The sequence below is a fragment of the Coptis chinensis genome, chromosome 8, assembly GCF_015680905.1.
Source record: "Coptis chinensis isolate HL-2020 chromosome 8, ASM1568090v1, whole genome shotgun sequence".
NCBI classification, from domain to species: Eukaryota; Viridiplantae; Streptophyta; class Magnoliopsida; order Ranunculales; family Ranunculaceae; genus Coptis; species Coptis chinensis.
Window position 1 is genome coordinate 8,253,671 of NC_141463.1, and position 72,089 is coordinate 8,325,759.

Below are 72,089 nucleotides of genomic sequence, written 5' to 3' on the forward strand. Positions count from 1 at the left end.
TAAGATTTCTGTTCTTTTACAAATGAAAAGATACCACACCAGGTCAAGTAGCATGGGAGACCTTGAACTGCCTTAGTGAAAGATGATCAGATTTAATTGGACGATCAGTAGACTTCAATTAATGTTCTTGAACTGTCAGCCGTTTGTATAAACCTAGACAATCATCTTCATGCAGTACCTTCTCGAATACTGTTGGTTCTCACGTTTGTGTTCATTTTGGCCTTGAACACTTCTTAGTTTCAGATAGTGCTTTTGAGACATTTGCCTTTAAAATTCTCATAGAAGCGGCCCCACTTCGCACTAACATAGGTGATTTCTATAAAGAGTATCCTGTAATACTCCACTTGGATAACATAACTTTCCAAGATATATAGTAAATCATTAAAAGCTTGACTTATCCTGGTTCTCGCGGCAGATATGCATTGTCTTATATAGGAATGGGTTAGAGTATAATATTACTCTCCAGTGCTAACTGAGTCACAAACATAATTCAGTTGGCCCATTGAACCTAGATCTTGGGATCTCCAGTCAACTAGGTTGGTTTTTCCATTATGATGACTCTTGGTTGATTATCTCAAAGGCTTTAAGCCCATTCCCCTTGATAATCTTTCTACTTGCTCTCTTGTTAAACCTTTTGTAACCGGATCCGCAATGTTATCTTTTGACCTTACATAGTCGATTGAGATAACTCCATTTGAGAGCAATTGTCTAACGGTGTTATGTCTATGACGTATGTGTCGAGACTTCCCGTTATACATGCTACTCTATGCTCTACCAATAGCAGATTGGCTGTCAAAGTGTATACACACTGCTGGCACAGGTTTAGCCCAGTTTGGAATATCCTCTAAGAAATTTCGAAGCCACTCTGCTTCTTCTCCAGCCTTGTCCAATGCAATGAATTCTGATTCCATAGTGGATCTCGCTATGCACGTTTGTTTTGAGAATTTCCAAGAAACAGCTGCACCTCCAAGTGTAAAGACATATCCACTTGTGGACTTTGAGTCTTTAGTGTCAGATATCCAATTAGCATTGCAGTACCTTTCTGGAACGGCTGGATATCTTGTATAGTACAGACCAAAATTCTGAGTATACTTTAAGTATCCCAAAACTCTCAGTATGGCGGTCCAATGATCTCTGCCAGGATTACTCGTATATCGACTTAGCCTGCTCCGCGAGTATGCTATGTCGGGCCTTTATGCAGTTCATGACATACATTAAACCGCCAAGTATACGAGAATATTCTAGTTGAGATATGCTATCTCCAGTATTTTTGGCTAAATGAAGATTTATGTCAACTGGTGACCTTTTTTGTGTGATGTTATATTTCTTGAACGTTTCAAGAATCGTCTCAATGTAATGAGATTGTGATAGAACAAGTCCATCCTCCGTCCTAGAGATCTTAATTCCTAGGATAACATCAGCGACACCTAAATCTTTCATGTCAAACTTACTAGACAACATTTGTTTGGTAGATTTTATGACATCCATGTTACTACCCAAAATTAGCATATCGTCTACATAGAGACAAACAATAATACATCCCTTTTGAGTGCTTTTGACATAGACACACTTATCACACTCGTTTATTTTGAAACCATTTGACAACATTGCATTGTCAAATTTCTCATGTCATTGCTTAGGTGCTTGCTTTAATCCATATAAGGATTTAACAAGCTTGCAAACTTTCCTTTCTTGTCCAGGAGCAATAAACCCTTCGGGTTATTCCATGTATATTTCTTCATCTAACTCACTATTCAAGAATGCCGTCTTTACATCCATTTGATGTATCTCAAATCCATGTATTGATGTTATTGCTATTGCTATTAGCATCCTGATGGAAGTTATTCTTGTAACTGGAGAATAAGTGTCAAAATAATCCAATCCTTCCTTTTGTCTAAAGCCTTTAACCACAAGTCTAGCTTTATACTTGTCGATTGATCCATCAGTCTTAAATTTCTTTGTGAATATCCACTTATATCCTAAAGTCTTGGAACCTGGTGGTAAATCCACCAATTCCCATGTATGATTTTGCATTATGGATTCAATCTCGCTATTTATTGCTTCTTTCCAATAAGTAGCTTCTGGAGATGACATTGCCTTTTTGAACGTTTGAGGATTATTTTCCAACAAGTATGTTAGAAAATTAGGTCCAAAAGACGTTGACGTCCTTGACCTTTTACTACGTCTAGGTTCCTCCTCAATTTCACTTTGTGTAGGATGGTTACTAGTTGTAGCGTGTAAAGTTTTCTTTGTTGAACTTGGCTCTGTACATATGTTATATGGAAACGTATTTTCAAAGAATGAAGCATTCGTTGACTCAATAATCGTATTAACATGTATATATTGAATTTCTGATTTATGAACTAGAAAACGATATGCACTACTATTGTTTGCATATCCAATGAATATACGATCAATAGTCTTGGGTCCTATCTTCACCTTCTTAGGTTTAGGGACTTCCACTTTAACAAGACACCCCCACACTTTTAAGAATTTGTAGGAAGTCTGATGACCTTTCCACAATTCGTATGGTGTTTTAAGCGTCTTCTTGTTAGGAACCTTGTTGAGAATGTAATTGGCAGAAAGCAAAGCTCCCCCCCACAAATTCTGGGGTAAACCAGAACTTAACAACATAGCATTCATCATCTTTTTTAGAGTTCGGTTTTTGCGTTATGCAATACCATTTGATTGAGGTGAATAAGGAGCCGTATTTTGATGAATGATTCCATGTTCAGAACAGAAACCTTCAAAAGGTGATTCATATTCACCTCCTCTATCACTCCTTATAGCCTTAATCTTTTTGCTTAGTTGATTTTCAACTTCATTTTTATAGTGTTTGAACACTTCAATTGCCTCATCTTTACTTCTCAACAACTAAACATAACTATATCTAGTATTATTGTCAATAAAAGTAATGAAATACTTTTTACCACCTCTAGTTTGTACGTATTTAAGATCACATATATCTGTATGTATTAAGTCTAGAGGTTCAGTACTTCTTTCAATTGAATGAAAGGATGATCTGGTCAACTTGGATTCTACACAAGTTTCACATGTATGGTGTGGGTCTATTTTTATCTTTGGTATATAGTCCAAATTAATTAATCTACGCAAAGTATCATAATTAACATGTCCTAATCTACCATGCCATACATGTGAAGACTTAATCAAGTAAATAGAAGATTCAACTTTATTGGCGCTCTTTGGCGCAATAGTAAAACAAAATATCTTAAAGAGCCCATCCTGAAGATAGCCCTGTCCCACGAATACATCATTCTTAGTTAGTAAAAATTTATCAGAAACAAAGACTAACTTAAAGCCATTCTTGCTCAAGGCGACCCGAAACCAAGTTCTTGCGAATGTCGGGCATATAGAGCACCTCATTCAGAGTTAGTTCCTTTCCGTAAAGTCAACCTCATCACCACCTTTCCTTTGCCTTCAACCTTGAACGTAGAAGAGTTTCCCATAAAGAGTTGTTCTTCCTTTTCCACAAAGATGATAAGTGGTGAACATCGACTTGTTGGAGCATATGTGGTGAGTAGCACCGATATCCACCCACCATTCCCTTTCATTTCCAATCCGCGAGACATTCGAAACCACGGTAGATAGGTTCATGTCATTAACATTATCCCAAAGTGTCCATTGTCATATTTGCTTCAGTCTTTTGCTTCTTGTACTTCTTTGGCTTGCGACATTCACTTGCCTTATGTCTAGCCTTCCCACAGTTGTAGCACTTGCCCTTAAACTTAGTAGGCGTACTAATCTCTTCACCTTGAGCTTTGTCTTGGCGCTTCCTCTTTCCCTTAGCACTTGATCCTTCCACAACATTGGCCTTTACCACCATGGGATCCTTGCCCTTCTTCTCAAATAGGCGATTATCTTCCTCTATCCTTAGACGAACAATTAGTTCTTCAAGATTCATATCTTTGCGTTTATGCTTAAGATAGTTCTTAAAATCCTTCCAAGATGGTGGTAATTTCTCAATCATAGCAACCACTTGGAAAGATTCTCCTAGGGTAATTCCTTCAGCAATGATAGCATGGAGGATTACTTGAAGTTCTTGGACTTAGCTTATGACGGTCTTACTATCCATCATTTTGAAATCAAGAAATCTGCCAACTATGAATTTCTTCATGGCAGCATCTTCACTCTTGTATTTCTTGTCCAACGAATCCCAAAGTTCCTTAGCAGTCTTGAACACACTATACACATTGTATAATGAGTCAGCCAACCCACTAATGACATAATTTATACACAAAAAATCAACATGAAACCAAGCATCCTTGGCCAAAACCTTCTCCTTGTTGGTTTCATCAGGGCTTACATCAGGAGCTTTATCCCATAGAATCCTTGCCAAGTTCAGGGTGGTCAGATATAAGAGCATCTTCTGTTGCCAACGCTTGAAATCAGTTCCATTGAACTTTTCAGGCTTCTCCCCATGAGGAACAGAATGAGAAACAACAGTAGGAACAGTAACAGCAGGAGTAACTGGTGGTGTTGCCATATTTTGAAATACAACTACACTTTGTTATTCCCTTAAACCAAAAAAGAGAAAAAAACAAAAACAAATTATGTTCGGTAAAGAAGAAGAAGAAAAAGAGAATTTGTCTTAAGTTGTTAGGAATATACAACTTAATTGTACTTACTCTTTACCAATTACCAAACTATATAAACCTTTTGTCTTGTATGTGTCTTGTACTTCTTAGTTAAATCCGAGCCCAGTGTAGATACACTATGTCCTTAAGACAGATTTTCCCCCTCACGGTGCTTGAAGGTTGATAGGAAACTGTCTTCCAAGATAGAACGAATTTCCTTCTATAGAAAGCTAGCACTTCAATTCTATAGAATCAGCGAACACAACATAGTATTTGACTAAGAACAGGGGGAGAAGAGAAATATTAGAACTCTGTGTGATCTGGTGTGTCTTTCTCTCCAAATCCATCCATTATTTATAGGTGAGTGGTGCCTCTTGAGCAACACGGTGACTCTTGGGAAAAGTAAAGCAACTCTTTTAAAAGTCACATGTTTGAAAAAAAGACACACCATTTCGATTATAAAGCACTATTTCAAACCAGTGCCTATTTCGAAAGGTCACACCTTTTCGGCATGATGCACTGTTTCGAACCAATGCACATTTCGAAAGGTCGCACCTTTTCGGCATAATGCACTGTTTCGAACCAGTGCACCCTTTCGAAAAGGTATTTCTCACTTTACGTACTGTTTCTTTTTAGAAACCCATTTCATATCAATATGGGATAACTTGGGAGACAAATTACTCATTCATATCTCAAATGGATTTGACCAAATCATTTTTCTAACATTGTTTGCATATTGTTGTTCCCATTGTCTAATGCACTCCCTATGGAACACATGATGACATTGCAGACGGGCTTCAGGCTGCGTCCCTTTTTCTATTTCGTCCAAACAAATCACACACTTGGATGATTGATCCATTGAAGGACCTATTTGCTCGGATGATTGATCCAGCTCAATATTATTTTGTAGAGGACGAAACAATCTGCTCAGTCTTTCTCCAATTCCAAGATCTACGTCACTTGGAGGCCATGATAATGGGGATCCATGTTGTCGATAGCTTTGTGAAGCTTGAATAGGTAGTTGGGAGCTAGTAGTATTGTCATTACCCTATCTTCTATGTTCTTCATCTCGTCTCAATTCCTAACTGAACATTCTACTGCAGGTTCCACAGAGTACACCGCAGGTTCCACATAGTACAAAAACAACAACAACAACCATAACAAACATAAGGTATAAGGGAATATGCCCTATATAATACTCTAATGGATAAGGAATTGGTGGTCGTGGTGGCGGAATGGGAGAAGAAGAGAATGAAGGAAGCATCTTTTTACACTACAATAATGGCTCTTCTTACAATTATCAAACCATGAATGAGGGAACCATCATATCCAACCTGTTGGTTTGGAGCTTAGGATTGATGAAGTATGTTTTGTATGGTGTGTTGGAATCTCTATGAGTATTTTGAAATACTAGTGTGTGTGTGTGCAAAGTGGAGGAGATGAACTAAGTGTGTTCTCTCCACTTTAGTGCATTGTGGATAGTCCCACATTGGTTAACCACCACTAGCAAGTGAGATATATGAGGAATTCCTCTACTATAAGGGCGTGCCCTTAGGGTACAAATGCTTTTGTGTTAGGAGGGAGGACTCACCCAAAGCCGCACCGAGTTGCGTCGGGTCAGGCTCGGGCTTGGGCTTACTGTCTAGTGGGTAGTGGCTAACTAAAAGCCTAAACTTGTTTTTCTTTTGCAGCAAGTTTCGGTGGGTGTCCTATTACGAGTTGGTTTCTGCTACCTTATCAGTTTGTGAAACCGACTTTGAGCAGTCCTTCTCACATCTGGAAACCGGCTACCTCCTCTATATAAACACTATTGTTCGTCCATAGAGAGTATCCAATCCAGAACTAGAGAAACAGAACTCGTGACAACCCTTCATCACACCCCACACGAAATCAGAGAAATAGAACCTCATCCTATTCTTCTTCTCTTCTTCCTGTCAGCCGCCAGAGAGAGTTATATTGCTGTTCTAGAGGGTAGTCTGTTCTAGTGCAAAGTCAGGCTGCTGTTAACCATTGAATCCTGTGAGGAAGACGCCACTGTTGTCTTTCTGCACCATTGGAAGGGGCGAAATCTTTCCTTAAGGACAGCCTAATCCGCGCCTTGGTTATTACCTATTATTCTGTCTTTGTCTCTTTATTATTTTCTTTATTCACGTACAACAATCTTAAGGAAAGAACAAGGTGTCTACACCTGTTGACACCACGCCGATCAAAGAAACCAATTCTGGAGTCATGGAAGTTACTTCGACTATGAGAGATGTTACACCTCTATTGAATGCTCGCAACTTACCCAATGTGTCAAAGATTGAATCCTTCAACGGTTCACACTTCAAGCGATGGAGAGAAAGGATGTTTATAGCCCTAGATGTACTCAACTATGCAAAGTATCTCACTGATATAGCACCCGTGGAGGGTTCTAATTATTTCGAAAGAAATCAAGCAGCTTGGCTCAATGGGAATAAGGTATGTCGTCATGCTATTTTGAGTACCTTGTCCAATAAATTTTTTGATATTTATTGTTCAAATAAGAATGCGCATGATATATGGGAGAGTTTGAACAAAAAATACATAATAGGGATCTTTGGTACTTTCGAAATATGCTATTGGGACTTTTCTAAAGTTTCAAATGAGAGAGGATAGAGATGTAACGCTCAAATCCATGATTATCATGTCTTTGATTAATTATTTGAAAACCGAGGGTATTAATTTACCCAAACCTTTGTTCTTTGGATGTTTGATTGAGAAACTCCCGAGTCTTGGAAACACTATAAAAATAGTATGAAGCATAAGCGCAAGCAGATGACTCTTGAGGATGTGATCATTCACATTCACATAGAGGAAAAGAGCAAGACTCGGGATGATGTGTTGTCTAAGGAATTCCATTCTAAAGCCAATATCATTGAAGGTAATCCTAGCAAATCTAACAAAACCTCTAAAAAGCAGAAGTACAACAAAAATAAGAATTTCAAGGTCAAAGACACTTCTTTTAAAAGGAGTGGTACTGGCAATGGAAATTGTTATGTTCGTGGTAAACCTAGACATAGGGTTTTTCAGTACAGGCACAAGAAAGACATTGATGATCCTCCCAATGCTAATATAGTTGAGGGAGATGATATTATTGCTGTTGTGGTGTCACAAGTGTTCATGGCCACCGAAGAAGAAAAAACTGGGTACTAGATTAAGGTGCCACCCGCCACGCCCCTGTGGTGATGTTGAAGCCTTCTCGGACTACATACTAGTGAAAAGATGAAAAGGTCTATATGGGTGACTCAAGGTCCGCATTCTGTTGAGGGAACATGCAAGATTCTTCCGGGTTAACTTTAGGGAAAACCCTTTCACTTAGTAATGTACTGCATGTTCCTGAGATTCACCAGAATCTGATTTCTGTGTCCTTACTGGGAAAAGCTAGCGTCAAGGTAACTTTTGAGAGTGACAAGTTCGTTCTAACGAAGAATGAGGGTTTTGTTGGGAAAGGTTATTGTAATAACAGTGGTCTTTTCATGTTGAATGTACTTGACAACATTATTATTAATAAGAATGAATCTGCTTCTGCTTACTTGCTTGACTTTTTTAATATATGGCATGGTAGACTAGGACATGTGAATGTTCAGTATATGAAAAGAATGAAAGCATGTGGTTTATTGTCTGATATTTCTGATTTTTCTAATGATAAATGTGAGATATGTGCTGAGACTAAAGCCACAAAGAAACCTTGCAGAACTATTTCTAGAGATAAAACTGGATTGCTAACTCTTATTCATATGGATTTGGGTGAATTCAGAAGTACCATGTCTAGAAGGGGGAAGTTTTATTATATTACATTCATAGATGACTTCTCTAGGTACACCATGGTATATTTACTTAGAAACAAGCATGAGGCAGGTGAGATGTTTCTCAAGTACAAAGCTGAAGTTGAAAACTTGTTTAACTGTAAGATTAAAAGACTTCGATCTGATAGGGGTGGAGAATATGAGTCTAACCCCTTCCAGGACTTTTGTGACAAGAATGACATTATTCATGAGACTACTCCACCATACTCTCCTGAGTCAAATGGAGTAGCCGAATGAAAAAACAGAACACCAAAAGAGATGATGAATGCTATGCTTGTAAGTTCTGGAGCTTCCCTGAACTTGTGGGGGGAAGCAATCCTATCTGCTTGCCATATACAGAATATGATACCCAACAAGAAAACAGGGAATAAGACACCATATGAATTATGGAAAGGTCATGTACCTAACCTGAAATACATCAAAATGTGGGGGTGTCTTGCTAAGGTTCTTGTGAACGAACCTAAAAAGAGAAAATTGGGACCTAGAACTTGATTGTATGTTCATTGGTTATGCTCATAATAGTCTTTGCATATAGATTTTTAGTAGTAAAATCTGATAATAACCTTGTCGATGCTAACACTATTATAGAGAGTAAAAATGCTGATTTCTTTGAGAATTTGTTTCCTTTGAAAATTGGCATTGAGAGGTTGGTTGCTCCTAGTGAACAACAATCAACAGATCTTGAAATTTATGAACAAGAAATTCGAAAGAGTAAAAGAGACAGAAATCCACCAATTTTGGTGATGACTTTTATAGGTTTCTTCTTGATGATGATCCTGTGACGTATAATGAGGCAATCAGTTCTTGAGATGCACCTTTTTGGAAGGATGTTATAAACTCAGAACTAGATTCGATTATAGCTAATCACACATGGGAGATAGTTGATCTACCTCCTGGAGAGAAACCTATACGTTACAGGTGGATCTTCAAAAAGAAACTGAAGTTAGATGGCTCCATTGAGAAATACAAGGCTAGACTAGTACTAAAGGGATTCTCCCAGAAAAAAGGCATTGACTATTTTGATACTTATGCTCCTGTAACTAGGATTTTTTCTATAAGAGTTCTAATGGCTCTCGCTGCTATTCATAATTTATTTATTCATCAAATGGATGTAAAAACTGTATTTTTGAATGGTGATCTTGATGAAGAAATATATATGATGCAGCCTGAGGGTACTATAGTACCAGGGAATGAGCAAAAAGTATGCAAATTGGTTAAGTCTTTATATGGGTTGAAACAAGCAAAACAATGGATATCAAATAAATGATGCTAATAAATGTATTTACTTTAAATATTTTGATGTGAATACATATGTGATTATTTGTCTATATGTGGATGACATGTTAATCATGAGTCCTAGCCTTGATGTTGTGAGAAACACCAATATGTTCTTATCCTCCCAATTTGAAATGAAGGATTTGGGAGAAGCTGATGTGATTCTTGGAATCAAAATAATCAGAAATAGTGATGGCTATACGCTTTCACAAGAGCATTATGTTGAGAAGTTTTTGAAGAAGTTTAACTTTTATGATAGTAAGCCTGTGTCGACACCTTATGAGGCAACTAGTGAACTTCATAAAAATGATCAACATAGTGTCCTTCAGTCTAGATATGCCCAAATTATTGGTAGTCTCATGTACTTGATGAATTGCACTAGACCTGACATTGCTTATGCAATTAGCAGGTTGAGCAGATACACTCATTGTCCTAGCAAAGAACATTGGAGTGCGTTAGAGAGATTAACCAAGTACTTGAGAGGAACAATGAATTACGGCATACTTTTTAGACAAACTCTACCTGTGATAGAGGGTTATTGTGATGCAAACTGGATATCTGATTCTCATGATATCAAGTCCACTAGTGGTTATATTTTCACTCTTGGTGGAGGTGCGATTAAACTTGGAAATCTTCTAAGCAGACCTTTGATAGCTCGTTCAACCATGGAGTCCGAGCTTATTGCTTTAGATAAAGCAAGTGCTGAGGCTGAGTGGCTTAGAAACCTCTTGCCAGATCTTCCTATTGGTACAAAACCACCTCCAGCGTACCTTTGCATTGTGACTGTCAGGCCGCAATAGTTAAGGGAAAGAACAAATTGTATAATGGGAAAAGCAGGCATATCCATCTGAGACTTCAGTCTATAAAGCAACTGCTGGAATCTGGAGTTGTGGCTCTAGATTATGTGAGGTCAAAGTTAAATTTAGCCGATCCTCTGACAAAACCGCTTAACAGGAGTGGTTGAAAAGTTGAGGGGGATGAGACTTTTGCCTTAGATAGAGGGCGACACTGACGGCAACCCCACCTATGTGATTGGAGATCCTATGAAGTAGGTTCAAAGGGAAAAACAAGTCACCTCGTCGCTCTGGTATGATATTGTCTTTCTTTGAGACGTCCCACCCTATGACTAGATAGCATTTTTTGTATACTTTGTATAACTTGAATTGCAATGAGAAAAGGATGAGTTATTTTACTCTTATTGGAATCCATAGTCAATTTTTTTTTTATGAGATAGTGTATTTTAACTGCTATGTACACTTGATGGATATCCACCTACATGAATGTAGAACTGGGTCGGTTCTTATGAGTATTCAGGCAAGTACTCTAGAGCATTCATGGAACACAAAAATATTGAGGGCCAAAAAGCAACACACCGAGAATAGACATATAATGAAAGAGCAATGTGGGTGCATGTGATCTATTTTACTATAAGAAAATGTTGGTTCAAAGATTTTTTAATCCACCACTTTCACGTATTATAAGACATGTTATCCTATGACTGGTTCAAGCCCGTAAAGCACCAGTATCTTATGCATTATTTTTTCGATTCTCTCTGGCATTTCGTTAACCCATTTCTTTTTGTAATATCCTATTCCAAAATAGTGGGAGACTATTAGTATTTTGAAATAGTGGGGGATTGTTGGAATATCTATGAGTATTTTGAAATACTAGTGTGTGTGTGCAAAGTGGAGGAGATGAACTAAGTGTGTTCTCTCCACTTTAGTGCATTGTGGATAGTCCCACATTGGTTAACCACCACTAGCAAGTGAGGTATATGAGGAATTCCTCTACCATAAGGGCGTGCCCTTAGGGTACAAATGCTTTTGTGTTAGGAGGGAGGACTCACCCAAAGGCATCGCTGCGCTTCCCACACCGCATCGAAGTTAGCGTCACCTCGGGCTTGGGTGTAGTGGCTAACTAAAAGCCTAAACTTGTTTTCCTTTTGCAGCAAGTTTCGGTGGGTGTCCTATTATGAGTTGGTTTCTGCTACCTTATCAGTTTGTGAAACCGACTTTGAGCAGTCCTTCTCACATCTGGAAACCGGCTACTTCCTCTATATAAACACTGTTGTGCGTCCATAGAGAGTATCCAATCCAGAACTAGAGAAACAGAATTCGTGACAACCCTTCATCACACCCCACACGAAATCAGAGAAACAGAACCTCATCCTATTCTTCTTCTTTTCTTCCTGTCAGCCGCTATAGAGAGTTGTTTTGACCCCCACCTACGTGGCAAACGTCCATTAGTAGGGGTCTCTATTTTATTCATTTAATCAACAGGGCTTAATTCGCAATATCATGGATCAATGTACATGCCCATTAACTCATGTGTCTAAGGCTGAACCTTAGCCACATGGCTTGTCACTAATGTACATTGATTTATGTCCAAATTCATTTCTTATCAAAGAGATAATTATCAGATGAGAATTATAGTTTATCATAATTACTCAAACTACAAGATTACTTGAGTTACAAGGACTCTCTACTTTACCTCTATAAATACCAAACTATTTTTCATAAGGAACTACGTGGAAACTTGATCCTTAGAGAATATATCTTGGGTACGTAGGCAGCCATTATCTTGGTTCAGTTTCATCTCCCTCAACATCAAATTCTTCTGTTTCTTAGTGCGTTCTTTACCATTGCTCTCGTTGTGTTGAAGCAGTTTATTGCCGAAACATAATTGGCGCCGTCTGTGGGGAACTTAGAATTCATTATCACGTGAAACAATCAAGATGGTTAGCACAAGAAGCAGACCAAATAGTCGAGATATTCCTCCTGCTAATAGGACTCGCAACCCTCGAAATTCAAATCGGCCAATGCAAGAACCGTTGAACAATGTAAAGGCCTGAAATATTATTAAGGGTAATTTTGTAAATTTCATATCAACTCTAGGGTCGGTTATGTAAATTGGTTGTCGGGTTTATTTTTCAAACGTGCGTAACTTAAGAAAACTTAACTCCGACTCATAAGTCACGTTAGGTAAGCGACCATAGGCGAAAATTTGACCAAAAATGACGGTTAACGGTTTTCTCCGACTTTTAACAACTTACACGCATGATTGGGTCATCATTATAGCATGCGGTGAGATAGAATATAGAAGACTAAATTTAGCGGGATGGGCCGAAAAATAATCAAGACGCTAAGTCGAATTAGTGGGGGTTAGGAGTCTAAGTAGGACGTTAAGGCTAATTAGGATATATTGGGCTTGGGCCCAAATATATCGGCCCAAATTGAACCCACGAAATCGCCAAAACTGAAAAATCGAAAATCAGCCAAACCAAAAATCACGAAACCAACAAGAAAACGAAAAATCGCGAAATCGAATCGTGATCTTCTTCCCCTATTCGACAAGAACCAAAACCTAGGAGAGAGAAACCAAAATTCTCTCAATTCACCTCGATCCAAACCTCAAATCTTCGCCCTCAAACCTAGAAACACTAGAATGAAGTGAGAGGATTGAAATCTCTTGGAAATTCGAACATCCCGAAGCCAAATCGGCCGCCGGGTGAGTGAATCGTCTCCAATCGATTCCACTCAAAAACTTAAACGCCTAATCACTAACAACACTCAATCAAGCCAGATTCAAAACAAATAGTGGAATTGGCGTCAGATTTCCTTGAAAGGTAAGTTTGAATTGCTTTCAATTAATAGTTAGCTTCAATTTCGATTTCTTGAGGGTGTGATGCTTGAAATGGATTGTATTAGGGTGTTGAAGGTGATAAATTAGACGAGCCGGAGTGGAGTGAAACAAAGGTGGATTCGAAAAATTTAATTGAATTGCGTCGTGTTTTTTTGAAAGGTGAGTAATTTGGTTTCAAACAATTAGTTTAAACTCGTTTCAATGGATTGATATGTTCTTGAAGACATTTGAATGGGGTGGTTGTAGAATTCGGCAAAGAAGCATTTGGAGAAGCTAGGGAATTTCGATCATACCAACAAATTGAAGTGAAAGGTGAGTGATTTAAGCCTCCATCAAATAATTTAAACTTCGATAATTAACTTGTGATGTATTGATGGAATTAATTGGGTTGGGGTGATGTACACCGCGATGTTCGGTTGGAGGCTAGAGTGGAGCAATTTTGGTGGAGTTGCGAGCTAGGAGCCTTGTTGCTTCTTCGACTCGGTAAGAATTTGATTATTCATTACAATTTCAAGAGATTTATGTCGATTTATAACCGTATAAGAGTTGATTGAGTAATGACCGAGGGATAAGGAACACCCACCGATTTTATTAATAGAATTAATGTTAATTGAAAGTGGAGAATGGGTTGTAGTTGAATTTGACCGAATTGGGATAGAATAGGATTGGCGCCGATATGAGGGCCTGCCATGGCCGAAACAACAGTAGAGACGTCGAGTTACAAAGCACATGGCCCAGTAGCTCTGCTAATCCGTAGTTAGATGGAAAGTTATCCTAAACCCGATTCTTAACGCCGAAATTCTTCTCGACTTACACTAGATAAGAATTCCTCGTTGTTCGATCAATTCTAATAATCGACGATTTTGTATATGCTATTATAGGAATGAATTCGAGTGGATTGGGTTAAAGGGGATTGATTCATTAAGTGGGCTGGAGGAGAACGGAGCTTTGCTAAGGTAGGAACCTACATACCAATATATAGTCCGCTTATTTCATGCATGATTTGAGTTGTTTAAAATGTTAAGAAATAGTTTATCAACCATGCATGTATATATGATATTCATGTTTTTGCATTGTAGTTTTCCCTCGATATGAATTAAGTATATGGATAGCTTTTAAGTGAAAATGGTTTTTGTAAAATCGGGGGTAGCGAGGGATTGTTTTCTGGTTAAAAGTGAAAAACTGGTTTTGGGGAAAGGTTCGCGTCTCTTGTCTCAGTAAGGAGACAGAGAGATGGATTTTGAAATGCGGGTAAGAATTACCCTGTTGTTTGTAATTAGGTGCGAGGTTCTCGATTTTTCCCTGAATGGTTGTTGTTATTTTCACGATGATTAGCCGTTTAGGAATCATCGGTTGTTATTTACTATGATCGCCCGTTTGGGAGTCATAGGTTGTTCTACTCGATTTCGGAAATCCATGAACTCACACCTATATAATCAACAGTTTCAAAAGAAAAACTAGATATGTAACTAGCGTATTTGAAAATAATCGTAATATCGAGTATATATATATATAGATATTACTATGTTTATCACGAGGAGATTTAGAAAAGGAACCGTGAATTCATAAAGAAGGAACCGTCGTCGATTTCCCGGAGACGGCAGCTCAGCTTCTAGATTCCAACCGTGGTGTACACCTTCGAGGTGGTGGGCCACCTTTAAAGGGATGCATCACCGGATGTAGTCCGGGAATTCCTTTTCTACTTTTCTAGATAACCATGCTTGTAGTGTCATCTTTGTATGGTGATTAGCTTGAGTGGGGTTACATGTTACCTCGATGAGGTTTTAGACGCCGGTGAGGAGTGAGAGTTTAGTCCACTCGGATGTGTGTCCTCCCGAAATCTGCGGTCGTCGAACGGTTGACCACCGTAGTTAGGTGACAGCCCGTATGGGGTCGTGGTCACAGGCCCACCGAGCCCTAAAAGCTTTGGGGATTTTGTGTGTGTACGAACACAACAACGGCATTTCAAATTCCCTCGCGGTAAAATCGGGAAAACAACGGTGCATGGTTCACACTGGGAAGTACTGAACCGAGATTGCCTGTGACTGGGGCTGAGTACCGGTCGTACCCTCACCATTCTAATAGGATGCACCGGCCACAATAGTTGTATGATGATTGTGAAAACTCTATTTTATATATCAATGAAGCATGTCAAGAGGATTTCTGCTAGTTAGTGATGTATATATACCTAGTCACAATATTTGAATACTATTATAGAAACCCTGCATGTTTTAAATGTTTTCTATAAGTAAACTATTTATTGGCTATGTGCGTTTCCTCTTGGGCATAGTTGTTTGCTCATCCTACTTAACATTTCAGACGAGCCAGTGGCGGAGGAGGGTTTCCCTAACCCTAGTGATGATGGGTATGGTGATTTGGGAGGATTTCCCCATGCTTGACGAGAGGCAGAGTCAAGTTTATATTTTGGATCAGATAGAGATGACCTAGGTTATTCTTTTTTGATTGTATATAATGAGCCTAGCTCTTTCCCTTTGGTTGTATAGAAAGAGACTAGTTTCTTTTGTTGTATATATATAGAGCTAGGTCATTTTGATGTAATAATCGTATTTGGCAACGGTTCTCCTTGTTTTGTAGTTATATCGTCATATCCCTGTAGTAGTTAGAGTTAAGTGTAGTATATATGGTTGTTGGATGTATGTATGGTTGGAGGAATGAATTATAAGATGTTCGGGGTTTATGACAAAGTTATGACAGTTTTTAGGGTTTACGAACGTCGATCAAACAAAGGAAACTCTGCCGAAATTTCGGTAGAATCGTGATAGGTGTCTGCCTCGAGATTCATTCCATGTCCTCGGGATGTGTGTTGGGTCTCGGGGCGTGACAAACAATCAAGTTGGTCCTACTGGTAGGATCAATTCTCAACATCCAACTGTAGTAGCGCAACCGCCACCGCCTCCGCCACCTCCAGCGCAAAAGGTAGTACAAGTGCCGCCACCACCCCTAACAGTCTTGCAACAAGAAAACCGACAAGTCAGCAATCCTCCATGCGGTCCGCCGTCTGTCCATGTCAATCCTTCAGTTGACATGGATATGGACGCGGACATTACTCTCACACCAACTAACGGAAAAGGTGATAGTAACAGCCAATTCACCCCTAATACGGTTGAGCGTGAGTTACGACGAGTCATAAATTTAAATAGGAACTTGAGAAGGAAGCTGGCAAAGAGGCAAAGGCCGGTGGACGATGCTACAAATTCAACAACATCAAGGCGACCACGAAAGGACGCAGGTCATTCCAGTGTATGGGACCGTCTTGAAGATCCACTTCATCGTCCTCAGCAACGTGTTATTTCTCAAACACAATCAACCAGTGCACGCTCTAAGAGTAATGACCCTATTACTCGTACTTATGGGGAGAATCGGATTGGCAGGGATAACTACTACCCTAGACATGTCCGATCTCAAAGGGAAGATTTACCTCTAAAAAGCAATTTTAGGGAAGACCGCCATCCGAGATATGTCCGACATGACTGGGAAGGCGGGCATCCCAGACAAGAGCAACAAAACATGGAGAAGTGGTATAATTATTCCGACCACCCGGCCAAGGGTGACTACCGGCCTAGACAAGCTAGTTACAGGGATAGACAAAGACAATCACCGGTCGGAGCTGATCGTGCGTACCGCCAAAGATCTTTAACTCCAATAAGAGATAATGGAAGGTATCCTTCTCCACATGGGCACGACCGGGGGCGTCCAGTTGTTCGAGCCAATACTTTAACTCTAACAGAACAACAACTGAAAGAGTTGATTGCAAAAGAACTTAACGATAGAGAGTCAAGGGATGTAAGAATGAAAAACTTGACAGTCAATGATGGTGTACTTGATAAGTTTTCGCTCGACATTCAAGAAGCTTACCACCATCCCGACTTCAAACAACCCGATTTTGAATTTTATGATGAGTCGGAAAGAGATCCTGGCTTGCATGTTCTATCGTTCAAAAATAAGTTGGTGTTATGGGGTGGAGATGACCCGCCATATGTAAGCTCTTTCCATCAACTCTAAAGCGGAGAAGCATTATCTTTGGTTTAGTGAGTTGCCTTCAAGATCAATTCACCAATTCAATGAACTAGAAAAATCAGTTTGTTAATCGTTTCCGCCACAATTGCAAGACGCCAAAAGGATGTCGACTCACTTTTGAACATCAAGCAACAACGTGACAAAAAGTTACGTGACTTTTGTTACTAGGTTCCGAAGGCAGCAGCAGATGTTCCGAAGTTTTCGATGGGATGCTTTTTTAGCCTTTTAAAGAAGCATTATATTATGAAAGAGACAGAAGTTCGAACTTCATTGTAAGGGATCTTTACCACTCTCTAATTAAAGATGTCCCTAAAACTCGGTACGATCTGTATGTTAGGGCTGAACAACACATCCGTATCGAGGAGAACCTATCGGCGAAAGCAGCAAGAGACAAAGATATTCGGAGTAAAGATTTTTCTGACAGCAAGAATTCTAAGCCGAAGCAAGGACAATCAGATCAACAGCATAACGACGGAAAGAATGACAATCAGAAGCAAGTTAGTTTCAATCGTGATGGAAAGACTCTACCTGAGCTAAAACTGACCCCGCTCAATGCCAAGTACTCTGTTATATATGAGAAATTGAAAAGTGGGAATCTTCTTTCCCCGCCTTATCCACTTTCAGAAGATACCAAAGGGACAAGGGACAAAGCCTTGCGGTGTAAATTCCATAATGACTATGGCCATAAGATTTAACTTTGTCGCCTCTCCGGGGTCGGATTCAGAAATTAGTGGAGAAAGGACTTTTAAACGAATATCTTACTAAAGACTTTCAACAGGCAGTTGTTGCAACTTATGAGCATGTCATTAATGTTTCCCATTCTCATGTTGAGTCTCTTTCCAAAAGTCAGAGTAAAAATTAAAAGCGTTTGAAAGTTAGTTATGTTGGTGAGTTTAACCGTATCAACAAAGTCGATTTTGTCAAAGGAATCCAGACCGAGACTTCTGAAGAAGAGCCCCTCCGATTCACTGATGATGATCTCCTTGGTGTATAACTGTATATCACCCTCACTATGATGCAGTTATAATTTCTGTGTCTATAGGTGCTTCTCGTGTTCAACGGGTAATGATCGACACAGGGGCCACCTCCAATGTCATTTTCCGTGGATGTTATTCTCAGATGCAACTTCGCGAAGGTATGATCATCGCCGAAGACAATCCTATCATCGATTTTGATGGGACAACATCTTCAGCGGTTGGAAGAATTACCTTACCAATCAAATTAATGAACAAAGAAGTTGAGCTCAATTTCTTATTGATGGACTGTCGATCCCACTATAACGCAATTTTGGGCAGAGATTGGATACATTCCATGGGGGCTGTAGTCTCCACATTTCATCAGTGTGTCAAGTTCCCATTCTCCGGGCATATTTGCAAGGTTCAGAGTGACCGGTATCTGCCCATGCCCGGCATGACAAAGTAATGGATGACTATAAAAATCTGAAGTTCGAGGTAATACGATCCTTGCAAGTGCCCCCGCCTTTAAATTCTGCCGCGTGCCCCTCCATCTATAATATTGAGGCTCATGTGCAAGGGCCTTCTACGGTGGATCGACTTTTGGAAGTGCAAGTAGGAGATTCAAAGAAGAAACCACTTTTATTTCCACGAACTTTCGAAAGTGTAGAACAAAAAGAGTTGGTTTCCGTTCTGGCCGAAATAAATAAGCGTATCTTAAGCTTGGAAAATTAAGGAAATGCAGGGAATAGACCCTTCATTTGCTGTCATAAAACTGACATTGATCCAAGTTTCAGGCCGGTTTGCCAAAACCAAGAAGAATGGCACCTGATCGAAGCTCAAAGTTAAAGAGGAGATTGATAAGCTACTTGCGGTTAACTTTATCCGACGAAGTTACTTACCCAAAATGGCTTGCTAATGTCGCCGCGATTGCCAAAAGAACGGACAAATCAGAATTTGTATTGATTTTACAAACCTTAACGAAGCTTGTTCGATTCATCCGTATCCATTGCCACGAATTTCCGAACTAGTGGATGCCACTTCGGGATTCCAACACCTATCTTTCATGGATGCTTCTTCAGGGTACTACCAGATCTCTTTGAATGTGGATGACCAAGAGTTTACCGCCTTCATTACTGACCAAGGCATTTTCTGCTACACTGTTATGCCTTTTGGTCTGAAAAATGCCGGTGCAACCTACCAAAAGCTTGTCAATACAATTTTTTCCGATCTGCTAGGGATAATAATGGAGGCTTATATCGATGATATAGTCGTTAAATCGAAGCTTATTGGTGATCATCTTTCCGATCTTCAATGTGTTTTTGATAGGCTTAACAAGTATAACATGAGACTCAATCCCGCCAAATGTTTTTTTGGCCTCTCTTCTGGAAAATTTCTGGGATACCTCATGACTCGTAGAGGTATTGAGGCTAATCTTGATCAGATACGTGCCGTTATTGATATGCTATCACCAAAAAATAAGAAGGAAATTCAACGGCTTACTGGTCGTCTTGCCGCTCTTCATAGGTTTATTTCTAAATATTCCGACCGTTGTCATCCCTTCTTCCAGACTTTAAAGGGGGCGGCAACTTGGAACGTTGATTGTGAGATGACATTGCAACAACTGAAGAAATACTTGGTCACCCTCCTATATTGACAAGTCCTTCAACGGGTTAACCTATTGACATATACCTAGCAGCTACAACTCAAGCTATTAGTGCCGTTCTTTTAAATCGATGATGGTAGACCCGCCTTTTTATCGATAAAGACGTTAACCGGTTGAGTCTCGTTATTCAAAGATGGAAAAAATTGCACTTGCATTGGTTCATGCCGCTCGTCGGTTAAAACCATACTTCCAGGGGAGGTTGGTCAGAGTTTATACTGAGTATCCCTTACGCAAGGTCTTTCGTAATGCACAAGAATCAAGCAGATTAGCCGAATGGGAAAGTTATCTTAGTGCATATAGCATTGTCTTTGAAAGTCGTACTGCTGAAAAAGGACATGCTCTAGCTTCTTTGATAGCTGATTTTCCGATTGATGATTCTCCTATTGACGATTTCTTGCGCCAAAAAGAATCTATGGAAGACATTCTGCCACCAATAACTGGGGGCGACGAAGACCAACTTGCAAACACAATTCCTAATCCCATTGACCTATAGATTGTTTACTCAGATGGCTCCCATAATAAATCTGGTCCGAATTGGATGCGTTTTCGTTAAACCCGGCGGAGAGAAGATTGAGAAATCTGTGCGACTTGGCTTCGCCGCTTCAAATAACGAAGCCAAGTATGAGGCTGTCGTTTGTGCCTTGAGAACAACTTTAAAACTGGGGGCGCGAAAGCTCCAGTTATACACGGATTCTCGCCTTGTGGCCAATCAGTTTGGCGGGTCTTTTAAAGCAAGAGATGACCGTATGGTGGCTTATCTTGGTTTGATACATAGCCTTGCTCGACAATTTGATAGCATCTCTATCACTTAAAGACCCCGAAATAACATACGTCATGCTGATTCATTGGCTTATCTCTCCGCCGCCGTTAGAAGCGAAGAGTCAAGACACATCACTGTGGAGTTCCAGAAAGAGCCAAGCATTGACTTTACCGAAAAAGAATTGCATGACTTGTATATACATGAAAGCAATTACTTGTTTTGCTTTGTGCTGCAAACAAATAAATACGACCCACGTATAATCGCACCAATCATGACTCGGAAGCGAAAAAGGGAGATGGAAAATTCACAACATGACCATACTTTAGATCTTCCATTAGAATCTATAGATCTATTTGTTCCTCCTAAATTCGCTCCCGAAACAGATAGTGAGTTGGTACATGAAGCAGATGATAGTCCTGAAGTTCTCGATATGATACTATCAGAGCCAGTGATGATCTCCGATGCGCAATATTGGCGTCTTCCTTATATCCACTACTTGCAAGTTTCTTCACTTCCGCCAAAACCAAAACTCGCTGAAAGAATCAAATGTGATACATGGAAGTTTTTGGTGATATCTGTTACTGACGGAAGTTTGCACTTCTATCGCAAAGGCTCGGACTTAAACCCTATGTTGCGATGCCTCTCAAAACAGGAAGGACTTCAAGTTTTGGAAGAGATTCACTCCGGCTTATGCGGAAGCCACTCCAAGGGGCGAAGTTTAGCTCATAAGGCTATGACATAGGGCTATTGGTGGCCAGAGATGCAAAAGGATGCAAAACACCTATCTGAGAGGTGTGACTCATGCCAAAAGCACGATAATATGAGTAAATTACACATCGAAGTTGCATCCCATGCCTAGCCCATGGCCATTTGCCAAATGGGGCTTAGACATTATTGGCCCTTTACCTAAAGCTCCGTGTAGTATAATGATTCCTTCTTGTGGCAACCGACATTTTACCAAATGGGTAGAAGCAAAGCCTTTGGTCCAAGTCCATGCTTCCAAAGTCAAAATGTTTTATGGAGAAATATTGTTTGTCATTTTGGCATCCCCGCGACACTTGTATCGATAATGGTAAACAATTTGATGTCAAGAAATTCGGGAGGGATTCGTGCTAATTTGAAGATACGGCATAACTTCTCCTCACCTTATCATCCGCGAAGTTAATGGGCAGCCGGCCACCAATAAGGTGATTTTGGCCAACCTAAAGAGGTGTTTGACTGGCGCCAAAGGAAATTGGGTCAAGGAGTTACCGTACCGCCTCTGTGGGCTTATAGGACAACGCCAAAATATTCAACCGCATTATCACCTTTTAACCTTGCATATGGTGTTTGAAGCGGCCTTTACCTACGTAACTGATTTCCAAGACATCTCGGTCGATTCTTTGTTGAAACAGTTCCAATGACACTACTTTGGCTCGGTCCAAAAGCTTTTATTGATGAGGTTCGCCGGAGGGACTACAACAGCTTATTAAGTATCAAGTTGACATGAAACGAAACTACGACAAGAAGATCCGGCCCTAAGTCTTTTGCTCTCAAGACCGGGTTCTCTCAGAGAAACCCAAAGCTTATAGAATCGAAAAAGTTTGGAGAAAATTGGCAAGGACCCTACATCATAGATCGTCCAGCATCTAAGGGGTCATATTTCCTACGTACTATTCCTGGAAGAATGATAGAGAAGTCATGGAATGCTTACCACCTTCGCAAGTTTTACCGTTAGGAAATTTTTTGCATTTTTACATTACTCCATCAATAACGAATCTATCCATCTATGTAGTTCGTTCTATTTTATCCATCAATAAAGGCATTCAACTTCCATTCTCTTAGTTTGGTTGTCATTTTACATTACTCTATTCTTCTGTAAATTTACTTTCAACAATGTCATTCATTAACGTTCATTCTAGGGAGGTCATTTATATTATGCCTTTTTCAATCCAAGTAACTCGCATTCATGCCTACATACAATTATGTTTCGGCAATAAACTGCTTCAACACAACGAGAGCAATGGTAAAGAACGCACTAAGAAACAGAGGAATTTGATGTTGGGGGAGATGAAACTGAACCAAGATAATGGCTGTCTATGTACCCAAGATATATTCTCTAGGGATCAAGTTTCCACGTAGTTCCTTATGAAAAATAGTTTGGTATTTATATATAGAGGTAGAGTAGAGAGTCCTTGTAACTCAAGTAATCTTGTAGTTTGAGTAATTATGATAAACTATAATTCTCATCTGATAATTATCTCTTTGATAAGAAATGAATCTGGACATAAATCAATGTACATTAGTGGCAAGCCATGTGGCTAAGGTTCAGCCTTAGACACATGAGTTAATGAGCCTGTACATTGATCCATGATATTGCTAATTGGGCTTTAACCCCGCTGATTAAATGAATAAAATAGAGACCCCTACTAATGGACGTTTGTCACGTAGATGGGGGTCGAAACAAGAGTTATATTGCTGTTATAGAGGGTAGTCTGTTCTAGTGCAAAGTCAGGCTGTTTGTTAACTATTGAATCCTGTGAGAAAGACGCCACTGTTGCCTTTCTACACTATTGGAATGGGTGAAATTTTTCCTTAAGGACAGCCTAATCCGTGCCTTGGTTATTACCTATTATTCTGTATTTGTCTCTTTATTGTTTTCTTTATTCGCGTAGTGTAGGAAAGTAAACACTTATTAATAATTGCTATTGTTATTGACTTGCTCTAGGAATCTAGTTTTGATCTACTGGGACTTCGATGCCCGATAATTATTGAAAGGTTTTAGCACCAAAGAGTAGTGGAAGACCATTATCTAAACACAGCCAATAAAGTTGGGACTCTCTCTATATATATGTTGTGCATGAAGACTCAAAATTATAACGGAACTTTTCGACTTCGTAAGCTCTCTCGGTTGTAGATCTTTTAAGGTAATTAGAAAGCTCTATAGCTATTATTCTTCACAACACAAGGGATGGTAACGGAGGCAGATGTGCTCAGAAATCCTGTATATATACAGGCAAAGAATGTATGGTTTGCTTGGTGTCTGCTGCATTACGTACATATGGGCCTTTCTGATAGGGATCTATGGAAACAATTTCAATATTGTTTTTCGAGTATGTGTTGTACTTCAGTTTTACCACCTCTTTTTTATTGTATGGCAGTCGTAATTGGATGTGTTCATGCACGAAACACATGAGAGACAATGTATATTCACTTATTCAAGCGATTTTACAGAATTTTATGGAATATGTGTATTTGTCCTTTTAATTAGCCTTCAATTATTCATATTAGTTAGTGCACTTACGTGACTACAATAGCAATTGTTTGGGCCATCAACTCAGACAATTATGCTACCACACCACTACACAAGCTGAAGCAGGGTAGCAAGCTTGGGAGCTAGCAGCAAAAATAAAGTGCCAGGAGAATGAATTTGTAGTCTAATTCTTAATATTTTTCCACTATTGATAGGAACGAACTATAATATGTTCTAGGTATATAAGTTTTATTTGTTGTTGTTGTTGCTGTTGTTTTTTTTTAGCAATTTTGAGTTTGAGTTTAAGTCGACTTAGGACTATTGACAATTTTGAGATATTTAACTTCTTGTTTTTTTTTCTTTTTCTCAAAGCCCTGTATTCTAAATTTATGAGTTACCCGTCAATCTACAACCATTAGAAGTCATCTATTCTATTTATTCTGTCCACGAACAGTAAAAGGTAAACAAATCCCATCAAATCTCTTTATTTAATTCTGTTTTACGTATTAACTGGTGAATTAATTGGTTAGTGTTTTTCCATCTGTTGGCAATCAATTTGGTGTATGGCAGTCTCTGTATAGATTCGAAATATTGACAGCCAATTAAATGTTTTCACATTATTTAGATAAACTGATCACCAATTTACTGGCATAGCTAATTTCTTACCGTAATTTCTCAATATATATGTCGTTGTAAGAAGATTGTTTTTAGATGAACTAGTGTTACCCCCACGAACCAATTAGGATTTCCCCCCATTAGATTAGATGGGAAATTAGGGTCTTTCTAAACACACAATCAACTTGATTTGACCGTTAACTTTCAAGTCAAACAACTGAAAATGACATAAATGTCTCATTATTTTCAAAAAAAAATGTTCAATTTTAATTAGGTAGGAACATTTGTGTTATTTTCAGTTGTTTGACTCCCTTGTTTTTTACATCTTTCACATACAAAGGACTGGAGGAACTGACTATAAAGATGTATGTAGGCATGTATGTAGCAAAGGAAGACCATGTAGGGCTAAAATAATTACACAGGTGAAAATTCCTTCTAGGTAGCGGTTCTGCGTTATATTTGCATTCAAAGAATATTAAATAGATATTAATGAATCAAGCATCTTTTCTTTTCATTTAAATTATCAAGTATGGATGTTGAATCAAGTACGTTAATTGGAGATTAATGAAATTGCTTTTCTTTAATCATTTGTAGGATGGGCAACAACTTGAATGAGCTAACTTGAATTCCAAGTTCTACACCGGCCTGTGCATCTGCACTCAAGCTCTAAGAAGTAAGAAGTGCTAGGAAAACAAGTTTAAGCACAAGAGACCTGAGGAGGGAATATGATGATGATTAATAACCGTTATAGGTGGCCATTTTACTTCTTAAACCTTGTTCACCTCTGTGAGGGAGTAATATTCTCATACAAGAATATTAAGCACGTGTTCATAAGCAAGAATCCTACCCTCAAGATCGCTTCGTGTTGAGCTCACTTCATGTAGGTGGTCTACTTCAGCTCGCTACAAGATATCACATGTCGAACAGACGACCTCAAGTAGAACGCTTCATCTAATGACATCTACCCTTATCCAGAGGCAATCATTACCTGAGTCATACCTGTACTTTCAATCACCGTGATATACGAATTACTACAACCACTCCCAATCATCACATAATTTCTACAAAAACCAACCTAACACTCATTCTTAATCTCCACCCCACACTTGTGCATGGCACCATACGTGTCTCGTGGATCTATAATCTAAATATCTATAAATATCACTTACATGAACTACGTCAGACCTGATTTTTTTCTTCCCCCTAGAATCAAGAGGAGATACGTAGGTAGTTCGCTCATCAGCGAAATCATCACATAATTTCTATAAAAACCAACCTAACACTCATTCTTAATCTCCACCCCACACTTGTGCATGACACCATACGTGTCTCGTGGATCTATACTCTCAATATCTATAAATACCATTTACATGAACTACGTCAGACCTGATTTTTCTCTTCCCCATAATCAAGAGAAGATACATAGGCAGTTTGCTCATCAGCGAACTCGGTCTTTCCCAAATCTAATCCCATTCTCCTCCCTCCCTTATATGTAAAGGTAAATTAAAACCCGCCTTTACAACCTCATTATATTATCTTATACTAGGATGAAATATTTCCAACCTTTTCTGGTTCCAAGTGGTAATCGACATCATTGGAGCAATGCTAGTGTTATATTCGGTGCCTTCACAATGACAATTGCTGGAGTTGCATTGGGTTATGATTGGGGGCTCATGATTCTACTGAATCCGCCTGATCCAATAGCTCCTTATGCCGCTAGTTCATCAGCAATATTCGAAATCTTTTTTTCTTGAGTAGTTGTAATAAAATAGTTTTGATTTTGTGTCTACATCAAAAGTTTCACGTTAAACAATTGTACTAGCATTTTTTATTTTTCTTAATCGATATAATAGAGTAGACTTACAATGATAGAGTAAGATCTCTGTGTCCCTATGAGCTCCCATCCAAAAAGAGAGCCCTCCTGATTGAGCGAGTTAACTTCTCCTGTCAAATTTGCGTATACAATTGCTAGATTGCCTTTCACTACTCTTCTAAAAAGGGTGATTTCGGAAAAAGTGCTCAGGGGCTCAGGGCTTGGGCGTACGGCCTATCCTCTGATTCCAGACAGGGGGATAGCCTTTTGTCTTAATGGGGTACGTGTAGTGATTTATGGGGCATTCAAGGGCATTTGCAAAAGTTGAAGGAAGTGGAGGGAAATATAAAATTCAGATACCTTACGACATTTGATGCCCAAGGTAGTGTTTTGATGGGATACTCGATGAGAAATGACAAATGATAGAATCTTTCTCTAAATTTGGCCATCTATTCTATTGGGGAAAACGATACCAATCGATCTCCACTAAGATAGTTTTCATTTGGACAATCTACTATTCCAATCTAAAATCTAAACTTTCACTACAACCAACATAACTTTTTAAGCAATCAACAACTATCATAAACAAATAATAATGAAGCAAATAAAGTAAAACATACCACAATACAAGATGTAAGGTGGTTCGGCTAATGATGTATACTTTCACGGATTATCTCTCAATTTTGGTTGCTTTTAAAATTGGGTTTTTATTCAAGACTTGGTTTTCCAAAACCCGAAACTCTTCGATTTATATTGCGGGGGGGGGTGGGTGGAGTGCAATTTTAGTGTAAAAACACGATCTCGATTTTCTGGCGAAATATCAAAACCCGATATGTATAGGCATGAGAGCGGGTGCACTCTGGGTAAGGCCAACTCGAGCGCATGCACGCCCTCTTCTATTCCATCTTTTTCCAACTTCCAGTTGACATGTTTCATAAACAGCTAAAAAAAACTATTTTCTTTTTCCAGGCAAGGACGCGGACGCGCTTATGGCAATGCCAATCTGAACGCGCACTATCACTTCTTCAAATGAACAGTAATTCTTCATGCCACATGGTGAGGGACTCACACCCAACATATTCATGATTCTAAGCTCATCATTCTCCACAAAATCCAAAAATTTCCACCCTTCACCTATAGATCTTTCAACAAGATGATCCTCATCGTGAGCATTTTAGAAAAATGAACATGCGTTGCACGTGTGAATCTGAGTGAATACTGAATAGTGAATGAATAACAGAAATAATAAAATAGGAAAAAGAAAGAAAAAAAGAAAACCCATTTATTAGACCCATGGGCCTTAGGTTGAATAAAGCCCCACAATTGTTTGTAGAGTTGACAGTGACACAGAAGAGATAATGGTGGGAGTGAGGCCATCATTACCTTCACAGACATGGGGTTATGTGAGAATCATTACGGGTACCCTTCTCGGCGGGGCTCTCGGTTTTTACGTAATGCATCGTTTGGAACTAAGTCACAAGGTAACCTTCTTAAACCCCCCCACTCTTTATTTTTCTTTAAACCCCAAATGCTTGCTTCTTTTTTCAGGAGAAGATGAAGCAGAGGCTGCTTAAGTATGAAATGGAAATGAAAAGAAGACAAGATGAGCTCAAAGATGATTCTTCTTCACTGTAGCCCACCACTACTTGGTTATGCTTCTTCACACTTTTTTGTTAAATTTAGCTTTTGTTGTTGAAAATAATGTCTTCAAGTTTTCATTTTGAGTCCTGAGGAAGTCACGATGTTACTATCAGAATATATAATTTCTTGTATTTGGGTGGATTCAATTTAGTGGCTGCCAATCAATAGATATAACACTTTTTTACCTTTTTATCTAGGTACTGAATGGTAAATATATAACTAAAAATCATAAATGGGAAACATTTGTTTGTTTGGAGATATTCGCAGAGGAAGGTGGAACAGTTTACGTCATAGGGGTCAGGGGCTAACAGGGCACACTAAACCCCCACTAGGGCACTCCAATGGGGTGTAAAATTACCCCCACTAATGAATATTTTTGGAATTGTATAGATTGATAACTCATAAATATCTTGTATCTCTAAGACTTACTGCTTTGATAACGAGTTAAATACCACTTTACTACAGACTTGTTAAACGAATCTGTATAAACCGTTATTTTAAGTGATCAAAAGGGACTAAGGGTCTAACAGGAAGTAAACATTTGGGGTGTAAAATTTCCACTCTATACGGACATCTCTTGGGACAATGAATATTGACCAACCAACACCATGTTACTGCTTTGATAACGAGTTAAATACCACTTTACTACAGACTTGTTATGAATCTGTATACCGTATATCAAAAGGGACTAAGGGTCTAACAGGAAGTAAACATACACCACACGACATCTCTTGGGACAGGTACATGACCAACCACACCATGTTAGTAGAGGCATATATTAATATCTGTGTCATTAACTCTACATCAACTTCTTCTTTTTTTTACATAAAGCTATTCTCCAGTGTATCAACTTGAGGTTCAACAAATAAAAGTAAAGAGCTCAAAATGACAATAAAGACGGCAAAGGTAACTATTGATTTACAAGGATCAGCATAATGTCTAACAAGCGCAAATCCATTTTTTTTATCAGTCTTCGAGGGTAAATTATCAAGTTGTAGCGTTGGGCACGTGAGAAAGCCATAAGCAATTCCGACACACGCTGCTCCCAAATGTGACCTGCAACATGGTGATGAATTTCAGTTACAATATCTTTACATTAACATCTAGTCTTTGAAATGGGCGATAGACCTAATACCGAGAACTAGTAAATGAGATATCTTTTTGAAATTACAAAATATAGGATACTAACCAGTTGTCAATTGGTCCAAAGTTGCTTAACACAAAGCTGAGAGCAGTTGCTATCACAGCCTTGCGAAACATACTTTCAGAGACTTCTTTTTCAATTGCTTCTTTATTCTGGAACTGATAGATGAGCCAAGCTCCAATGATGGCAAAGATGGGACCCTGAGCATGCAAGAAACTCAGTGTAGTATTCTACATTGTATGAATATAAAATGAGCATGAAACGGATTGGGAAGTTAAAGGAAATATATATGGCAGTGAGACAGCTCGTAAAAGCTGATGATTTTACTCAGTTTCTTATTAGGTGGGACCTAGAGAGCTCGTGAGTATTCGAACATATTGGCCTAATAGGCGATGCAGAAGCAATGGACATAAAGTACTTGTGTAAGTAAGGTTTTTAATCAAGAAAGCGCATGTTTGTTTACAATGTATGAATTTGATATCTTGATCAGTAGGCTGCAGTATATAGGGTATGGGCAAAAAGAGAACAAGAGTAGATTCAAAGATGAGTATACTCCTACTTAGTTGTCTGGTAGTACCTTGTCTAGGGTTGAACTCAGAAGCAGAGGATGATCCTACCATCTGTGAGGTGTCAAGAGGATAAGGGTGCAAGTATGATATAGAATGGAAAGGCTTAAATGTTGGTCTTGATTTCCTCTGAAAATATTATGAGGCTTAATGCAATAATGCAGATGGAACTTAGACAAGGAAGAACCTAAAGTAAGGCAGTCCTTATGATTTTCCATGCAGTTTTGCATCGTCTAGAGCTGTGCACCTCTTTTAGTGTCGAAAAAAATCTGATACCAGATCCTTGAACGGCAGTCTTGATGTACTAGCATGGAGGAGCACTGGTTGGAGATTGTGAGGGAGACCTGTCTTTGGAATTAGTTGAGGGTAGGTTTTCAAAACAGGCTATGTTGGGACCTGTAAGTCTGTAACCAGTAACTTGAATTGAGTTTTATTTCACAACCCCCTTCTGACAGCTTGGATCGTGTTTTAGCCAGGAGACACAAGGATGATCATAGATTTGATTGCCGGTAGTTGATAGTGTAAGATAGCAGGTATTGCTCTGCTTATTATACTTACCTTATATTACTTATGCAAAAATGAAAGTTGCATCACATGGTATTAATGTGGTTTAAAATCAAGTACAATAATGATAAGTATGTATGATGATCCAGACTAGTAAAGACTATGTATACCTATTCACATAAATAACTTATATCAGTTTTTATTATTAGCCATGTGCCAGGTGGTCCAAGTGTAGAGCAAGCTAGAGTTCCTATTTTATCGTTACAAGGGTTGGTTCGCATTTCACTGGGTACTCTGTTGGCAAACATAATTGTGCCCTACAGACCTTCACCTAATTAGTTTTAGTTAGCTAGTTTGGTTGTTGTTGTTGTTGTTTTTTTTCCTTAAGTATAATTAATACATACAAATACACGAATATTACTGGTTCGAAATACTATGATGGCCTAAGATCAATTCCTTACAGGAAGAAACCTGTTGAGTTAAATAGGTAAACAAGACTAGCATTATCAAAATTGGTAAAAGTATAATATAAGTAGTGATTGTAAATGCAGTAGAAAAGTTATCTGGTCTACTCTGTATATTTACAGTGTTCAGAATGAGTAATTTTTTGCAAAAAGTTCAGTTGAAATAAAAACAGTTTCTTGTAGGAAACAATCCTATTATCTATTGTTTTTGTTGTTGTTTCTTTCTTTCTGTCGTTAAAATTCTTCTTTATTTCTATGTATGTTTTGGTTATATTTGTGCTACTACTTAAACAACTGTTGTAAAAATTTCTACTGAATCTAACAGTTTCTTGTAGGAAACAAACCTATTAATCCTATTATTGTTGGCTGTTGTTGTTTGTTTTTTCTTTCTACATACATTGTGGTTATTATGTTATAATAGTGTAACTACTTAAACATTCTATAAGAGCTTGAGCTCAGGTTCTTACCGTCCCACCAACTGTTGGTTCTGGTGTGTGAATATAGCTTGTCATGTTGCCAGAGATTCCCCCAAGTAAATATATCAAGAAAAATGTAAATGAACCATATCCTTTGCAAACCTGAGGTGCAAAGCTTAGAAGCACCCAGAAGCCTAGAGCAACATGAAAAATACCAGAGTGCTGCACAGACATAGATCTTCTTAGAGCAAGAGTGGGTATACACTAAAAAAGATTAATAGGAATTGAAATAAAGCTTAATATTAAAAGTGCAAATGTCCTAATTACAGAGAAGTATTACAGTCTCAGACAAATATGTGCTATTATAGTCATTATAAACTTAGAACTGATTTGATTTTGTGTATGTGGTGGTTTTGTGAGGATTAATTATTGGGGACAGACAGACAGGTATTGTGTGTGTGTTGGGGGAGAGATGAGACAACAGTGAGAAATTTGAAGAAAGTGGTACAGGGGAACATGTTTCATCAATTAAACATAAATTTTGAAGTACCATTCACGAGGAGAGTACCTGACATAAATTTTATTGCATAAAACACAGAGAAGCTGTACTTGAAAAACTATGAAGTGTCTAAGGCATTACTTACTGTCAACAAGGTAATTAACTGGCAATCTACCTACTTGTTAAGAAACAGAAATTTGTTCTTCTGTCGAGCAAGAAAGATAAATTCGTTATTTGGTAAAATATAGTTGGTCTTTCTTGACTTAGGTTGATACATATAGTGTCTGACAACATAGGACTGTAGACACATTGTAGGATAAGTAGTGAGCTTTATTTTTCAGTTAATTTATGTGCATCGAGTTTAATAGTCAAGAGTTCCATTTACACATTGAATAGGCAAAATAAGAAATACAGTAACACGAACCAATCTTCAATCTTGTACCAGAAACATTGGCGTCACTAGCCTCCACCACTCTCCATCCAGAATCAGTTGGTTTATCTTTGCTCCATACAATGAAGGAAGTGTCAAGAGCTCTACATCAGAGGTCTTAACTGGACTTGCTTTCTCAAATAGAAAGACACCTATATTCATTGAAGCCAGCACACATCTAGAACCAAGTACACGAAGCATTAGTTCAGAAATAGTTACACAAATGGAACACAAAGCCATAAAATGAAGAATTGCTACAGTACACGAATATGGATTGATTGTAGGAAATGAATGTCAAGGACAAATGGAGTTGAAAAGAAGCTTACATCAAATAAAGATCAGAGGTTTCTTCTTGTGGCTGAACACCTTGAGAAAATTTTGGATTAGGCTCGTCATCCATCTTTTCAAACTGCACATAATTCTCTACCATTTTCTCCTCACTACTTCCATAATCTCTATTGACATGCTGTTCTGATCTCATCAGATTCATCTCCTTAGTAGTCAAAATGGTTTTATGTGATTTTATTGCTGCAATAAAGGAAAGGAAAAGGGTGATGAATTTTCTTAGTTCAGAAACAAGAAGAACTACAATGATAATTCTGATTGAAGGAGAAAAAAGCACTAGATATCAATATGCAGATTAAAAAATAAGAAGTGATTGAATATCTTTTTGTGGTGGAGCACTTAGTCTCTATACATACTCTATAGTCTCAACAAGAACTTAACCACCTGACATAGAATATTGAAATCTCTACAGTTAAGTGAAGAAAACATATATTCTTTTGCCCAAAACTAATTGCTCCTTATAGATATATTAAGGTCTGACATTTTTGAAAAAACTTACCTTTAAGTTTGCTATGATAGATTTCTAGAGAAGCCAGCCCCTTCTGTGCTTCAATGTCTGTAGTTTTGCTAGGAATATTAGAAGAAGGCTGCAGCTCATTTTCAGATATGGGCATAGTTTCAGAATCTCCTGAACTGATGAAGGATGGTTGCTGCTTATGTGAGTTATTTCGAAGCTTTCCAAAATAAGAATCCAATGCTTCCAATTGCCTTCCAATACTACTTGATTCTGAAGCATACATAGTCATAGGATGTTTATCTGTATGCAATTTGTTTTTCAAACTAGACGACATCTCATTTTCTTCATCACGAAGAGTGCATAGAACATGTAGTCCAGTGACCTGAAATGCCATGGATGTTCTCTGACAAACTGTGGAAAACACATCAGCTCCTTGTCTCGTCTTTCCTTTGTTTTGAAAAGTAGTATGATGTAAAACATCATTTCTCCTGTTACCATAAAATGAGCAAAAATATTTGCTTTTCTTTTGTCTGGCACTGCAGTCATCTGCAATACTTCTTCCTTTCAGTTTCATTGATTTTGAAAGAGGAGGAACTTGATCTTTAGTGTACAAGCTCGAATATGTTGGAACTAGAGCCATTTGTCTGTATGATTATGGAGGGAATGGTATTAGCAACTACCCAAACCGTAAGGGGAAGGTTCAAATGTTCAATGTATAGTATATTCAAATTTTGGTCTGTTTCCGACTTTTTCTATATTGGTCTCTGTATTCTTAATGGTAGACATTTTATAGGTCTGAGTTTGCCTATGCAGAAGTTAGTAGATGAAAATATATATGATGCTAAAAATGTATTGGAGAGTTGTGATATATGGAATTGTTCAGACTGGATAAGTCAAAGGATAATGTTCAAGTGTGCGTTCTTTTCCAGATACTGATGTTCAGTTATATACTATTATCAATCCTACGTAAACACAGGGTACTCAGTGAACCAGAAACTGATAGGATCATCACCCAATATTCAAAACACAATAGAAACAGGAATATAGAGTGTCGGAGTTACTCAGAAGTCTCAAACTAGATGCAAGTAATTCACTTATACAATCCGAACACCAGAAGAAGCAGAACAAAGTTATAAGTTCTGATTTTGAAGCAGAAGTGTTTTTATAGTCTTATATACAGTTGGAGAACATAGGAGAACATATACCTGAACTTCTAAATCGTACAGGAAGTAGTTAAGCTAGCAACTTGCTAATTATTACCTTAAATGCTCTGGCCACTGACAACAGGAAGCTGTACTTGTTCCACTAAATTTGGTACTTAGGAGCTTATCAAGGCATGCAGAATCACAAGGAACAAATCCAAGTTATTCTATCTTATCAACGTTGGCCCATTGTATTATTGCCAAGTGTCAGTTGGATGTCTTAAAACCTTCTTTTGATTGCTCAAACTGGATTTACAAGGCCCAGGTGGGGCATTCATATATAAAGTCTAAATCCCCATCATTTGACAAGGCCAGGTAGGGGGTTGGGCTATCATTTTATTTTTATTTTTTTTATCTAAATCCCCACACGATTTGAGCTATTTTCGATAAAATGTTATTTGTTTTCTTGAATTGCTTGTTCTTTGACTAGATTCAGCAAGTTTCCAAAATTTGGAGAGGACACATTGCCTTATATATAGTCCAGAGTACAGACAACATAACATAACACACGCTGACCCAAACACCCTAATGTGGCACGGAGTTCGCACTGTTTGAATGTTCCAGTTCTCGCGTATGCCACATGTCTCTGTTGGAGGACCTACTTGATCTTCTCCTGGAATTGAAAACTCAAATAAAAACGGAAAACTGGAAATTGGGCTGAAACCCAATTCTAAGTTCGTTATAAGAAACAAGTAGTCACTTTGGGCTTTATTAAAGGCCCCTTCGATTTTGTGGTTTGCTGAGGAAGTATGAAATTTAAAATGGAGAAATGAAACTCAAGAACACCATTATGCATTTACGCAATCCTAAAGTCAGTTGGTTTTGGTTGCCGATGGCTTTTGAGATTTAAGTTGCGCCTTCTCTAACAGCTGTATTGAGATCACATCACACATCAACGAAAGGAGCTGAGGTTTCAGGTGTGCATCATTGTGAGCCACCCTATGGCCTATGCTCTCACAGTCTCACTAATAACATGCACGACTCTCTTAAATCTTAATCACGAACATAATATTGGCATAAGTCTTGAGGATTTCCTATTTGTCAAGTCAAGTAGGTGGTCGGGTTAGAAAGAGTTCAACACCAAAGATGTGATGTGGTCATGTGGATCTCCCCTTGCCAGTACAAGCATAAAATCCTGAACTCAGGCGCCAGTTGCCCGATAGTGCGGCGTCCTCATCCAATGGGTAGTAAAGTTATCTTGGTAATTGAAATCCATTGGTCCAGTTCCACTGCTGTACAGGAGCCAATAGGATAGTCACTTCCTGAGTTTCTTCATTATCTTTTGGCCAACTCAAGCGTCAGTTTTGATGAATAAATATAACCGGTTGCTGGGACTCTGCAATTGTTTTTATCCACGGCTAATGTGCATTTATACATGCACTGCAAAATCAATATATGTGCAGATGTGCAGTACTGCCTATCTGACTATCTCAATGCATTTTAACTGCTGATGAAAACAGTTGCAAAACCCTGGTGCATGCATTTGTTAATTAACGTAGTGTCGCGAAGTTTACCTCCCAACTAAGTTGGTGGCTGAAAAGATTGTCATGTAGCTCAATCCTTGTGGTACCAACTAGGCCTGTGTAAACCATTAAGCAACACTTAGGGTGTGTTTGTTTAGTGGCAAATGGGGGTGGCAAATTTTATTTTCCCACTAGATGCACCATTAGCCAGTGTTTGGCTGTATTTAAGAGTAGGGGCAAACACTATTTACATTTTGCCGGCAAACGAAATTTTCCCACTAGAAGTGGGAAAATAGAATCCACCTCCCCCCCTAAACTCTTTTGCCACTCGATATTTTCCAACTAGGGTAAGAAAAATCATCTCTCCCTCTCTCATTCACGAAGGAAACTTTTGATATTTTTTCTCTCTCTTGTAAAAAGTTTTGTGTGTGGGCATGGCGATCCTGAAGGTTTGATTTACGATAGATGATGATGATGTTTTGAGGGGCTTTTACTGTTTTGTTTTTTTGTGTAGTGGTAGAACTGCAGGATCTACTTTGAAACGCTTCTTTTTCTTCCTCTTCTTCTTGAAGTTTTAAGTTTTTCGGTCTTTAATTACGCCAATATACACTAAAAAAACATACAAAAAGGTACAATCTTTTCAAGGTTGTTTCCGCAATTTATATCAGCAAGCCTTCACTTGGCAACTTTGTCTCATCAAATGAATCTATGTGAGATTGGTGTTTGTTTGTATTCTTGGATGCTGATTTTCGTTGTTCCTGATATCAAAAGACGCATCCATAGCCTAATGTATAAGGTCATTGGGCATCATGTTATTAATTTTCTTTTGATAATTTCTACCTGTGTATCTCTGTTCTTCACTACTTTTCATTGTGCTTTTAGTTCATTTTCTTTCTGTGGCATAACTTCAATATTCTATGCTCATTAATGTTTTGAACGAAGTCTAACATTTCATCTTCTAGAATCTCACACTGATGTGGTTGTTGAATGTTCCAAGTGGAAACTGGTTGAAGTGGTGAACATATTGGTTCAGTAGCAACATTTCCACTTAACTATTTATATTATTGATTTAATGTATAAGATTTAGTGTATACTGTCCTATAAGATGAGCCTTATGCCAGGTTGTGTGTGTGTGTGTGCTGCCTAGTGGTGGTGGTGCTGCTGCTGGTAGTGTGGTATGGTAGTGTGGACTGGTGTTGGCCCTGCTGCAGGTAGTGTGTGCAGCATGAGTGTGTGACTGTGAAAACCCTGGTGGTGCTATGCATTTGCTGCTGTTGCAAGGTGCTAGGTGGTGCTGCTGTTGTGTGCTGCTGATGCTCGGTGTTGCTGCTGTTGGGTGCTACGTGTTGTTGTTGCTGCTGTTTGGTGCTGCTGCAAGGCGTTAACGTATGTTTTGCATATGTGAGTAGAGGTTTCAAGCATTTAATTTAATGGGATGTTTGGTTTTTAAAATTCTTATGTTAGACTAGGTTTTGAATTGTCCAATTTACTTGCTTAATTTGGTAGTTCCATCTTTGCAATAGTTGATGATCCTTGGTGATGTATCAAGATGATGAGTTAATGAAATGGTGTTCTAGAAATGTTGTAGTATGTTAGTGGTGTGATGATGTTTATTGAGCAGTCGGGATATTGGAATTTGAGTTTGTTTCTCCAGAGGTGTTTGTTCACCCGTCATACTTGGGAAGTTTACGTAGTTGGAATTCAATGTTCTTTCTATTTTTATACTTCATTAAGTTTGGAAACCAAAAAAATAATATTTCCAAAAAGTTAAAAAATCATTTGCCACGGACAGAAAAAAACCATGTAAACAAACGCTGGCAAAACTGGCAAATCTTATATTTTCCAAACTGAAATTTTTCCAACAAATTAGCAAAACACTTAGATTTACACAGCCTTAGATTTATAGAAATAACGCCTTGATGCTGGAATTACGTCAGTTTACGTACATATCACGTTGAATTGTTACATAGTGCCGACAAACAAGGTGAATAAGTCTTGTTAAAGTCCAAAGAACTTCATTCCATGGGCCATGACAGGTGAATTTCGGCTTGGGGGATATCCTAAACGTATATATAAAGAATGCCCTCTCGAGGTCCAAAAGAATACTAAGAACATAAATTTATAACGCACTTGACATTGTACCCACCCTCTCATCGGGTATTTTTTTCCTTCCATGAATCCTCTCATAAGAGGTACTTTTACCTTATAGTCGCCAAGGGACATTTTTCTCATCTAACTCGCAATTTAATTATGTACAGAACTACAGATAGATTACAGTTGATGCTTTATCTTCTTCAAATTTATATATAATAAGTACTAAGTAATATGACAAAGCCAGAGGTTCTAATGCCCATACCATTTTATATATATAGAATTACAACTAGGGAATCTGTGAACGAACTCTGTTTGACCCCCCCACTCAAGAGTCAAGACTTAACAATTTCATAGGTCTTGATTGACCGTTTCATAATTTTCCGCCAAAGCAAAGTCCAATTAGGTTTAGGCACAAACCAAACCGCTGGCCGGTTCAATAACTTGTTCTTTTAAAAAAAAAATCTCCATTTTTTTTGCTAATCAAGCGTCATTGCTTTCGTATTTAAAAAAATATCGAGCATACCATGCACTTGTCTATTTTGTGTTACACTTCCCAGAGGTAGTCTCCAAGAGTCCCAGGGGGGACACTTTATTACCTTTCCTCACCAATTCACAATACAATTATGTAGAACGAGATCAGATTACAGTACGTTTCTCTGGTCCAGATCAGGTGACAGTTTATAATGCCTTGTCTTCCTCATATTGTAAATGTGCAAACATTCAAGTAACATGACAAATGCTCCATTCCATTTTGTATACGATTACAACAACGAATAGTTGAACAAAGTCTGAATACGAACTAGATCCATAAACAACTAGGGTATATATGAACAAATGCTGAATATAGATCTAGATCCATCGCTCTAATATAATAATGTGATAGTTCTTGATTGACTTCCATAAATACTCCGCCACAACGATGTCTAACTTCGTTTACAAGTAAAAACCAAAGGTACATTTACGGTTTTTTATTTTTTTATAAGAAATTAGTCTCAAAGTCCAATTTTAAGGAAAATAAAGTCTAGAGGACACGGTTTTTTGTGAGTAACTCACAAAGAGAAATTTTGAGAAAAAGTAACTCACAAACCCACTATTTTAAAATTAGTAATCTTCAAGGACAAAATAAGTTCTCCCACCTTGGTTATCAAAAAAAAAAAAAAGTTCTCCCACTTTTTTATATTTTTTTTAAATGCCAGTTATACCCTTCCGTGAAAATAACCCAAAGACAAATAACCCGGATTTAAAATAAATATTTTCCAATTTTACCCTTTATGTCATTTTACTATGAACAATAATGTTAAATACATTTACTTTTCACGGTGTATGAACAACGATTGTTCATATCCAAATAGGTAAATGTATCTTATACAATAGATTGATGTATGAACATTGAATATTCGTACCCAAAGGACTATGAATATTCAATGTTCATACACAAAAACTATGAATATAGAAGGTTTATAGAAAGGTTTATGAACATCAAATGTTAATACCAAAGCAATTATGAACATTGAATGTTCATACCCAATCAATGTTCATACCCAAAGGGCTATGAACATTAAATGCTCATACCCAATCAATGTTCATACCCAAAAAACTATGAACATTGAATGTTCATACCCAAGATTATGAACAATCAATGTTCATACCTACCAATTGAAAAAATTTTAAAGTAGTCATGAACAATAATTGTTCATGTTTGATGTATGAACACTTTTGATGTATGAACAATGATTTTTCATACTTCCAAATAGGTATGAACAATCTATGTTCATACCTATTGGATCATTGTTCATAGCTCCAATAGATATGAACACTTATTGTTCATAGCTAATGTTTGTAATCAGGGGTATAAACAATGAGTGTTCACACCTGCTTAAAGGTATGAACAATGATTGTTCATACTAAATACACCAGATCGTTTTGTCTGGGCCGGGCCGTTAATTATTTCGCGTCAGGAGTATACTTGATATTTCATCTACCCGATCCATTTTTTATTTCGCGTCAAGGGTCCACCTTTCATCTACCCAGTCATTGTGAGTTACGGAAAAAAAAAAAAAAAAGTGTCATTGAGAGTTACATTTTCAGCAGTTTGTTCTTGAGAGTCACTCCCTAATTTTTTTAAGGCCATTGTATCTTGGACACAATTCTAGAAAAATTTGAGGCATACCACGTGTATATTTTGTATTAAGCAGTGTTTAGAAAACCGGACCGGACCGGTGGTTGAACTTTGACCCTAAATTTTCGATTCGGTTTCGCTTAAAACTTGAGTTTATGGTTCGACCGGTGTAAGCTTAAACCGTGGTTGAACCGACGAATCGGGTTGAACCGGTTCAGTTCTAAACCGGATCACCCTTATATATATATATATATATATATATATATATATATATATTTTTTTTTTTTTTTTTTTTTTTTTTTTTTTTGAAAATTGATAATGTGGGGAGTTGAACCTAACACCTAAACAAGATAATCCAAACTCCAAACTCCAAACCAACATACTACTATGTATTTCTTGTATAAGAAATTTATTTTGATATATAATATCAATTAATATTGAATTAAAACATGTATTTATTTATTTTATTATTATAATTAATAAAAAATTTGCTAAATAAACATCAATCGGTCCGACCGAGTCGAACCATGGTTGAACCTGGTTGAACCATTTTAACAAAAAATCGGTTTGATTACCGGTTCGGTTTTCAAAACATTGGTATTAAGACTTTCCAAGTTACCAGTGACTTGAGCCGGCATAATCTTGATCTTCCAGAGTTCCAGATATAGAACTATAGAAGATCGAAATTGTGAGTTCAACTTCAAAGAATATACTTCCTAAAATTCTCTAGATACTTTGTGTTCAAAAGCTTGAAAACGTGAAAAACAAGCAGGTGACATTATTATAAGTTTATAACCACCAAATGCAATCATGCATATATGTCCATATATGTTTATCAAAAAAAATATATATGTCCATATATAAGATCCTAAAGATCCTGTTTGTGTTATTAACCAAGTTAGAATAACAATATTTTCTTACTACACCCCCTAAAGTTTGTACGCCTCGATTTTTTCTGAAAACCCTTTATTTTCGAAATCATTAGTGATTGTCTCCCATTATGTCAATTTTATATATAATAAACGTTGGTATTTTGTATATTGGTAAATTTGCCTCTAATTCAAATTTGTAAAACCCCCCATTTTTAACATTCAAATTTTCCCTATTTTTCAATCTCCTCATTCAAACAATATCAGCTAAACTAGTGAGTTCATGTTTAGGGACATATTCCCCATTACCTAATGCCCCAATTCCATAGCCAAGTGTTCAATGGAATTAGTCTTTTTGTTAAGTTTTCTTATTTCACAGCTAATCAAATAATATAAGAAGCTTTTGAGAGGGCAGATAGAGTGCATATCATTGACCTTGACATAATGTAAGGACTACAGTGGTGGGGACTGTTTCAGATTCTCGCATCACGCCCTGGTGGACCGTCTTTTGTTCGGTTAAATATGTTTGGGGCGAATATTGAAGCATTGGAAGCTACCAGGAAGCGATTGTCTAATTTTGCAAAGACATTAGGTCTTCCATTTGAGTATTTTCTTGTGGTTGAAAGATTGGTAATTTGAATCCTGAAAGATTGAATGTTAGTGGCGGTGAGTGTACTAGTTGGGGGGGAGGGGGTGAGTTAACTGCAGATGGAGGAGAGTGTATAGTGTACTGGTGGTGGTGGTGGAGAGGGTACTGGAGGTGGCGGTGAGTGTATTGATGGTGGAGGTTAATGAACTATAGGTGAGAGAGAGTGTACTGGTGGTGGTGGTGGTGGTGGTGGGAGGTGGGGAGAATATATTGGTGGTGGTGGTGGGTGGACTGGAGGTGGTGGTGAGTGGACTGGAGGTGGAGGGAAATATATTGGTGGTGGAGGTGAGTGAAATGGAGTTGGAGTTCGAAAAAGAGATTGAAAAATGGGAATTTTTTTAATTATGGGCAAATTTGTCAAGATTTTGAAAATAAAGGATTTTAACTAAAAAGGGTACCAACTTTGGTGGGTAGGAGGAGGGGGGGTGTTAAGTAAAAAAACCCTAGAATAATTTGGAAGAGGTCCAAAAGTAATGGTGTCTCATCAAAGTAGTTCTACAATAGCTACGACATACATCTCAAAAAACTATTTACCGATTAAGTAAGGAATCATGGTGTCTGAAACTAATAATTTGTGACTTTGTACTGGTGGACTGGTGGCGAGGGAGTAAACTGGAGTTAGAGAATTTTATGGGAGATTGAAAAATGGGGAAAATTTGAATGAGTTTTTTTTTTTAACAAATTTGAATGTTAAAAATGGGGAGGTTTTTACAAATTCGAATTAGGGTCAAATTTGTCAATATACAAAATACCAATACTTGTTACACAGAAAATTAACAAAGTGAGAAAACAATCACTAATAATTTCGAAAATGAAGAATTTTCACAAAATGAGGTACACAATTTTTTTTTTGGTAAATAAAAAAAGTCTTAGAATAACTTGGAAGACGTCCAAAAACAGTAGTATCTCATGAAAGTAGTTCGACAATAGCCACTACATACACCTCAAAAAGTTATTCATGATTAAGTGAGAAATCATGGCGTCAGAAACTAATAATTTGTGATTGCAATGCGGCAATGAGATCCAATAATATTCCAATGATTCTAGTCCAGCCCGGCCATTTCTTGCTGAGTTGCTGCAAAATCCCTTTGCTTAATTTGCTTAACTAATACGCTTTGGGACGTGGGTAAGAGGACAACTAAGAAGAGTGAAGATACCTGAAGTGCAAAACTCCAAACTAGCATACATTTACAAGTTTTTACATGATCGAGAACTAGTCGAAATGATTAGTTTAAACCATTGTTAGTTATAATATTGATGCAATGGGCATCTCCGATGCGAATATTTCCTATTTTACCTATTTTTCTTGTGGCTCATACAAAACAACTTACATGTATCTGGAGAATATTCTAGCTTTCATACATAGCGGATAACGTAAATATATGGAAACATCTTATATTTTATATTGTGATAAACACGGTTCCGAATATGGTATTAGAACATATGGGTGATATGGAAGGGACCATATGTTGGTATGACATTTGTCAATTATTCATATAAATAAAAATGATATTATTCAATCATATCTTCATGCATTTTTTTTGTTATGTTGAATTTTTATTAGTAGTTTGTTTTGTTCCGATCTATTTGACAACTGTCGACATCCACCAAATATACATAGTTTCTTATGAATCCATTTTCATGATAGAATTTTAACAACTTTTTAGCTGGAAGATATTTATGAAATGTGGAAACTCATGACAATTTGCTGCCGTGGGACTATTGAGTATGTTGGGGTGTAAAAGGACATATAGAAAATATCAATTATTTTTCTACTATCAAAAGATGCCAATCCCATAAAACAGGAGGTAAATACTGCTCCCTTCTTCTATAGAATGGAAGCGCTAGATTATCAAGTTTTAGTGGGTGTTTGGGTCTTATTATTTCAAAAAATTATTTTTTCTTAAAAAGTATTTTTAGGAAAAAATATTTATTCTAAAAACAATGTTTAAATAAACATGTTTGGTTATGATATTTCTTAAAAGCTATTTTATCATATCAGATATCACATTATATTTTTTGATATTTTGGCATAAAGTACTAAAGTCTAAAACATTCAGGCAATTCATTTGCCTTGAGCCTTCAAAGTGTTTTTCTAAAATAAAAATAGCTTTTTAACTTGAGAAACAAATTTTACCTAATTATCATAAAACTAGTTTTTGGAACCAAAAATTTGTTTTTTTGGATGAAAAACTATATTTTTTTAAATAGAGACCAAACACTATTTATTTTTTCAAAAAATATTTTTTCATTAATAAATATTTTTAGCAATAAATAAATAAGATTCAAACACTTTTTAGGTTTACCAAAAAAATAAAAATAAAATTGTGACTTAGGACAATTTGCAATCATTGTAAAGACTGTGGATTCTTTTCGGAATCTTTCAAAGGTATATGCCCTTCTACGGTTGGAGTTTGGCACTAGACAGATGCACATCAAAACAGTTTATAATGCCAAGCATTGCCAATTTTCTCAGAGACCATTTTCTTGAGACATACAAAAATGTGACCCCTTTATTATTCTGAAAAGTCCAAAAATTCCATTCACCAACCCTAATAATTACAAAAGATACTGAGAAAGATTCTCATAGGTTCACTGGCTCCCCGATAATGTTAAAGGCCAACTAGAATATGGTATATATATATATATATATATCACTGTCGACCATACTATGACATTTTTTATTTTTCTAACAAATTTCAATGTGACGCGGGTAGTACATCCGTACGATAATGCAACAACAATCTTTTGGACGCGCCATAAATGAAAGTTGGAGAGTGGTTTGTTCCGGATATCAATATTGTGATCCTTTCACAAACCTATATTATTTTTTTGATAATATTTTCATATCCTCCTCCTTTCTTATCTTGGGACATGTTCTGCACAATCTTCTGCTGTATTATTTTATCTGGATTTCAAATTCTCAACATGCAACGATATGCACCAATACAAATCTGAACTGACACTATTTGTATCATGTCGATTCATTTAACTCCATCACATATTGTGATTTGTGACATTGCGGAATTTTGCACTATGTGAGTATGTGCTGAAGCACGCTGACATCACTGTCCAAGATCAAAATTTGTGGCTTCCAGACAAATATTCATCCGATCAAAAATTGTCGTTTAGTACACATACATATGCGGCGTGGGGCAGGTAGAAAAAGCTAGCTAAAAAGATTCCACAACGTACTCCCATAGCCAATTCCCTCTTTCCTCAGAATATTCGTTCAAACAGCCGCACCTCTCAAGTCTTAATAATTAAAAACTAAAATATTTATTAATTTTTAGAATTTTTAACTTCGATCTTATCTCCAAAAATGGCTGACATCATCAACAATTCCATCACACACCTTATATATTTTCATTATTTTGACAAAACGACGAACAAGGAATCAAATCCACTGCACCGAATATTCAAGTCTCCCACCTTATTAACTCACCCCACTTACCTATAATCACGCCCCTTCAAAAAACACATCAAAGATTCGATCCATACGCGACGCCTCGACTACTCTCTCTCCTCTCTTTCCTACTTCTTCCAAGTTTATTCCCTTCTTTCTGATTCCATATTCCTTCTTCCAACGGACCTATCTATGTTCACACCACCCATAAATATAAATAGAAACTCATTATTTCTTCTCACTAATATTTCTCCAAGCATATAATTTGTAATGGTAATTAATTACATGGAAACAATGCATACAACAAACAAGAAATCGTATGAAGAATACATGCAAGCTTTAGAAGAAGAACGTCGCAAGATTCAAGTCTTTCATCGTGAGCTACCTCTTTGTTTAGATCTTGTTAATCAAGGTAGTTACGTTTTTCTTAAGGACATTTTTTTTCCCATATCATCTGTATATATGGGTTCTAATTTTTGTTTGTTTTGTTTGGTGAAGCTATTGAGAATTGTAAGCAACAAGTCTATAGTTGTGAAAGATCTGAATGTGAAGAAAATGAAGAAGAAACTTCTAGTGAAGGAGGGCCAGTTTTAGAAGAATTCATTCCTATTAAAAGAAGCTTATCTTCTTCTCAAGAAGAAAAGTCAGATGAACATAAATCGAACGAGTCAAATGGTACAAAAGTTGATTGGCTTAGATCTGTTCAGTTATGGAATCAAAACCCAAGTTCACCATCAAAAGAGGTAATACATAATTCACAGGAAAATAGTGAAAAAGTTATTGGAGTGAAAGAAAATGGAGGTGCATTTCATCCATTTCATAAAAGTAAAGTGGTAAAGCCAATGGTAAAGGCGGTAAAGGAAGCTGAAGTAGGAACTAATATTACAATGACTATACAAAATTCAGTTCCAGCTGCGTCGACGAGTTCCACAGCGGATAATAGTCATAAGAAGAAGGAAGATAAAGAAGGGTTAAATCGAAAAACAAGACGGTGTTGGTCACCGGAATTGCACAGAGATTTTTTACAAGCTTTGCAACAACTTGGTGGATCTCATGGTATGTAAAAACAGATGTGTAATTATTACTATTTTAAGAAAAATAAGTATAAAATTAAATCTAGTAAGAAAATATTAACATTGATTTATTTTTTCTAGCTGCTACCCCAAAGCAAATCAGAGAATTAATGAAGGTGGATGGTCTTACTAATGATGAAGTGAAAAGCCATTTACAGGTATGAAGTTGTACTTGTATCTAACCATCAGTTTTAATTTCCTGAATAATTGCCTGTTATACAGTCTCGTTCGGCTTTCATTAAATCCAAATGAATTAATAAAATGCTAAAATTACTGGAATTAATTATGACTAAAAATAATATTCCTCTATATTCTAAGCTGGAAAAAGACATACAATGTCTTTGGATTTAAGATGGGTAGCTCGGTGCTATTTTTTCGGACAGGACATAATCTTTACAATTTGGTGAAATCGCGTAATCGATGACATTATCGTGAATGATGATTCCTTGACCTTGAATAATGATGATTCCTTGAAGGGTAGAATCTTTAAATCAAGTATATAAACAGTTTGTTGGAAGTCGTCCACTTGGTGTGCCGAATGGGACCGTAAGGTTATAATTAGTCAATGGATGTTTTTAATCAATACAGGAGTAAAGAGTGGCGTGGAGAATCGTCCATGGCATCCGCACTATCCGCATAGATTTTCTTAGTCACTCTTCTGATCCTCTTCGAGAAACATGTGATTCTGTTGTTCGTCAATTATATCTGCCACTTGGCGTATTAGCCTGGTCTTACTATTACTGATCTATTAGTTTGGTCTTGTCAACAAATAGTTATCTCTTGCAACTTATAATCTAGACGTGGTCCTAAATCTTTTGGCTACTGGTGTAATCAGTAATCGTAAGAATGGAGCATTAGTTTTGGGACCGGATTGTATTCATAGTCCCATTTTGGGGGCATAGTAAATTTAGGAATTACCTAATTCTTGATACGACCTGCGCACCATAGATTTAGCCAAATTATTGGTTGATCACAACTTCTACAGTTCCACCTGCTCACCAAACATCTTTTGACATCTCCTCTTCTAGTCTTCTGTCAGTTTCATTTGCGTACGGTTGTACAATAATCTAAATTTTAATATTATAAAGATAAACAATGGGCGTAGCCTTGATTTCAAGCTTGTTTCTGTTGGATGAACCCATAAAGTTTTATTGATAAAACCAACTGATCACATCTATTAAATCGTAAATAAAAATGGAGTTGGTTTTGAGACACAATTATATTATACCAGATTATCTGTTCCTGAGTCGTGATCCGAAGTTTGGTCTTTCTTTTAAACACTCAAATTTGGGTCTTACCTGGTAAACACACCTTGGCAATGTCATATGAAAAAGATGCATCTCGGCATGCTTTTATTTCCTAAAGATTCTCTCCTGCAATCAAAGGATACTGTGAAGTAAGTGCCAGCAACTTTGGGGCAGGCGTGGGGGGAGTTGGGGACTAATTTGTGGTTGAGGCGTTGAGCCTTGGATGCTCATTTATTTAGTGGAACTGTGAAGTTATGATTAGGTTTGCTGTTGGTTCTCAACTCCCAAGTCCAACCAACTCCCAAGTCCAACCAACTTGTCAATATGATCCAATTTAGGGGTATATATATATTTGGATATATACTTGAAAAGAGGATACTGATTAGGGACCACTTTTACAAATTTAATTTGAAGTGGACCAATTCAATAAGTGGTATTGGAATTGTATATATGCTATTATTAGTTTTATTGTATTAGTACCAGACTGTCCAACTATTTACATTTTTATTGGCTTGCCCATAGGGTAGGAAATTGAAACCGACCTGACCCGAATATGTCGGGTTCGAACTATAATTAGTATTTAAATTCGGGTTGCATACGAATACATATAATTTGGGTTTGGATTCGGATACATGTTTTGGGTAATTTTTTACAGTTTTAGTGTTATCTGATCGGATTCGGGTTTGGATTTGTGAAATATTTGCAAAAAATTCGCATTTAGGTTCGGATACTATGAAAAAAAAAAATCAAATTTGGATTCAGATATTGGCATATCCGACCCATTCCCTACCACACTTGCCCAGTTCTCAAGTACTACACATCCGGACTAATTTTCTTTCTTAACTAATTTCCTATTATAACTAATTTTCTTTGTTAACCATGGTTAGGAAGGAGTAAAAATTGTTCACAAGTGTCAATTTCTAATTTGACCCACATGCCCACATACCACTTCCGCCCACATATAAAATTTAGAGGACTGTTTTTTGCATTAATCACATAACTAATTAATGAAGAATTTAAATATCCCTTTCCGAGTAGACCAAAGCAATTATCTTACCATGTCGAACAAACTTAAATTGCTTTGGTCTCGAATGAATATATAAAAAAAAATCATACTCTCATGAACCTATGCAAGGACAAGGACAAGGAAGAAAATCCTTAGAATTTTGAGAAAACGATATCAGCTTGTGGAGGAAAGTGAAGTTGTTTTCTGGTAATTGTAAGTGGACATAAATCGTTGTCATGGAAGGTGATGCTTCAGTCCCATGGTCCTGAAGTTCCAATTTATCTGATGCCCTTTGAGATATTAACTAAATGATCTCTATTTTTTTGCTAAACCATTATCTAAATGATCGTAGATTTAGTAATTAATACAATGGCCGGGAATGAGGGTGAACTAGTATTACTCCCCACTAGATGAGCCAATTAGGATTTCCCCCCCACTAGATGGGAAATTAGGGTCTCCCCCCTAAATACACACAAAAAAAAATCGGTCAACCCACTTTGACTTTTTTTTTTTTTTTTTTTTAGGGGGAGACCCTAATTTCCCAGTGGGGAATCCTAATTGGCTCATCTAGTGGGGGGTAATACTAGTTAACCCCGGGAATGATGATGACATTATGTACATTACACCCTTGTTAAACACGATTTTTTAAAGTATCTTTGAAAACAAATTATTCGGGAAAAATTTGGCTATGATTTGGATTCGGGATTAAAAAGTTTTAAACGGGTAAAGTTTGGATTCGAAAATAATTCGGTCAAAAAATTCGGCAGTTTAAAAAAAAAAAAAAATTGAGAAAAAAAAACTATTTGTTTAGTATGTGATGTGTAGTTCAAATTTCAAAATGAGTATTTACGTTAAAATACTATTTAGAACACTTAAATATAAGTAATTGTTTATAGTTTTGACCTATATTTTGTGAAATGAAAGTGGTTTAGATCTACAAATTTTTTACGAATTTTTATTAGAAAAAATCGAATTATACACGGCAAACGAATGGAGGAATGTTTTATGTTTAGCGAATATATGACCTGTATATTTCCCCACATGTCCCGAATTTACTAACTAGGCATTACACACTGTTTCATGCACACATTCACCTTTAATTTTTATACACTTTTTTATGCATTTTTTCTGTTTAACTTGTTATCATTTCACCGAATTTGATTTCCGCCAAGTTCCTGTACTCATACTTTTATCACCTTTTGTTGCAGAAATATCGTTTACATACAAGAAGGCCTGGCCCATCAATTCACAGCAATTGCAACAATCAACCAACTCAATTTGTTGTGGTGGGTGGCATATGGGTTCCACCACAGGAGTACTCAGGGGTAACAGCAACTAAAAGTGATAGAACATCAAATGTTCCAGAAAGAATTTATGTGCCAGTAGCTGCACCACCACAAGTAAATTTACCATCATGTCAAGGACAGCAGCAACAACGATTACAACTATCAACAGGTTCGTCACATTCGGAGCGAAAGAGCAGCCACACAGAACACAGCATTGAGGATGACAATGCACATTCTGTTTCACCAGTTGCAGCGTCTTCTTCCACTGATACCACAACAGCATCTCCAAACTGTTAAATTAGATGTCTCACTTGAGAAATTAGAGTTTGGTAACGGCCACTTGTTTGTTGTTGTGTTGTAGAGAAATTAGTTAGTACAGGAGAACTTGTAAGAATTTGTTATGTGTTTGTAATTTGAAGTTTTGAATATCTTGTTGGGGTATGTTGTATGCGAATAAAAAAAACAATAAGAGACAAGGACAGAAGTAATAGGTAATAACCAAGGCGCGGATTAGGCTGTCTTTAAAGAAAGATTTTGCCCTTTCCAATAGTGCAGAAAGGAAGCAGTGACGTCTTTCTCACAGGATTTAATAGTTAACAGCAGTTTGACTTTGCACTAGAACAAACTACCCTCTAGAACGGCAGTATAACTTTCTCTGGCGGCTGACAGGAAAAAGAAAAGAATAATAGGATGGGGTCAAGTTCTGTTTCTCTGAAGGTGTGAGTTGCTGTTTTCGAGGGATACTCTATAAGAACGCAAGGTCCTGTATTTATTGAGGTAAGGTGGTCGATTCCAGATAGGATAGGGACTCACACTTCCACTCTAAGTCGGTTTCAAACTCTAAATTGGTTTCAAACTCTAAAGAGATAAAGACTCATCCTCAAACTCTAAGTCGATTTCAAACTCTAAAGAGATAAAGACTCATCCTCAAACTCTAAGTTGGTTTCACCAACATATAAGTAAGAATAAACCAACTAGAGATAGGACACCGAAACTAGTATTTAGAAATACTCTTAGAAATTCCAACAATCTCCAACTATTTCAAAATACTAATAGTCCTCCACTATTTTGGAATAGGATATTACAAAAGAAATGGGTTAACGAAGTGCCAGAGAGAATCGAAAAAACAATGCATAAGATACTGGTGCTTTACGGGCTTGAACCAGTCATAGGATAACATGCCTTATAATACGTGAAAGTGGTGGATTAAAAAATATTTGAACCAACATTTTCTTGTAGTAAAATAGATCACATGCATCCACATCCCGCTTCTTTCTTTATTATATGCCGGATCTACTTTATTTACTTTTTTTTTGGCCCCTACGCTGCCTGTGTTCCATAAATGCTCTAGAGTACTTGTTCAAATACTCATAAGAACAGACCCAGTTCTACATTTACGTAGGTGGATATCCATCAAGTGTACATTGCAGTTAAAATACACTATCTCATTATAAAATAGACTATGGATTCCAATAAGAGTAAAATAACTCATCCTTTCTCATTGCAATTCAAGTTATACCAAAGTATACAAAAATGTTATCTCGTCATAGGGTGGGACGTCTCAAAGAAAGACAATAGCATACTAGAGCGACGAGGTGACTTGTTTTTCTCTTTGAACCTACTTCATGAGATCTCCAATCACATAGGTGGGGTTGCCGTCAGTGTCGCCCTCTATCTAAGGCAAAAGTCTCATCTCCCTCGACGTATCAACCACTTGCCTCCTGCTAAGCGGTTTGGTCAGAGGACCGGCCAAATTTAATTTTGACCTCACATAATCTAGACCACAACTCCAAATTCCAGCAGCTACTTTATAGACTGTAGTCTCAAACGGATATGTCTGTTTTTCCCATTATACAATTAGGTCTTTGCCTTTGCTATTGCGGCCTGACAGTCACAATGCATAGGTACAGCTAGAGGTCGTTTTGTACCAATAGAAAGATTTGCCAAGAGGTTTCTAAGCCACTTAGCCTCAACACTTGTTTTATCTAAAGCAATAAGCTTGAACTCCATGGTTGAATGAGTTATCAAGGTCTGCTTAGAAGATTTCCAAACAACTGCACCTCCACCTTGAAAATATAACCACTAGTGGACTTGATATCATGAAAATTAGATATCCAGTTTGCATCACAATAACCCTCTATCACAGGTGGAGTTTGTCTAAACTGTATGTCATAATTCATTATTCCTCTAAAGTACTTAGCTAGTCTCTCTAACGCACTTCAATGTTCCTGGATAGGATAATGAGTGTATCTGCTTAACATGCTAACTGCATAAGCAATGTCAGGTCTAGTGCAATTCATCAAGTACATGAGCTACCAATAATTTGGGCATATTTAGACTGAAGGACACTATGTTGAGCATTTTTCTGAAGTTCACTAGTTGCCTTATAAGGTGTCGACACAGGCTTATTATCATAAAAGTTAAACTTTTTCAAAAACTTCTCAACATAATGCTCTTGTAAAAGCGTATAACCATCACTATTTCTGATGATTTTGATTCCAAGAATCACATCGGCTTCTCCTAAATCATTCATTTTAAATTGGGGGATAAGAACATCTTGATGTTTCTCACAACATCAAGGCTAAGACTCATGATTAACATATCATCCACATATAGACAGATAATCACATATGTATTCACTTCAAAAGATTTAAAGTAAATACATTTATCAGCATCATTTATTTGATATCCATTGGACATCATGACACTGCCAAACTTTTCATGCCATTGTTTTGGCGCTTATTTCAACCCATATAAAGACTTAACTAATTTGCATACCTTTTGCTAATTTCCTGGTACTATAGTACCCTCCGGCTGCATCATATATATTTCTTCATCAAGATCACTATTCAAAAATGCAGTTTTTACATCCATTTGATGAATAAATAAATTATGAATAGCAGCTAGAGCCATTAGAACTCTTATAGAAGAAATCCTAGTTACAGGAGCATAAGTATCAAAATAGTCAAGGCCTTTTTTCTGGGAGAACCCCTTGACTACTAGTCTAGCCTTATATTATATCAATGGAACCATCTAGCTTCAGTTTCTTTTTGAAGATCTACTTATAACGTATAGGTTTCGCCCCAGGAGGTAGATCAACTATCTCCCATGTGTGATTAGATATAATCGAATCTAGTTCTGAGTTTATAGCATCTTTCCAGAGAGGTGCATCTCGAGAACTGATTGCCTCATTATACGTCACAGGATCATCATCAAGAAGAAACGTGTAAAAGCCATCACCAAAATTGGTGGATTTTCTGTCTCTTTTACTCTTCTGAATTTCTTGTTCAGAAATTTCAGGATATGTTGATTGTTGTTCACTAGGAGCAACCAACCTCTCAATGCCAATTTTCAAAGGAAACAAATTCTCAAAGAAATCAGTATTTTTACTCTCTATAATAGTGTTAGCATCGACAAGGTTATTATCGATTTTACTACTAAAAATCTATATGCAAAGACTATTATGAGCATAACCAATGAACATACAATCAACAGGTTCTAGGTCCCAATTTTTCTCTTTTTAGGTTCGCTCACTAGAACCTTTGCAAGACACCCCCACATTTTGAAGTATTTCGGGTTAGGTACATGACCTTTCCATAATTCATATGGTGTCTTATTCCCCTGTTTTCTTGTTGGGTATCCTATTCTCAGATATATAGCAAGTGCTTTCCCACAAGTTCGGGAAGCTCGGAACTTACAAGCATAACATTCATCATCTCTTTTAGTGTTATGTTTTTCGGTTCAGACTCCATTAAACTCAGGAGATCGAGTATGGTGGAGTAGTCTCAAGAATAATGTCCTTCTTGTCACAAAAGTCCTGGAAGGAGTTAGACTCATATTCTCCACCCCTGTCAGATCGAAGTCTTTTAATCTTACAGTTAAGCTGGTTATCAACTTCAGCTTTGTACTTGAGAAACATCTCACCTGCCTCATGTTTGTTTCTAAGTAAATATACCATGGTATACCTAGAGAAGTCATCTATGAATGTAATATAGTAAAACTTCCTCTCTCTAGACATGGTACTTCTGAATTCACCCAAATTCATATGAATAAGGGTTAGTAATCTAGTTTTATCTCTAGAAATAGTTCTGCATGGTTTCTTTGTGGCTTTAGTCTCAGCACATATCTCACATTTATCATTAGAAAAATTAGAAATATCAGCCAATAAACCATATGCTTTCATCATTTTCATATACTGAACATTCACATGTCATAGTCTACCATGCCATATATTAAAAGAGTCAAGCAAGTAAGCAGAAGTAGATTTATTCTCATTAATAATAATGTTGTCAAGTACATTCAACATGAAAAGACCACTGTTATTACAATAACCTTTCCCAACAAAATTCTCATTCTTGCTCAGAACGAACTTGTCGCTTTCAAAAGTCACCTTGACGCCAGCTTTTCCCAGTAATGATACAGAGATCAGACTCTGACGAATCTCAGGAACATGAAGAACATTACTAAGTGAAAGGGTTTTCCTTGAAGTTAACTTTAGAAGAATCTTGCATGTTCCCTCAACAAGAACAGACCTAGAGTCACCCATATAGACGACCTTTTCATTTTTCACTAGTATGTAGTCTGAGAAGGCTTCAACATCACCATAGACGTGGCGGGTGGCACCAGAATCTAGTACCCAGTTCTTCTTCCCAGTGGCCATGAACACTTGTGATACTACAGCAGCAATTATATCATCTCCCTCAACCATATTAGCATTGGGAGGATCATCAGTGTTTTTCTTGTGTCTGCACTGAAAAGCCCTATGTCCAGGTTTACTACAAACATAACAATTTCCATTGCCAGTACCACTCCTTTTAAAAGAAGTGTCTTTGACCTTGAAATTCTTATTTTTGTTGTACTTCTGCTTTTTAGAGTTTTTGTTGGATTTACTGGGATTACTTTCAACGATATTGGCTTTGGAATGGAATTCCTTAGACAACACGTCATCCCGAGTCTTGTTCTTTTCCTCTATGTGAATGTGAATGATCACATCCTCAAGAGTCACCTGTTTATGCTTATGCTTCATATTGTTTTTATAGTGTTTCCAAGACTCGGGGAGTTTCTCAATCAAATATCCAGCAACAAAGGTTTCGGGTAAATCAATACCCTTAGTTTTCAAATCATTAATTAGCACATGAAAATCATGAATTTGAGACATTACATCTCTATCCTCTCTCATCTGGAACTTTAGAAAAGTCCCAATAGCATATTTCTGAGTACCAACATCCTCTATTACGTATTTTTTATTCAAACTCTCTCATATGTCATGTACATTCTTATTTGAACAATAAATATCAAATATTTCATTAGACAAGGTACTCAAAATAGCATGACGACATACCTTATTCCCATTGAGCCAAGCAGTGTGATTTCTTTCGAAATCATTAGAACCCTCCACGGGTGCTGTATCAGTGAGATACTTTGCATAGTTGAGTACATCTAGAGCTGTGAACACCCTTTCTCTCCATCGCTTGAAGTGTGAATCGTTGAAGGATTCAATCTTTGACACATTGGGCAAACTATGATGGAGCAGGCAACATGGATCAATGTCACAGCCACTTAGAGAGAGACTAACCTTGGAGCCGATAGCTGCTCTAAACATGGGGCTAACTTGGCTCAAGGTGAAAGAAAATGGTGGGATAGTAGACCACTCTTCATGAAAAATCTAGAGAATCACTACACCACTTATTTTCGTTTTGTCCACTAGATCATTGATGTTTTAGGAAAGGTACACATATGATGTAACCTTCATTAAGCAGTTCTTAATATGTAACTTCCACTTTTGTAACCCTTATTCTTTATTAATCAATTACCTTTAGCAAAAAGAAAAAGTAAGTTGCGAGCATTTAGTAGAGGTGCAACATCTCTCATAGTTGATAAGCACCCAAAAGTGTATTATGAAATCCCATTGAGACATATAAATTTGGTTAATTATGTGTTTAATAATAATGAAATAAATATGTTTTCATACTTTTGCAGGTATACGCAGTAAACATGAAAATATTGGTTAAACCTGCGATAAAGCACGGGGAACGACGTATATATGAATTCTTCTAAATCCGCACAGAAGCATCAAACTTCCGAAGCTCTTACCTCTTGAACCAGGACTCCGAATGCGACAAGTGAGCTGCTCAGACAATCAGGGCGATGCACTTTACGCATAGGCGGGAAGTTGTAAAATTGCCCAAAGACCGAACCACCACTGGAACTGCACATGGACCCACTATATGAGCCCACAAGATTGGATGAGTCATCAATCATGGAGCATGTCAAGACAAAAATGACAAATTATTGGTGCAAAGTTGACACCTTGCATGTAATTAATTAGATTAGGTGTTAATAGTGAAAAAAAAAAGCAAGGTGTCACTTTATTTTAATGTGGTGGATAAAAATGAAGTAAATGTGGTTTGATGTTTCACGTGGGAGGAAATGAGATTTCTCTCAAAAGAGAGAAGAAAACAAAACAAGGGGGGGACACTCCATTTACTCCCTTGACTTCTTTTCCTTACCTTGTATTATTTTAGTTCCTTAGTCTTAGATTTTTATTAAGTTTTTTATTTTGGTAAGAAAAAGCTTGTAATAGTTTCAATGGAGGAAACTTTGGTTTTCTTCTAGTAGAAAATAAATAAAAAAGCAAATGAATTTAGATAGTTAGTTTTCTTCTTCTTTCTCTCTCTTTCTTTTTGTTACATTCTACACTTGTAATCCTTTATCCCAAGGACCATGAGCTAACTTCCCTTTTGGGGAGTTAATAAAACTCATGTGAGGGAAAATCTTTATTGTTTGGTTTGGTAAGTTGTTTAAGAAGAACAACTAGACCTACATCCTATCCCAAAATGATAGTTGGTGTAGTGTCTAGTTAGGGATCAAAGTGATGAACTTAGAGATAAGTCATTGCCTGGGCTCCATATGCTAGCATGTATGAGCTTAGAGATGAGTCATACATGTTAGGGATCAAGTTTTCTTTTATTAGGACTTGTCTATGAGTTATAGGAAGAATAAAATGAACTTATTAAAATCAAACAACATAAGTTATCTTCACATGAGGAGGATTAACTCTCCACCTTTGCTTTTAGTAAAATTGTATTGTGTATTAGTTGCATGATTGTTGTAACTTAATGTTTTTAATTTTTGTGTAGTAAAGAAACCAAGTATTTAGTATTAATATAATCATATTTAAACTTACTTACTAGTTCCCTAAATGAGTAAAACAACCAAGTTGTAGTTTGTCCTAAGATTTAGGTTTGTTCGAATCCTTACTCCAACTATATGAACACGAAGATCGTGAGTAAGGAAAACTTTGAATTCGCACTTTCGCCAAAGAAGAGAAGCAATTCTCTAACATAACAAAAATGTGAATATCAAAATGGTGCCGCTGCCGTTCTAAAGACCAAGAGCTTGTGCTACGGACTGGAAATTGCTCCAAGGGAAACCCCCACTCTCATCCTTCTTTCCTTTTCGTTTTTTTTTTTTTTTTTATTTTTTTTATTTTCGTATTTTTGTCTCGAAAACAACCTGACCTCTCTCTAATTTTTGGTTGTACTTCCAGGGACAAAAAGTTAGGACCGGAAAGTAAACTACACAAGATTCTAAGGTTGCTGTGAAAATTTGAACTCATTGTAGCATAATCGACACGCGTCTTGTGATCTTTGACTTGCGTCCGAGTGTTTACAGCGTCCCACCGGGTGTATTTTCTCTTTTCTTTATCTGTTCTACCTCCAAAGATCCATCGATAAATCCTGATCCATATCCAGGCCTAACTCTCTGGAACTGTAACAAAAACTTCAAATATCTTTTCGGATTAATCACGTTGACGGATTGAAACGTCTGTTTCATTTCTTTGGTGGACTAGCGGGAAGTTACAGGTTCCAAATTTTTAGTGTTTTTTTTTTTAGTTTTTTTTTTTGCATGAATGCCATGTATGTAGTATAATGTAATAGTTTATGGATTATTATTTACGTCTTAGGCTAGAAATATGCATGAATCATGTTAATACGGCCAGAAATATTTATATGCGATTAAGTGGGTATGAATTGCATATTAATGTATATATACATACCAATGGTACTGTTTTACATGGTTATCTATATTTATATGTATAAGTGTCTATTATTGCATGTTTAGTATTTCTCTACGTATAAGTACACGGTATTGTCTAATAAGTCGATTTTGTCAAGAAAGAGGAGAACATTCCAACGAGGGTTAAAATCTGAGTTGGGTAAGTTGTTTCTAAACCCTACGGGGTAAAGCTGCTCTCTATATGACACTCGCAATCTCAATGAGTATTGCCAAATCGAATTATTATGCAATACAAGAGTAGTATTTTAGTTTATATATAATACGTTGTATGTTTAGTTTTGTCGTATTTATCTGCGTACGTATACTATATTCACATGCTAATGTATTTAGATACGAATGAGTGATTCAAATTTGCCTGTTACTGTTGATATACGACTACGTAATATCAATTTACAAATTAGCGTACATATACGTATTACTGATGTATATTTGCCTGTACGTATGGAAGTATTTATCGATGACACAACCTTGCCTATTCGTATTGCTATACGTATGAGTAGAGTATCTTCACATGCAACTGTATCTAGTATTGTATGAGTAGATCGTATTTGCATGTTTGTATTTTCACACTTGCATAAATCTTTAAAAAAATAATAATAATAATAATAATTAAGCCCTTGCATAAATTTTAATTCCATAAATCTTAATCATAATCATATTCTAACGGTGTCTAGGAAACTTGAAAGATTGAGGTTACTTAATTAGAACCGTACTTGCACGGAAAGCCTCCTTCATATCTCTCTTTGTGATCTGGTTGTTGGTTTATGCACACGTATTCCTAGTTTCACTGCTACGTTAGCAGCAACTTAGGCCTACGTTGTTAAACTCTAATGCTTTAAGATAATAATAAAATTCAAGTAATAAGAAGTTCCTTTTGTAAATTAGATATAATTTTATGTTTGCATGAGATTAAGGTCTGGTTCCACTAAAGAATTTGAACATACCTATCGTCGAAGAAAATACGATAAGCAATTGCGTAAGTTCTCACCTCAAAATTGTTCTTCTTCTGTTAATTACCTTCATCAAGATCCTTCGTCGCCATTAACTTCTGTCGTTATGGCTGACGATCCTCCACCAGCTGAGAAGCCCCTGTTGGACTTCTATACTGCATTACAGGAAGGACCTTCTTCCTGCATCAAACTTGAGGACATTGTCGGTGATTTTCGTATCCGCCAAAAGTTTTTAGTTTGTTACCTGTGTATCATGGTTTGGATCACGAAAAACCGTACAATCATCTTTGTAGGATTCAACAAGTGGCCACAACATTTCACCATCCAGCTGTCTCTAAGGAACAACTCTTGCTTCGGCTATTTCCATTCACCTTAGCAGAAAAAGCGTCAATTTGGCTTGCAGGACAACAGCCACAATCCATAGACACATGGAATAAACTTGTTCAAGCTTTCATACTTCAATTTTACACTCAAAAGAAAACTACTGAAATGCTTCAGAAAATTCAACTCTTTCGTCAAAATCCTCATGAATCGTTTACGGAAGCATAGAGTCGCTTTACTGATCTTCTTTTATAATGTCCTCATCACCAACTAGACAAAGCTGTCCTTATTCGTTCATTCTTTAATGGTCTTTCTGATCATCAAAAAGAAACTCTTGATATAATGAACGGCAGTTGCTTCATGGACAAAGGAGCTACTGAAGCATATACTTTTCTTGAAAAACAAGCTAAAAAAGGTACACACTGGGGTAACACTGAGTCGTCTAGATCATCAAAGGATACTGTAACAAAGGCTACATCTATTTTTGAGGTAAAACCCAATCCCGAATTAAAAAATTTGATAGAATCCCTAACTAAAAAAGTAGATGCCCTTGCAGTTCAAGTAAACGATCAACTCCCAAAACAGGTCATGAACATTGACACATCCCTATGTGTTCTTTGTCTCAGTCCTGACCATCCTGATGCTTATTGTCCCTTGTTATATGCATCCCCTTCTCAACCATCGGAGGAGGCATGTGCATTCAACATTCCTAATGCACCTTGGAGACAGCATTCAAATTTTGCTTGGCGCCAAAATAACCAACAGCTGGGGGCTCCTCCAGGTCTCGCTAATCCACTAGTTTGACCAACCAACAACTTTATTCCTTACCGCCAAGGAAATAATCAGCAATACCAACAAAGTCAGAATCAATTTCAAAATACTTCTGATGCTAACTATCAAACCAACCGCAGCCTTGTTCCAGCCAATCCAAATCCCAACTATAATCAACAAATTCTCAGCAATAATCGTGATCTAGTACCTGTTGCAACAACACGCTTTACTCGTTACGGATAGGACAAGTGAGACTTTCTTAGCTTACATGAACCAACAATCTCAAATTTTAACATCTATCCAACAATCACTTCAACAATTGAAGCAAGAAAAGAGTCGAAAAAAGTGTTTCTGGACAAGCGGTTCCAAAACCTAAGCCCGACAAACACTTTGCCTTTGAACTCACCAATGCACCTACAAGTACTCCCAACCAAGGTGAGGTGCACGCAATCACTACTCTTCAATCTGGAAAAACTGTAGACAATCAAATACATATGCCAGATGATCAACCAAAGGAATCCGGCAGTTCAAATGAATCTATTTCCAATAATGAACCGACGGAGGATTCACCAAATACAACAAAGTCAACATCTCAGAATTTAGGAAACAAGCAAGCGGACCATTTTGCCAAATTCCGCCCTTAGGCACCGTTTCCTGCACGCTTGGCAAAGAATAAACCTGGTGAGAATTTTGCTGAAATTCGAGATACTTTTCAGAATTTGACAATCAACTTACCTTTTCTCGACGCCTTAAAGCTATTGCCAAAACATGCAAAATTTTTGAAAGATATGTGCACCACAAAAAGGAGAACTAATGTTCCTCAACAAGCGTTCCTCACCGAACAGTTTTCATCCATCACCGAACACAATGGTATAGTCAAATACAAGGACCCTGGTAGACCAACGGTTCCATGCACCTTAGGTGAAAAATATACGGCTATTGCACTACTAGACCTAGGAGCTAGTGTGAACTTACTTCTATATTACTTATTTAAACAACTAGGTCTTCATGAGCTGAAACCCACCACCATGACTCTACAGCTAGCCGATCGTTCCATTAAGTATCCAAAAGGAATTGTGGAAAACGTCCTTGTAAAAGTCCAAGACTTTTTCTATCCTGTCGACTTTGTTATTTTGGATACTGAAGTTGCATGTGATTCCATTCCTATCATCTTAGGACGTCCGTTCCTAGCAACTGCTAATGCTCTTATTAACTGTAGGGATGGTTCCATGACCATGTCCTTCGAAAATCTTTCGGTCGAGGTAAATGTGTTCAAGATGATGAAACAAATTCCAGAGCCTGACATTGATGGTGAGGTGAACAGGGTTGATAGCATTGTACAAGAGTATTTAACAAACACTTTTCCTGAAGATGAAGTATACCAATTTCTTTCCTTTAGCGATTCTAAATTTGAGGAAGATGATTATACACAAGAAGTAAACGAATTATTAGAGTCAAAACCATTATTTGACCCTACAACCGTGATGTCTAGCAAATTGGAAGAACATCAATCTGTTTACTCTATGGACGATGACTTTTCTCAAGAATCTTTAATACCCACTCCACCCGCCCCTGACTTAAAACCTCTTCCTTCGGAATTAAAATACGTACATCTTGATCCAGATGGTAGTCATCCAATTATTATATCAGCTCAATTGAGTGATGATCAAGAGTCCCGTTTAATAGATGTCATTCAACAACACCGTTCTGCTATTGGATGGTCCCTCGATGACATTAAGGGCATTGACCCTAATGTATGCACCCCACATATATCTTGAAGAAAATGCTAAGACGTCACGTGAATCGCAGCGTCGTGTAAACCCAACCATGAAAGATGTGGTACGGGAGGAAGTTTTAAGATTACTCGATGCAAGTATTATTTACCCTATATCCGATAGTATTTGGGTGAGTCCAGTACACGTTGTTCCAAAGAAATCTGGCATTACAGTTGTGCGCAATGATAAAGATGAATGCATCTCCGCTCGTATTCCAATGAAATGGCAAATATGCATTGACTAACTTAATGCAGTAACTCGTAAGGATCACTTTCCACTGCCCTTCATCAATCAAATGCTTGAACGGTTAGCCGGTCATGCGTATTACTGTTTTCTTGATGGTTATTCGGGATATTTTCAGATAGTCACAGATCCCTGGCGATCAAGAAAAGACTACGCTCACTTGTCCTTTTGGTACATTTGCATATAAACAAATGCCTTTCGGCCTTTGCAATGCACCCGTACTTTCCAACGCCGCATGCTTCACATTTTCGATATATGGTTGAACGTTTTATGGAAGTATTCATAGATGACTTCTCAATATATGGAGATTCTTTCGATAGGTTGTCTATCAAATCTTGAAAAGGTCTTTACGTTGTGAAGAGAAAACCTTGTTCTTAATTGGGAAAAATGCCATTTTATGGTTAAAAAAGGAATAGTTTTAGGACATATCGTTTCAAAAGACGGAATCGAAGTCGAGAAAGCTAAGATAGAAAAAATTGCTTCACTTCCTATACCAAAAACAGTTCGCGACATTCGCGCATTTTTAAGACACACATGTTTCTATAGGAGATTTATTCAAGATTTCTCAAAGGTTGCTCGACCTTTAACCAATCTCTTGCTTAAAGATGCCGTTTTTTACTTCAGTTTCAATTGCAAACAAGCTTTTGAGACTTTAAAATCCGCCTTAACAACTGCTCCGATAATTCAACCACCTGATTGGTCTAAACCTTTTGAATTAATGTGTGACGCGAGTGACTATGCTATTGGAGCTGTACTAGGACAACGCCGAGAAGATAAGCCAATTGTCATTTATTACGCGAGTAAAACCCTTAATGAAGTTCAACGTAACTATACCACCACTGAGAAAGAGTTTCTCACCGTTGTATATGCCTTGGATAAGTTTCCTCCTTACCTAGTGGGTTCTTCCACAATTGTTCTACACTCCACCATGCGGTAAACTTCATTACCTATTAGCGAAAAAGATGCAAAAGCGAGGGTGATCCAATGGATTCTCCTCTTGCAAGAATTTACTCTAGAAATTAGAGATAAAAAGGTTGCGAAAATGTGGTTCTGCACCATTTATCAAGACTTGTCAATGATATTGATAATCGATACCGAACTATCTATGATTCCTTTCCTGGATGAACACTTATATTCCATTTTTTCGTCCCCGGTACGACATAGTAAATTACTTAGTTACCAAGGAAGTCCCTTCATCTTGGTCTCGTAATGACCGAAAAAGTTCTTATCCAATTGAAAATTTATTTACGAGATGATCCCTACCTCTTCAAGTATTGTTCGACCAACTAATCCGTCGTTGCATTCCCGGACCGGGAACACAATGACGTGTTATCCTTCTCGCGCTATGAACAATCTTGTGGTGGTCATTTTAGTGGTAAGAAAAACAGTGGCCAAGGTTCTACAATGTGGATTTTATTGGCTAACACTGTTTAGAGATGCACATGAGCATTGCAAAGCATGCAACCCACGCCGGCTAGGGCGATTACTCAACGTAATATGATGCCCTTAAATCCCATTTTAATTGTGGAAATTTTTGATGTATGGGGCATCGACTTCATGGGTCTCTTTCCAAATTCTCATGGTTTCCTTTACATCTTGGTAGCGAATACTCGTGTGTCAAAATGGATTGAGGCATTGGCATGTCGTGCTAATGATCATAAAAACTGCTATTTTTTCGTAAAAGAAAATATTTTCTCTTGATTTGGCGCCCAAAAGCTATAATTAGTGATGGGGAAAATATTTACGTAATAAATTTTTGAATCATTAGTAAAGAAATATGGAGTCACGCGACAAAGTGGCAACTCCGTATCATCCTCAAACCAAAGGCCAAGTAGAAGTCTCTAATAGAGAGATCAAATCTATTTTGGAAAAAACTGTTAATCCATCTAGAAAAGACCGATCTCTACGATTATCCGTGCCTTTGCGGGCATCTGAAACAACTTTTAAGACACCTATAGGGATGTCTCCTTATCGCCTCGTTTTTGAAAACCTTGCACCTGCCCGGTTGAACTTGAGCATCGTGTTTTTTTATGGGCCATCAAAAGCCTCAATTATAATACTAATCGCGGCAGTGCAAAGAGAAAAATTGCAGTTAAATGAGCTCGAGAAAATTCGGAGTGATGCCTATGATCTCTCGAAATCTTATAAAGCCAACATGAAAAGAGTGCATGACAAGCACATATTGAGAAAAGATTTCAAAGTTGGTCAAAAAGTTTTGTTGTACAACTCAAGATTACACATTTTTCCAGGTAAATTAAAAACTCGATGGTCTAGTCCTTTCATTGTCTCTGCTCTCACCCCTTATGGGGCTATATCTTTGAAAAACGAAAATGATGAAAGAGAATTTCAAGTAAATGGCCAACGCGTAAAATATTATCATGAGTTGCACTCTCCAGATGTCGAAGAGACTCTTCTCAAAGATCCAGTCTACACAGACTAATAAATTCATTGGTGTACTTCTTTCCATGTGATATAAACAGGGAAAATATGCCATTAGGGTAGCCGAGCCCTCTTCTATTTCTTTTCTAAAATTCCCTAGAGTGTGTGGTTGCAAGCGCCAGAACCTTAGTCCACAAAAAATCTACTTAAGAACTGAGTATAAATGTCTTCTGTTAATCGAGTAAACGTGCCTTCTGGTAAACAATGGGTACCAAAAATTTCAACTCCTTCCTTCTCTTCCTTTTTTATTATCTTCCTCGTGAACTTCAGCTCATTATTTGGTGTAAATCTCACCCATCTCGAATAGGTAATGGTCGCAGTACTTTTGCTCGAAAGCGACGGGCAAAAAAAATGGGGTGGTGTATGAATTGTCAAACACCTTTCTGTCCAGGTCTTGATCTACTATCCGATTTGAGCTGGTATAAGGTATATTATTGTCTGACACTAGCTCAGCAGGATAAACTTCGTCGTCGTCCCGTTGCTCCCACAGGTTGGGATTCGTCTTGAGGATCTGATGTTAAAAGACTCCCATTAGTCTTGAGGATCTGACGTTAAAAGACTCACATTCGTCTTGAGGATCTTAGGTTAAAAGACTCAACTTGTTTATACTCGTGCCTTTTATTTTCACCTTTGCACTAAGTGTTGTGCACAAAGAGAGTCGTGATATGCAACATCGGATGGTCCCTCGTTCGCACGGGCAATGGATTCCACCCAGGCCAACCCCGATCGGTTTTCTATATGACTAATTTCGGGGCGGTTTGAGGCTATACCATATGTACTAAGGGTAATATTATTATTAGACCATTGCACATTGGTCAGGGATGGTACCGTCCTGAACCCTAGGCCCCCAAAACATAAAGGTTAAGCCACATTCTGGCTGTATTGGGTTCACCCCAGAGCCGACATATGAAAGTTGCCTAATTTAAGCTGTTGTGATGTTTTGTTTTTTTTAGACTACTGGTGTTGTTGACACGTTCCTCTCGACTTGTACATTTGTATATAAAATTTGTAAATAAATAAAAACTTAAAAAAAAATTAAAAATTAAAAATTAAAAAATTAAAAATTAAAAAAATAAAAAATAAAATAAAATAATAAAAAATAAAAATAAAAAGGTTTGAATGTGATTTTGTCATATTCTAGTGGATGACATTTTTAATGCCGATCGTTTTGATATCTAATCCGTTCAATTTTGAGTTAAAACGAATCGAAATTCCACGTTTGAAATTTCGGGACATAAGGGGAATTTCTGGAAATCATATGGGCTTGGGCCAAAAATTGGACCTGACCCAAAATCACGGACCTGGTCACAAAAACCCACACGTGAGGCATCACACGCGTCCAACCCTTACATTTCTTCCCCCCACAAATCCAAATCTTGGTCCCCCATAAAACTCCCTCGTGCACGCGGCAGCTCAAGCTTGTATTTCACCAGCGCATGCGGGCACAACTCCACCAATTTGAACCCCCTTCCTCTAGCACCATCTCCTCCATCACTCCTAGCAATTTCCACCCTCAGAAAATCATCTAGACCTTTCTATGGCAGCACGAAGGAGAATCACAGTTGAGAGAAATTTTGAAAATCTCTATAATTCCGGGATGTTTCATCCATTTTTCGATGAGGAAATTGCTAGTAGAGAGTGGGAATATCTCTTGCATCGAATTCTAGCTCATTATTCTGAAGATTTAGTATTGAAATTCTATAACAATGGAGGTTTTCGGGGTGATGAATTTTGGATTACGGCGGATGGGTTGGAACGTGAACTCACGTTGGAATTGATATCGACAATGACGAATATTCCAATCAACTCCGATAGTGCGACACTGCTGATTTCGGAGTATCCAAATACAATGGAGTTGATGTGTCACACCCCGAATTTCGACAGAATTCGAAAAAACATTATTTGTTTCCGACTCTTCGATCTCCGAGGTGCGACACACTCTCCATTCCGAAAAAACCATAAACAGGTTTAAATATGCGGATAATTAAAACCAATAAAATTTTTAACTTAAACAACAGTCCTATTCATTTCAAAAATAATTTACAAATGAAAATGCAAATAACATTATCTCAACTCAAAAATCTATATCACCTCAAAGGAAAACAAGACACATCCTCGAGATGCAACGCTTAACGCAAAACCACAAGCCGCAACCAATCTTCTTCAACATTAAACCCGCCAAAACTTATCAACTATATTCATTGAATGAACACCCCCCGATAAGCAAACATGCAATCGGGTCAAGATTATAAACAATGCCGGTGTGAGTAGCTCTAAAATATAACATATAATTATACATGTATATACACAATCCTCCCTACAGCTTAGTTCCTCCACCGAGGCCTTTTAACTTTCAACGACTAATATAACATCCTTAAGAATACTAATTAAAGGCGGTAGTTCCTCCAATCGAGGCGCTCCTTTAACTTCACACTAACCACACAACAAACTATACTCATAATAAATAAGGCATGTAGTTCCTCCATCGGTGAAGCGCTTAGGTTCAACTAAACAAATAACCAACCAAACATATTATATACATTCATCTATTTAAAGATACATCATTAACCAAGATATTACCATAATTATATTATTTCGTGCTTTTTTTATGTCCCTAAAATCACGTCAGATCTATGTCTTTACCTAGTTTCCCCTACCACAATCGCAACCCAACGAACATGTACATCCACATGCCTCCCCTTACATAATGAACCACTCCGTGAATAACCACCTGGCGGATGCGCCGCGACACCGTAAATCCTCACACGGAAGCAATTATGTAAGTAATGCCCCTATTCGGCATAAAATATTATGCGATCATCGTTCTATTTTGCTTAACGGAATAATCAAGCCACTATTCGGCTACGCCCGAGGCCAATCACACGAGTTGTGGTAGCTAGGTTCTGGATTTTCGTTCGTAATTTATTCAAGTGTCATACATTAATGACTCATAAACATTTCACTATATCACGCGGTCAATTACCTTATTGCACTAAGCCACCTATATTTAAATATCTCAATTATATCTCATACCACTTTCATTATTTCACGCGCTAATATATTATTAGACTACGCCACACCCCGGCAAATATTCATCAATACTATGCTACCTCATAAGAAGATCTCACACATATAATAATGGAGCGTTTATATAAATACCTCCAAAAATATTGCATTAATATATATATCTCAACAGATTATATAACATCTCAATATCGTCGGCGTGTCAAAAATACACAACATCAATGCCAAATCTTTCTTGGATAATGACAACTAAATTATCTGGTTTTTCGTGACATTTTATTTTATGGCCATTCCATACAATATACAACATAAAACGTAGCACAATTAAACAGTCCACAATCCACAATCAAAGCCCAATATATATATATTTTACACACTACTCACGTCAAATCTAAATTAGATAATGACCAACCAAGTTATACAATATCGATAATCTTTTATTACTATATTTATCCATATAGTCAAAAAATGTGAAAAACTGGAAAAGTCAACATTTCATAGTCAACGGTCAAAGTCAAAGTCAATCTACCCTGGTCAAAGTCAACATGTCCTAGTCAAAGTCAAACCTGTCCTCGTCAAAGTCAAACTGTCGTTTTCGTGTTCGACAAGTTTCAGTCATAAATAGGTTCACATTTTGGTCAAAGTCGTATTGGGGCTCGCTCATGCCCAGTATTAATGGTTCGGACCCTCTTCGCCAAGCCCAAACCTTAACCCGAAAAGTCCGAACATTTAAAGACCCAATTAGATTTATTTTAAGTCCTATGGACTGGCCCCAAGCAATATTAGAAACGGGCCCAAAAACTTATATTGAACTGGCCCAAACAGTTAAGTGGATTCGGCCCAAAAACTTTAATATAAACTGGTCCACAAACTAAACAAATAGAAAATGGCCCAACCACTTAAAATAGAATTTCGGCCCACATAAAATTAGAGCTTATGGCCCAACCAAACAACCAAACCAATAGCTAATAGGGTCCGGCCCAACTAATCAAACAAGCCCAAGAGAAACAAAACAAGGTCGGCCCATATAGCAAAACCAACCAAGCCCAAGAGAGACCGACCCAGGCCCAAGCCCAGCCGGTCATCTCCTACCTCCAGCCACCACCAAAATCGACCACCACCCGATTCCAATCGGCCACCCAATCCAACCTAGCGGTTTGACTCCAAATCACAAACCCTATAACTTTAACAAACACAAAAATCCCAAATCATTCAATTCCTATACTCCTCAATCTAGATCTAAAATCTCGGCTGCCATTAAAGCTTGTTTTCAAGCTTCCAGCCGCCCCCTCACTCTACTACACTCTCCCATCATCATCAAACCCAAACACAATACAAAATAATTCAAACCATACAAAAACCCAACACCACCACAGTTTCGCAGTAATGGCAGTAACGCCATTGGCGCCGGTTCAAGCTTTCTCCAAGCTCCAACAGCACCTCCGTCCAGCCCCGACATCACTCAACCAATACACCACAACAGCCCATTCAAATACCTAAACAAAAAACCCCAACAACAAGGTTTACTCTAAACTATGCGATTTCTGGTCGCCATTATCACAGTTGTTCAAGCTTCCACCACACTCCCCAGTAAACCAACAATCTCAATATGTATCCCAACTACCGTATGAAACATTGTAAAGGTTCAGAAAAATAAAAGAGATAGTATACAGGACGATTCTTGGCTCGCGCCGCCACCATTGTCGCTCTGTCGAGCTTTCGACAGTTTAAGCTATAACCGACTTTACTAAAAAACAGAACAAATACTAATACAAAAAAAACAGAACAAATCATGGACGAGAATGAAAACAGAAAACATTGTTTTCTCGCAAAACTGTTATGCTCCCGTAAAACTAAAATACTCACAATAACAGTTTATATGGACAGTAAATTCATAAATTCAAAACCGGCGAAAATCATAGTTCTAATAGTGGTGAGAGTTAACTCTACTCACCTGTATAAACAGAAACACCACGAATCCCTCGTAGTCCGAACCGTCGCGTTCTAACGCTCGAGCCTCCATTTTTAATTATTTTATTATTCTCTGAACCCTATTTTCTAGAAAAATGTGTTTATATACTTTGGGTCCCAAACCAAAGCCTCAACACCAACTCGGCCCAAAACCAGGGCCCACGATCCCGAAATTAATCCGACGAATTTTGAAAATAAATAATTAAATTAAATTAATTAATTAAATAAAAATACGTGTTTAAAAATACTGGGCTATAATACATGATGTTTGACACTCTTCTTGGTGGCTTAATACAATGCTACCTCGAATCTAGGTGTACAAGTACTCGCCGGGCGTAACCAACTAGCTATTACTTTCGCTGGGTCGGCTTACAACGTCATTTGAACTTCAAAAACGTCTGACATGAACAAGACATTCTTACACCTGCTGTGGATCCTCCAGGAGAAGAAGGATACCTTCTGTATGGTCCATTTCTTGGGCCATGTTCTTACGTCTGCGTCAAACAGGTCAGCTCCTCTTGCTGTACTTGTTACTCATCTTATGTTTAACTTAGGATTCCAGTCTGCTACTCCTTTCATTCCAATAAGGTCTTTCAAGGATTTTGGAATTTTCGAGACTTGTGTTCTAGACCACTGGGACCTAGTAGCTAGAGATGATATTGAGCGTGATAACGTACCTCCTCCTCCTCCTTCACCACCCAATTCTTTTAATGAGGATATCATGTGCCGAATCAGCACTCCCATGGAAGCTTTAAGATACATGAATACCAGCATGCGCAGGATGTTTATTCGTTAGGAAGAGATGCTTACTTCCCAAAATGGCTTCCAGCAAGAAATGCGCAATCGTCAAGGCCGTTTCCAGAGAATGATGATGGCAAATCAGCAGCAATTTCAAGATCAACTCTGATCTTTGGGCCACATTCGGACCGATCCAACTCGGCCGAGAATTCATCGTGAGCCCGTGGCCAAGTAGAAACCCTGGTTCATCTTCTGCTAACCCTGATGATTCCCAGTAGCTGTTTATTTCCATTGGCTTAGAAATGACTATGTCATCTATTTCCCTTATGCATTGCATTTTTATTTTTCTAGTGATAAAAAATTATATATCGTTTGATTTTTCATAATTTTGTATCTCCAGACGGTTTGAATGAGAAATTATTTATGTTATGCAATTATTGTACTTCTTAATATATTAGTTTGTTCCTTAATGCATTGGGCCTACTCTCAAAGCCCAATGGTCAGAACCCAACGGACTGATCCAAACGGTCAGATGCCCAACGGTCAGAATTCTAATTATAAATACAACTCTCCTTTTCCACTTTCACTCATCCACTTCTCTCACTCTTCACAAATTCCTCTTCACAAATTCTCATTTTCTTGAACATAATGAATCCAATCGAGTGATGGGAAAAGGAGCAACGCGAATGGGTATCACAGTATTCGTGATAACAGTGTTTATCATTGTTCTGCTGTCACTCATGCATAACATGATCCAAAACATCTAGATCTATGTAACCGACATCTCTTTTTTAGTGCAATGCTTTTGTATATTAGTATGGTGTGTTAAATAATTCTCACACATTTGTACGGGTTACGTATTAAATGGAGAAATTTCGTATTAAATATTTGTGTATATTACTTGTCTTTTCTTCTAAAAAAAAAAAAAAAACAAAAAACAAAAACAATAATAATAATAATAAAACAAACCATAACCAAGAAAACACCATCCAAAACTCACCAAAATAATTAAATCGATACTCATGGTGTTCGAGAAGATCACGACGCTTCAAAGATAATGCGATAACACTTGTCACACATGCGGCTTGATTATTCTATCCATATGCTATTATTGAGGTCCGATCATCATTTCAAATTAAGTGTAAGTCTAACTACCCCAATGAAACTTTCCTCCGTATTTTCTAACATTGAAACATCTTATTAATTGTTTTTGGAAATCTGACATGACAAGACTTACTATGGATCCCCATTGTTGCTATTCATAATCACATGGGTCATTAACTACACTTTGAATCCAGATTGGTACAGACTCATAGATTGGCTATAAATCTCTTCTTTTCAGCCATTCTCATTTCAAACAATTTTCACTATCCTTCCCTCCGTAATAGTACCAAATGGATCAACCAAGAAAAATAATGTCTGAGAAAGACTACCTAAAAGTTTTTGAAGATGACCGGTTTTCTCCTTATTTTGACACCGAAATTGTACGTCGGGGATGGACGCCTCTTCTATATCATTCAGCAGCTGGTTATTCCCGAGAATTGGTTTTGATGTTCTACCAATTTATAGGACCTGAGAATGGAAAATTCTACTTCGATGCTTATGGACGACGATTGGAATTGACTAGGGAAATTATCTCCGACATACTTCAAATCCCAATGAATTCCCAGGAGTTCCTTTTTCCAGAGTCATCATTTGATTCCGTCAAAACTTTACTAAGAGCTACCGTATCTCATGGTGAAGTGGGAAATAGACATCACGTTGTTCTTCAACGCTCTTTGAAACAGAATCAACGAGTTGTGCTCCACTGGTTGGGACACAATGTGATAGGTACATCTCACTAATCAGAAGTCACAAAGTCTCAACTTCACCTACTTTGGATTTTGCAGACTCAAAGGGATGATTTTTGTCTAATCCAACACCTCTGGAACGTGATCACCAGGAAAACAATAAAGTCAGCACCTCTACCTCTACCTACTTTACTCACGTAAATTATGATGCGTTGGGGTTATCCAGTAATTTCTCTAGAAACACCACTTCAAAGAGCACATATTAGTGTACTCCAAACAGACTACTCCATTGGTTTTTGGACTCATAATACTCTGACAGATGAACAGAACGACCCAAGCTCAAACCCTGACCATTTCTTTGATGAAAATGCCATGATAAACATTTTTAATCCCATGGAAGGCATTCAATTTCTTCATCACGGCATGCGGGAACTATACGCTCATCAGAATATCATCATTACAACTCTTAAGGAATTTCAAGAACGTCAAGCAATGCATGATGTTGAACAGGAGGAAATCTTGGAAAATCATTCTCAGTCCTTGCAAAATCACGCTCTCCTAATGGAGAATCAAACTACACTCTCTACCAGCCAAGGGGACATTCAGATGCAGCTTAGACAACAAATTGAAGAACTAAACACTGTGGTGCACGATATGCGTCTCTAGTAACATCATAATAATCCATGATTTTC

General features: G+C 37.5%; 3 protein-coding genes across 4 annotated transcripts; 2 read left to right on the top strand and 1 right to left on the bottom strand.

Moving 5' to 3' along the window:
• Positions 1–27,690: 27,690 nt before the first annotated feature.
• On the top strand, positions 27,691–28,249 carry LOC147479701 (ATP-dependent helicase/nuclease subunit). Its single transcript, XM_086577492.1, has 2 exons — positions 27,691–27,897; positions 27,965–28,249. The coding sequence occupies exons 1-2, from the start codon at positions 27,775–27,777 to the stop codon at positions 28,049–28,051; spliced, it is 210 nt and encodes a 69-aa protein (XP_086433618.1). The 5' UTR covers positions 27,691–27,774; the 3' UTR covers positions 28,052–28,249.
• A 553-nt stretch (positions 28,250–28,802) lies between these two features.
• On the bottom strand, positions 28,803–34,298 carry LOC147479702 (Rhomboid-related intramembrane serine protease family protein). Of its 2 annotated transcripts, none has more exons than XM_086578550.1 (7): positions 34,143–34,298; positions 32,925–33,526; positions 32,407–32,608; positions 32,093–32,258; positions 31,203–31,373; positions 29,247–29,401; positions 28,803–29,113 (listed from the first exon to the last, which is right to left on the bottom strand). In XM_086578550.1, the coding sequence occupies exons 2-7, from the start codon at positions 33,520–33,522 to the stop codon at positions 28,879–28,881; spliced, it is 1,527 nt and encodes a 508-aa protein (XP_086434676.1). In that variant the 5' UTR covers positions 33,523–33,526; positions 34,143–34,298; the 3' UTR covers positions 28,803–28,878. The 2 variants fall into 2 exon arrangements, with proteins under 2 accessions (XP_086434676.1, XP_086434677.1); XM_086578551.1 differs by having other exon boundaries at positions 34,088–34,204.
• Positions 34,299–44,665: 10,367 nt separating this feature from the next.
• LOC147479703 (transcription factor HHO3-like) lies at positions 44,666–49,772 on the top strand. The gene is made up of 4 exons (XM_086577677.1): positions 44,666–45,096; positions 45,183–45,740; positions 45,839–45,915; positions 49,219–49,772. Exons 1-4 carry the CDS (start codon positions 44,955–44,957, stop codon positions 49,591–49,593), a joined length of 1,152 nt encoding a protein of 383 aa, XP_086433803.1. The 5' UTR covers positions 44,666–44,954; the 3' UTR covers positions 49,594–49,772.
• Positions 49,773–72,089: the final 22,317 nt, after the last annotated feature.

Coding starts and splice junctions, on each gene's coding strand:
- LOC147479701 (XM_086577492.1), top strand. CDS start 27,775: ATGGTGGGAGTGAGGCCATCATTACCTTCACAGACATGGGGTTATGTG. Junction 27,898..27,964: donor GTTTGGAACTAAGTCACAAG/GTAACCTTCTTA, acceptor TTCTTTTTTCAG/GAGAAGATGAAGCAGAGGCT.
- LOC147479702 (XM_086578550.1), bottom strand. CDS start 33,522: ATGGCTCTAGTTCCAACATATTCGAGCTTGTACACTAAAGATCAAGTT. Junction 32,609..32,924: donor CTATCATAGCAAACTTAAAG/GTAAGTTTTTTC, acceptor CCTTTATTGCAG/CAATAAAATCACATAAAACC. Junction 31,374..32,092: donor TAGTGACGCCAATGTTTCTG/GTACAAGATTGA, acceptor ATGTCTGTGCAG/CACTCTGGTATTTTTCATGT.
- LOC147479703 (XM_086577677.1), top strand. CDS start 44,955: ATGGTAATTAATTACATGGAAACAATGCATACAACAAACAAGAAATCG. Junction 45,097..45,182: donor TTTAGATCTTGTTAATCAAG/GTAGTTACGTTT, acceptor TGTTTGGTGAAG/CTATTGAGAATTGTAAGCAA. Junction 45,741..45,838: donor ACAACTTGGTGGATCTCATG/GTATGTAAAAAC, acceptor TATTTTTTCTAG/CTGCTACCCCAAAGCAAATC.